The following is a 72,089-nucleotide window of genomic DNA, read 5'->3' as shown; positions in this document are numbered from 1 at the left end:
CCAAAAAACATACCAAAACGGATTTTGCTGGAAAATATGTTAAGGTACATCCTTTCCAGGTTAATGACTTGTATATAAGGCAACATAATTAACCCCAGAAAAAAATGTTCCTTCACCACTTTGGCTATGTTCAGACGCAGCATTTTTGAAGCATTTTTCAACTTTAACATTGATTTCGACCAAGACAAATGCATTCACTGGGAAATGTCAATGTAACATTTAACAACCCTAGCTGGCCATGTGGTGTGTGACACATAAGCAGACACATCTTGTTTCATTTATGAAGGAGGGACTCTTAAAGTCACAGAGCCTATTTTTACTGGGGCATCAGGCGGTATTAATCTTCTTAAAGGGCCATTATTCAACAATGGGTCTCCTAAACTGTTATTGCCTATGCAGTGAGTGGATGGGTTGCCAAGAATTACGACACACCCCAATACTCCTTTCACAAAAGGCACAGGAGGGCTTCCAGAAAAAATGTTGCATTGAATGCAAGGCCTGGCTTGCCCCAAAGTTACATGTACCCCAATAAGCTTTTCAAACCACGTACTGGATGGCCACCGGAAAATCCACTTCACATTATTCATTTGGTAATCCCAAACTCTTTTCTTATGCATTGACTGCAAGGCCTGCCTTGCTACCAAGTCATATGAACCCCAATAAGCCTTTGAACTCACATACTGGATGGGCTCAGGTAAATCCACTTCACATTATTCATTTTGTACTCCCATACTCTTTTTTTATATGCATTGACAGCAAGGCCTGCCCTGCTGCCAAGTCATATGCACTCCAATATGCCTTTGAACCCAGGTACTGGATGGGCACCAGAAAATCCACTTCACATTATTCATTTTGTACTCCCATTCTGTTTTCTTATGCATTGACTGCAAGGCCTGCCCTGCTACCAAGTCATATGCACCCCAATAACCCCAATCCCCCTTGGAAGAAACATGAAGGAGGGCCTCTTACCAAAAAATGTCCCATTAAAAAGGAGCGGATCTCCTAGACTTGTAATGCCCATACACTAAGTGTATTGGGCTGGCAAGCATTTCCCCTATGGGGTAAACCTCAACCATTTCCATAACCAGTATTTTATGACCATCAAAACAACCCTTCCTTGCTAAGAATTCAACACTAGCCGTAGCAGCATGGAACACGTTAACGCTGGTGATCTAGTGGCGGTGGATGATGAGACGTGGAGGAAGGTCTAATCAAAAACTATGCCCAATTTAAAGGAGCGGGTATCCTAGACTTGCAATGCCCATACACTAAGTGTATAGGCTGGAAAACATTTCACCCTGGGGGTAGATATCAACATAGTGTGTAAATTTGTTTTTTAGGGGCAACATAAACACCTTGCAAAACTGTAATGTGGTTTCCTACATAGTTGCTGCTGGGAAGGTGCAGGTTTTTAGTAAAAATATGGCGGACGAATCGTTGGATGAAGTGATCTGGAAAAGGGGCATGGTGATGACAGGAATGGGAAAGTACATGATTATGAACAGCAGGGGCTATGGGAGGTATGAAATCCAGAACACAGCCAACAAAGATTCGTTGTTTATCCACCATCAGTTACCAGAATCGGTTTCATGCCCGTCAGAAGATCGGTGTAACAGATGCACGTGTGAGACTCGGCCTAAGAAATGCCCATCCAAAATATGTTGCCAAATATGCATGTGTCTGTATAAAGGGCAAAGTGTAATGTGTTTGTGAGTTGCTGAATTAGAGAAAGCAGATCAGTGTCAGTGTTTAAAGAGGAATGCACCATCCGTAACTATAAACACACCTGTGCACAAGCTTCTTCATCTTCCCCCCGTACATATTACCAATAATATCAAAATGTCCCAGTCTGAAATTAATTGTCCGAGTGTAACGAACACTGTTAAAGGAATGCCACAAGACCTGATTTCCTCTTTACAACATATGGACGATGATGGTATTGATGACGACTTAGAAATTTTCCACATCCACACCAAGAAGATGAAGATCACAGCTGCAAAACAGTGCAAAAAGGGCAGTAAATGTCTGGAAAATCATTTTCTCTAGGGCAAAGTTTACCTCTTACTAAAGTGGTACCAAATGAGGCATACACAGGTCTCAGGTGTACTCAGTGTGAGATACTTGAGAGATGATGTGTTCTGATTTGTCCATGTCCACTTTTTGATAGCGAGCAGAAAAGAAGGATGATATAGCAGGAAGACGTGTGATTTTGGTCAGTAAGGAGGTGATGTCAGGTACAGATAGGTCTGCGTGTCATCTGCGTAGTGATGATATTGCAAACCGTGCCATTACATCAGCTGTCCCAGGCCAAAGGTGTAGATGGAGAAGAGTTGGGGTCCTAGAACAGAGCCTTGGGGAACACTGAAAGACAGGTAGTGAGGTGAGGAGGTGGTGTGGGAGAGGGAGACAATGAATGTTCCCCTACCAGTCTTGTTGTTTTTTAAAGATTCTGCCGATAACCCCAAAAAGGCCATTTGCACCACCGGCCATGGCTGCATCAGCAGGGGTAGTAAAACTACCAGCCTTACCACCAGCAGCGTGATCAGGCACATGGCAGCAAAGCACCTGACTTTTTTGTTTCAACACCAGGCTCCAAGAACAGTGTCTGTTGGTGATACCACTGCTTCTTCCGCTGTTGTGCATGTAAGCCAATCCCCTGTCCACAGTGAATGCGAAGATGCCTCCTGCCCTGCACCTGCCTTTGACCACAGTCAAACAGCACCATCACCAAGCACATCCACGTTCTTGTCCTAGTGCAGCCTTCCGTTGTCCATAGACCAGTCATTGGATGGTAAGCGGAAAGACGCAGGCAACGGCTCACAAGCCACAGTATTAAATTCACAAATTTCTCATCTTCTTGTGCTCTAAATGTTGCATTTTAGGCTCATGGGAAATGGACGTTTTACGCAACCTGATGGCAGTGACAGTAACAAGGTACTCTGTCCCCACCCACCACTATTTCTCTGGGTATGCCATCAAGACATTACACAAGCAAGCTCATGTCCCACAACATTACACCAGCCATCAACAATGCTATTACTGGGAAAGTGCACTTAACCATGGTCTAATGGACAAGTGCTTGTTGTGGGCAGGGACTGTACATCTCGCTGGAGGAGACAGGTTGTGGAAGGCTTTGTATGTCATATTTAGGGTTTTGAACTGTAGCCTATGAGCAAAAGTAAGGCAGTGAAGAGCATGGCAAAAAGGAGAGGCTGGTGAATAACGGAGGGACAGCTTGATTACTCTGGCAGCAGAGTTTTGGATAAATTTGAGTGCTGCAAGAGTGCTAGAGGGGATTATAGAGCGTTTAAGGTTGCAATAGTCGAGGAGGGAGATCATGAGGGCATGCACAAACATTTTAGAATTTTCTTGGAATGTACGGATCCAGGAAATGTTTTTGAGTTTTAAAGGGCAAGAGAAGGTAAGGGCTTGGATCTTAGCTTGAAAGAGAGGGCAGAGTCGAGTATCACCCCGAGGGCACGAACATGTGGGAATATTTGTCCTGGTATGCCATCCCGGCATTACACAGGCACATGCCCCACAACATTACCCATGCCCTCCACAATGCTGTTACTTGGAAAGTCCACCTAACTACAAACATGTGGACAAGTGCTTGTGGTCAGGGACGGTACATCTCAGTGAGGGCACAATGGGTTAACATAGTTGAAGCTGGGACCCACTCCAACTTTGGTATGGTGCACATCCTCCCTGACCCAGAGTTTTGTGGGCCCTACGTCGATCTGGGTTGCCCCCCCAGTCTACAGCTCCAGTACCTCCTCGTCCTCCTTCGCCTCCTCTTCAGCCTCCAGCTACAAAAGGTAGCACATCAGTCACAAGTTGGAAGCACTGCAACACTGCCAAATGAAAGTGGGAACAGGCTGTGCTCAAGCTAATATGCTTCTGTGACAAACCCAAAAATGCTGGAGTTGTGAACAGCTCTGAAAGAGCAGGCAGATCAGTGGCTGAGATGGCTGAACCCACAGCCAGGCATGGTTGTGTGAGACAATAGCTGGAACATGGTGGCTGCTCTGTGGCAAGGCGATCTCACTCACGTGCCATGCCTGGCTCATGCGCTTAACCAAATTGGTCAACGTTTTTTGAAAAGCGACACGGAGCTGGCAGATATGCTCAAAAAAGTGCAACGCTGGAAATACCCATTTTAGAAAGCCAGCTACAGCTTCAACCGCCCTTGTCGTGATTCAGCAATGCTTGCAGCTTATGGCTCAATGACTAGTGTGTGAAGCCCCCAGGTCTTTGAACTCTACACTGCATATGTTGGAAAGGATTTGCGAGCAGAAGAGGGCAGTTGGTGAATAGTCTACCAGCATCAACAAGGTTGTCAGTATTCAGTTCTGTCTTCACACATAACATGTGAGGAGTGGACATGGATGTCTGACTTATGTAACATCCTCCAAAACTTTGACAAATCCATAAAGAGGGTGAGCGTCAATGACACCATAATTATCACCTCCATCCTGCTTATCTGTTTTCTAGTTTGAAGATTGACAGGTATTATAGAGCGAAAACATATTTACAGTTTAACAGTTTCAAACACAACAATCCCAAGTAACCAAAATAATAATAATCCAATAATTAAACCAAAACAAAACTACCCTGCTAGTGACAGCTTACAATCTATACTAAGTAACAACGATAACAATAATTAAATCAAAACAAAACAATCCTGCTCGTGACAACTTACAATCTAAAATGAGGTGGGGGAGATATAAAATTCAGGGGTGTATTTTCAAGAAGTTAGTTACAATGATGTTTGTACAATGATATTACTGAGGTTAGTTCTAAGTGTTGGATGCCTGAGGACAAGGAGGAGGAGGAGAGCATGGTTAGTCATCCTCTTGGTGAGTACATGGAAGTATTGACTGTTAGCAGTCTTCCACGCTTGGCTGAGTTTATGTTACACTGCCTTTCCTGTCACCCTCGCATTATCAAAATTTTGGGTGATGGGCAATACTGATTGGTTACACTTCAAGGAGAACTTTACATCTTCTATTCCAGAGGCAGACAGGTGTACTAAAATGTTGGAGGAACAAAGAGCCCTTCTTGCAGAATTATTACAAAAATTCACATCTGAAAACATTGGCAGCAGAGGTCAAAGTTTGTTAGCCAAGGAAGGAGAACAGGTGAGAGCGACACAACTCAAAGCCAGCAAAGGCAGTAGAACACTGGCAAAGTTTGGGGATAGTTTTCACAGACCCTCCCATCGCCCTGTCCCTGAGGTGCAGGGGACTCTCACATGGAGTGCAAGTTTTTTAAAATCCTCAAGGAGTACCTTGCTGACCGTACCACCATCCTCTGTCATTCCTCTGTGTCTCCTAATTATTGGTTATCCTCGCTGAACACGTGGCATGAACTGGCTCTCTCTACTGCACATGTGCACTGTACTCATGGTCAAGGAGAGTACGGCACCTCGCTCTCTGGTGGTTACTGGGCAAACGGTGCCTTGGTAAATGGCAGTACCGCTTTTATTGGCGGGAGACAAGGGGAACTGTCCTTTGCAGTGCCACTGCTCTAAGGACGGAGAATGCTACACAGCCTCCTATGCGCTACTTGTCCATGCCCAAAATCTTGGCTGTCTTGCCCGATTTCTCTTAAGCTGGACCCATGCCTCTAGGTCACTGAGTCTGTCTGCTGCATTTTGCCGCAGCATTGGCACTTCGGGTGCATAGTGCACTGCCCCCCTTGCTGCTCACAACGTCACAACTGGGGACTCACTCCTGTTTTGTTTTTTTTCCCTCAGCTTCCGGCCAGGTTCCCTATCTAAACATGACCCTTCTTTCTGTGTAATGGGGCCTGTCCATTACCCTATTCCTTCTGCTGGGAAACAGGGGACGCAGCCTTGAAAATTCCAGAAATGGAACAGCACAGGTACTCGCAACCCAGTCATCCTGACTCCGTGCATATCTGGCAAATCAGTTCTTTAATACAAGCAGCATAGAAGGCATGCACTTCCAATTTTCTAGAGAAAGTTGTGCAGTACATCCAGAACAGTTTCAATTTGAAGGACTTTGTGGCTCATACCATTTGACAAGATGACACTAGTCTCATACTTATACTAGCTCGTGTATGATTAGATTAATGTTACATCATTTGTGTGTTAATTATTCATACATATTTAGTTCAAAATATATTCATCTTTTTCTTCATGGCTTTGGAATATAATGTTATAAGAGTTAAAGCCACTTGTTGAAGTGTGTTTTACCTCAAATGTCAAACTACTTGTCAATTGTCATCTTTACTATTTCTCCATTCCGTGTGTGGCTAACCACCTGATTGATGTTATTGAGTTTCTTTGTCAAGAAAACAGCAGCTACACAAATACCACAAGCTTTTCCTATTAATTCATCATGCTGCTGAAGTAGAGGTGATATTAGGGACCTACATAACATCTGGCGACTGTAGTCAACATGACACTGTGCCAACACCCACTGGGGTATAGCTACCAAGATGACATTGTTTGAGCACAGCTGAGCAGCTAAGCAGAGTTTTCAGAAAAGAAAATCCTTCAATACCATGTTTGATACATTGTCTAGTGGAAACACCCTTATAGTATTATTGTTATTTAGTTATTTATATAGCGCCATTAATTGCATGGTGCTGTACTTGACAAGGGGTTACATACATAGTAATAGATATTGTTTACCCCAAAAAAATTACAATGACAGACTGTTACAGAGGGGAGGGGACCTTGTCCTTGCCGACTTTCATTCTGCAGGAGAATGGGAAAGAGACAGAAGGTGGTGGGTGCGGCACCTCGGGTGGTGGTTAGGCGGCAGCTTGTGTGGTGGTGTAGAATTCACATCTACGACCACCACGCTCTCCAATTGACATCTCTGGGAATGCATCCGAAATGTCAAAATCTCTATCTTCAGTTACAGAAAATGCATGGCCTACTTTTAAATGTCATCATCTAACCAGTTCAGTATTACTAGGTGAGGGCTTGGCAGAATCGAGGCCCAGGAACACCAGTCTTGAGTAGTTGCGAGTCCTGTCCCTGTGATCTTCAATGTTATCTTGCTATGGCTCTTCCAGGCATGATTTCATCAAGAAGATTTAACCTTCGTAATACAGAGACAGAGTAGGATACAGAGTACAACACCGCCTAAGCGTTCACCCTCTGCTACTTCTATCTGCACAGTGACTGCCTCTAGGCTGAAGATGATGATGGTGGTAGTATTTGGAGCATTTAACACAGTCATGAAGCTGTCATAACAACTTGAAAACAAAATCTTTTTACCGACATATCCCAATGTATGCAGTACCCTTATGTGAACAGCGCCTTATGCGGGCCTTCTTTGTGCAATTGCTTACTGGGCAGTCACCCCATCCAGGAATGGGTAGATGGAGAGTGGCTGTTGATCCAATATTGTGCACCTGTGTTGCTAACATCTTGCTTTATGGGCTGGCTGCACCCTGTAGTGCATTTTTCTAAGATCTGGGCAGGTAAGCAATACTGCTTTTTTTCTGCTGTTTAATCTTCATTTCAAATTACTTGAAATATTACACAACTGGGAAAGTCTATTTTTCTGTGGAACTTTAAAATATAAATGTTGTATTAAACATTTCTAAGCACTTAAACTTTTCCTCTTCTTTAGTTAACTCATATCTGTGCACAAAAAAAAGACAAGAAAGACTATTACAACAAAATAAATTCGATAATCCATATTTAGCAGAATTAAGTTTTGGAAAAATACTTTTTTTCCAAGCACTATTATCATATTATCAGTCTAAAATCTCTATTTTTCACTTTCTCTGCCTGTCAGGCTCCGAGATTAATTAAATTGGTGGAACAAATGCAAAATCCAATGTGTGACTTTGACAAAATTGAAAGCCATTATAATATAAAACATGAATCAAATCCCAGCCGGCAGAAAGGAGGACCGACATTACCATTCTTATTGGAAAAATGGTCATAGACCATTTCACTCTCTGTGCTGACCACAATGGCAAACCGAGCAAAATGATGTGAGATTTAAGTGGTGAAGTATTTATTTCTGAAATAGCACAGTTCATTTGCAAACACTTGAGATAATAGCTACATTTAGGGTTATATTAAACGGTAATGGTGGGACTGCTGACAAATTATTTTTGCATGTACTGTTATTAAAACCCTACATGACAACAATAAAAGGAGTAATTTTGGACCTGGCTTTTAGACTTCAATATTTTTCAGTTTGCTTAATCTGTTTAATATTTTGTTTTTTTTCAGTAATTATTAATTTTGATAGTGAATTTTTTTAAAAAATCAGCTAATTCAGCATAGCTTCCAATAAATAAAACATTTTTGCATAAAAAAAATAAAATATGCTAACAAGTTTATGTCACTCTACAGAATTAACAATAATAGTAACTAAAAATGGTTCTTTTCTTAACATTTTTTTACAAACATGACAGATGGTGGTAGGGGACTCTATAATTAGGAGGACAGACAGGGTCATCTGCCTCCAAGACTGTGAATGCCTAACAGTGTGTTGTCTGTTGGGTGCTAGGGTTCGGCATATTGTGGATCGGATAGACAGATTGCTGGGTGGGGTGGGGGAGAACCAGCAGTCATGGTACACATCGGTACTAATGACAAAGTTAGATGGAGGTGCAAAGTCCTTAAATGGAATTACAGGGAACTAGGAGAGAAGATGAAGGCCAAGACTTCCAAGGTGGTGTTTTCAGAAAAACTGCAGATGCCACAAGCGTCATCAGAAAGAAAGTGGGAGATTAGTGAGATAAATAGGTGGATTAGAACTTGGTGCAGGAAGGAAGGGTTTGGGATCATGGAGAACTGGGATGACTTCAATGTCGGTACAGGCTCTACGGTAAGTATGGGTTGCACCTGAATGGGAAGGGTGCAAATGTTCTGGGGTAAAAATGGTCAGACTGATGGAGGAGCTTTTAAACTAGGATCTGTGGAGAGGGAGGGTAGTTGTATTAATAAGGGGATAGACAGAGTAGACAGAGAGAGAGAGAAAGTAGGGGTCAATTGGGATTTAAGAGTTCTGGGATATGCAAGGAAAGTAGGGAGATGAGTAGGAATAATAAATTTGATAATAGTATTAAATGTCTGCTGGCTAAGGCAAGAAGTGTTACAAACAAAATGAATGAATTGGAGACTTATGTTGACAAAGAGTATGATGTGATGGGTGTTCTGGAAACCTGGCTTGATGAAAGCCATGACTGGACGGCAAGTATAGAGGGTTACATTACATTCAGAAGGGACAGGAAAAACAAAAAAGTGGAGGGATGTGCATTTTCATTAAATCCAACTTAAGACCTGCGCTCAGTAATGACACTGGAGGAACTGCGACAATGTAGAGTCAGTATGGGTAAATAAACATGGGGATAGCATTGAAGGAAAGCTGCTAATTGGAGATTGCTACAAGCCTCCCAAAATAGCTGAATAGGTAGAGAATGAAATACTGCAACAAATTAAAAAGTCAACAAATAATAATAGGGTCTTTTAACTATCCGGACATAAGACATAGAATCTTCTGGTTGTGCTAAAAGCTGCAAGTTCTTATCCATAGTTCAAGACAATTACCTCTCTCAGTTGGTATATGAACCAACCATGGGAGATAATGCTGGTTCTTGTTCTGTCAAATAGACAAGATACAATTTCATATCTACAGGTAATGGAGCACTTGGGATGCAGTGATCATTGTATGGTAAGATTCTATGTAATATTCAATTAAACATTTCAAAGGGGAAATGCAAAAACTTGAACTTTAGTAAAGCTAATTTGAAGAAACTAAGGAAAGAGTTAATTGTGTAGACTTGGACAATGTTATGGTAACTGAGGATACCAACCATAAATGGGGCATGTTTAAGGATATACTAATAGAATCCTGTAGAAAACTTATACTCTCTCTTAACAAAATGTCCAGGAATAAAAATTAACCATTGTGGATAAATAAGACTGTACAAAGCTTCATAAGACAAAAAAATGCATTCAAAATATTGAAGGCTGAGAATACAGAAATTGCATTTCAGGAGTATAAAGATTCCAATAAGAAAGGTAAAAATGAAATCAAGATAGCAAACTTATCTAACAGAGAAAGAAATCGCCAGCGACATTAAACCCTTTACCCCCAAGGGTGGTTTGCATGTTAATGACCGGTCCAATTTTTACAATTCTGGCCACTGTCCCTTTATGAGATAATAACTCTGGAACGCTTCAAAGGACCCTAGTGATTCTGACATTATTTTCTTATGACATATAGTACCTAATGAGAGTGGTAATATTTCTTTGATATAACTTCCGATTACTTGTGAAATAAACAGAAATTTGGCAAAAATTTTGAAAATTTAGCAATTTTCCATCTTTGAACTTTCATGCACTTAAATCATAGAGATATGTCACACAAAATACTTAATAAGTAATATTTCCCACATGTCTACTTTACATCAGCACAATTTTGGAACCAATTTTTTTTTGTTAGGAAGTTATAAGGGTTAAAAGTTGAACAGCGATTTCACATTTTTCAATTCCATCTCTATTTGGGGGAGCAGATCACATTTGAAGACAATTTGAAAGGTGTAATTGATAGAAAATACCCAAAAATGACCCTATTTTCAAAACTGTACCCCTCAAGGTGCTCAAAACCACATTTCAAAAGTTTGTTAACCCTTCAGCTGTTTCACAGGAATTTTTGGAATGTTTAAGAAAAAAACATTTAACTTTTTTCACAAAAGATACTTCAGATCCAATTTTTTTATTTTACCAAGGGTAACAGGAGAAATTGGACCTCAAAAGTTGTTGAGCAATTTTTCCTGAGTACTCTGATACCCTATATGTGCGGGTAAACCACTGTTTGGGTGCATGGCAGAGCTCAGAATTGAAGGAGCGCAGTTTTACTTGTTCAACGCAGAATTGACTAGAATTGAGATCGGATGCCATCTTGCGTTTGGAGAGCCTCTGATATGCCTAAACAGTGAAAACCCCTCAAAAGTGACACCATTTTGGAGACTAGACCCCCAAAGGAACTTTTATAGATATGTGGTGAGCACTTTGAACACTCAAGTGCTTCCCAGAAGTTTATAACGTAGAGCTGCAAAAATAAAAAAAATCATATTTTTTCCACAAAAATGATCTTTCTGCCAACAATTTTTATTTTTCCAAGGGCAACAGGAGAAATTGAACGCCTATTTGTTGTGAAATTTGTCCTGAGTATGCTGATACCCCATATCTGTGGGTAAACCACTGTTTGGGTGCATGGCAGAGCTCAGAAGGGAAGGAGTGCCGTTTGACTTTTTCAATGCAATATTGGCTGGAACTGAGATTGAAAGCCATGTCGCTTTTGGAGAGCCCCTGATATGCATAAACAGTGGAAAGTCCCCACAAGTGACACCATTTTGGAAATTAGTCCCCCTAAGGAACTTATCTAGATGTTTGGTGATCACTTTGAACCCCCAAGTGCTTTACAGAAGTTTATAACGTAGAGACTTAAAAATAAAAAATATTTTTTTCCCCAAAAATGATCTTTTTGCCCCCAATTTTTTTATTTTACCAAGGGTAACAGGAGAAATTTGACCTCAAAATTCGTTGTGCAGTTTGTCCTGAATACTCTGATTCCCCATATGTGGGGGTAAACCACTGTTTGGGCGCACAGCAGAGCTCAGAATGGAAGGAGCACTGTTTGACTTTTTCAACACAAAATTGGCTAGAATTGAAATCGGACGCCATGTTGCCTTTGCAGAGCCCCTGATGTGCCTAAACAGTGGAATCCCCCACAAGTGACATAATTTTGGAATCTAAACCCCCAAGGAACCAATCTAGAAGTGTGGCGAGTAGTGATAGTACAGTATTCGGGTTACTCATTGCATTGCGAGTACAAGTATTTGTGTAGTCGCCTCACTATATTCGGATGTCCTGCCCTGCAGTTTTGGCACCTTCATTTCAGCCATTAAACATTCAGGGCTTCTTAAAAAATCACAGTAAGGCCGCAGACATCTTGGTTATGGAATTACTGTGATTGGCTGGACGTCCAGCGTCATAGGGTCTATTTAAGCCCTGCCACCACATTTTTACACACGTTGCATGTACAAGCATAGGGAGAGATCACTCAGATACTAGGTAGAGTCTTTAGGCCTCTTGATAACACAAATGTCCTTTTCAGGGCTACCTGCAGTGTATACTAGGTCAGTGTACAGTAGGGAAAGAGAGATACTCGAGCAGAGACAGTTTAACAGAGTCAGTCACTAGATCCATAATACCACCAAAAATTGCTCTTTTCAGAGCTGAAAACACACAACAAAGTCAGAGTACAGAGAGGGAGTGATTGTGTATTAGGTAGGGAGAGATTAACGTGTTCTTCCATGGCAGCTTGATGTGAATACCTGACCTGTTAGTGGCAGCCGTTCCCCGACACGCGTTTCGCGTGAGCTTCTTCAATAGGGGGTAAGTTACCCCCCTATTGAAGAAGCTCACGCAAAACGCGCGTCGGGGAATGGCTGACACTAACAGGTCAGGTATTCACATCAAGCTGCCATGTTTATTTAATGTGCTGGTTCTTCACTGTGATTATGGGCTTTTCCATACAGAGACATGCTTTACCATGGTTGAAGATGATTGAGATTAACTATATCTGAGGCTGTTTATTTGTATACCGCCACTAGGCAATTTATACATAATCACATTAATGATATTTATATCTCATTGCACTTTGCACATAGCACATTAAGAAAGAGATATATATATATATATATATTCCTTTGACAAACAACTCTCAGCCTGTTCATTTTTGCCCTTAAGCAGTTGTCCTGGGTAACTTCAGCTTGCAACCCATATTTAACATATTTTTCTGGCAGTTTCTTTTATTAGTCCTTTTGGAATCAAATGCCAAATATTGATCACAGTATCTGGGGACAATGTTATTAATTTTTATATTTAAGAGTGGTGCACAGTTGTCATAAACATATTGCATGATGTTATCATTAGTGCATATTTTCTGTAGACATATATCCTGTGCACTATAGTAATACTATATAAAATTACATTTTTCCCTGAATTTGTCCATTGTGATACCCTTGTTATTGGTTATATTGTGCACCGTGTGTCTCTATCTTTTGTGATTTATACAATGAGTAAGTATTTTATTCATGACCAAATAAATGTTGGGTTCAACTAAATTGAATGTCTGTTATGAAATTGTGGTTCATACTTCCTTTATCTTTTTGTTTGAAGTAAGGTACAGTGTAGTCTAAGGGTACCGTCACATTGGCAACGCAACAGCGATCCCGACAAAGATATGACCTAGTAGGGATTGCTGGTGCGTCGCTACGTGGTCGCTGGTGAGATGTCAAACAGTCAGCTCACCAGCGACGCAGCAATGATACAGAATGATACGACAGTCGTTGGGACCCTGTCTCTCAGACCTGTAGTATTGAGGTCATTCTTCGTTGCCCCTGTCAAAAACAGCAATGTATGCTGGCCAGCGGGACACAAGTGATCAAAAAATGGCCCAGGACATTTGAGCATGATAAGCGACATCGCAGCAGGGGCCCGATCGCCGCTATGTGTCACACACAGCGATATCGCAGGCGAGATCGCTGTTGCATCACAAAATCGGTGATGCAACAGCGATCTTGCTAGTGATCTCCCTATGTGAGACAGGGGCTTAAGCCTCCATGCTGCATCCAGGAGGATGATCACTTATTTACTGGGTTTGGAGATGAAGGCAAGGTAAGTGCTTCCTAATCTGTATACAAAGTGCTAGTTCAGCATTCGAGAAGGTAAACATAGTAACAAGCCTTGTTTATGTTCTCTCTGGGAAGTCTGGCTGTTTGTGGCAGTCAGCATCCCTCCCCCACACCTCCTTGATCTTGTGAAAGCTGATTAGTATGCATGATCATTTTAGAAAGTCAGTGCAAGAAGAAGAGAGGAGTGTCAATTCAGTAAGTCTATGGGCAGTCCTGAAGCAGTTATAAAAATACATTTTTGGGGGCACCATACTCTAATAGCTAGAGTTGAGCGATACCAGCCGATACTTGAAAATATCGGATCGGAATGGATCGGCCGATCTTAAAAAAAAGTATCGGTATCGCCGATTCCGATACCGGGAACCAATGCAAGTCAATGGGGCCAAAATATCGGAATTAAAAAAACCCCTTTCTTTCCTTGTAGGTTAATTCTACATGAAGAAAAACAACTAAGAATAATGTAGAATGTATTGTGGGAGGTGGAGGAGACATTAAAGCCATAGAGGTTTAGCCCAATCAAATGGAATAGCAGGAATTAAACTTTTTTTTTAAAGACGTTAGGAGTTACAAAGATATTGACTATGTTAGCCTCATTTATATTTTGCCAGACATGTATGTCTTCTTCTTCTTTCTTCTTTCTTCTTCTTCCTTATTCTTCTTCCTTTTTTTACCTTCTTCTTATTATTATTCCTTTTTTTACATTCTTCTTCTTCTTCTTCCCTTTTTTACATTCTTCTACTTCCTTTTTTTACATTCTTCTTCTTATTCCTTTTTTTACATTCTTATTTGCTTCCTTTTTTTAAATTCTTCTACTTCCTTTTTTTACATTCTTCTTCTTCTTCCTTTTCTTACATTCTTCATATTCTTCTTATTCAACAATTATTATTCTACATATTCAACTTCTTCATCTTCTTCCTATTCTTCTTCATCATATTCTTGTTTGTGTCAGGCATTCCTGTAGTTGTTATCTAGAAAAGTTAGAAGTTTACACCTTCCGTTCTGCCTGTCACAAAAGATTTACAACAGGATTTGTCCGCGTTCAGTTTGGCCTGCAGCAGCAGGCCTTTTCCAGGGGCACCACGATGAGGAACGGACTCACCCCCATACACTGCTTAGTCTTCTTCTGCTTATAAATAAGATAATATCATTTGCTCAGAGTATTAGTCTTATGCTTAATGTTCTTCTGCTTTGTTTTTTTATGCTTCTTTGTCTTCTCTCTCTTGTTGTTCTGCATCTTGGTGGTTGTCTTCCTGTTCTTTGTCCTCTGGTACTGGCACCCGGAGGGGCAGCAGAAGGAACAAGAGCCAATGGCACTACCGAGGACCAGCTGACGGTGCTGGAACCCGGTTACTAAGCAGGAGGTACCTGTGCTACAAAGCACTACCAAGGACCAGCAGACGTTGCCGGAACTCGGATACCGAGATGGAGGCACCTAGGCCAAAGGCTCTGACGAGAACCAGCTGATGGTGCTGGAACCCGGAGGGGTAGCATAAGCTGCAAAAGCAAATGGAAATAGCGAGGACCAGCTGACAGTGCTGGCACCCGGAGGGGCAGCAGAAGGAATAAGAGCCAATGGCACAACCGAGGACCAGCTGACGGTGCTGGAACCCGGTTACTAAGCAGGAGGTACCTGTGCTACAAAGCACTACCAAGGACCAGCAGACGTTGCCAGAACTCGGATACCGAGATGGAGGCACCTAGGCCAAAGGCTCTGACGAGAACCAGCTGACGGTGCTGGAACCCGGAGGGGTAGCATAAGCTGCAAGAGCAAATGGAAATAGCGAGGACCAGCTGACAGTGCTGGCACCCGGAGGGGCAGCAGAAGGAATAAGAGCCAATGGCACAACCGAGGACCAGCTGACGGTGCTGGAACCCGGTTACTAAGCAGGAGGTATCTGTGCTACAAAGCACTACCAAGGACCAGCAGACGTTGCCGGAACTCGGATACCGAGATGGAGGCACCTAGGCCAAAGGCTCTGACGAGAACCAGCTGACGGTGCTGGAACCCGGAGGGGCAGCTGAAGTTACCCCTGAAAAGCAAAGTTGGCATGCCGCAAGCTGGCCGCAGTTACCGAATCACACAGTCCTACAGGGGGTGCTTGTCCTACTGGCACTACGGAACAAGCCTTTCTTACCAGAACCCGCAGTCCACATAGGAAGCACCTAAACTGCTGGCACCCTAGCCTCGGCTAACCCAACCGCAACACGACATGGCAACTTGGGGTGGCAAACTGACATTGACACTTCCCGGAAACAGCAGGCAGGGATGGAACCAAGCTGGGCAGGAGGGAGTACCCATGCCAAAGTCAGTTATGAGCAGCAACTGGCGATGTTGGAGCCCAGGGACAAGCACTTAGCAGGCTGAGGCCTGATGTGCTGTCAATTGGGAGGCAGCAGGACAGATTGCCATCAAAACAGCAGGGGAACAGCTGACGTTACTGAACCCCACAAACACAGGAGCTAGTGTTTTACTCTGTGACGACGGCACTTCCGAGCAACAACTGGCTGTGTTGAAGCCCAGGGACAAGCATGGAGCAGGCTGAGGCTGCATTGAAGAAATTTTAAGATCGGTTGTAGACTTCTACTAATTTTAACCAAGCTCCACTTAGGCCTGTGGCTTCACTGATATTCGTATTTCCCCTGTCCTCCAACCCCGCCAGTTACAGCTCCGAAGTGGCGTCTGCACAATCCACACTTGTTCCTGTGTTACAGGTGTTCAGTCCGGTCAGTTAATCCCCTGATGTGTGTCCGGCAATGTCGCCTGCTCTGTCCACATTCCCATAGTCGCCTGTTCTGTCCACATTCCCATAGTTATGGGAATGTGGACAGAGCAGGCGACATTGCCGGACACACATCAGGGGATTAACTGACCGAACTGAACACCTGTAACACAGGAACAAGTGTGGATTGTGCAGACGCCACTTCAGAGCTGTAACTGGCTGGGTTGGAGGACAGGGGAAATACGAGAGACAGTGGAGCCACAGGCCTAATTGGAGCACGGTTAAAAATCAGTAGTAGTACGACTGTGTAGGCAGCAGGAGACTTTGCCATCCACACAGCAGGGGATCAGCTGACGTTACTGAACCCCACTGAGACACGGGAGCAAGTGTCTCTTTCCGTGTGGACGGCACTTCCGAGCTACAACTGGCTGTGTTGAAGCCCAGGAAATAGGAGGGTGTAGGCAGAGGCCTACTGTATTTGGAATGTGGAGACAGCAGGAGAGACTGCCATCCACACAGCAGGCGATCAGCTGACGTTACTGAACCCCACTGAGACACGGGAGCAAGTGTCTCTTTCCGTGTGGACGGCACTTCCGAGCTACAACTGGCTGTGTTGAAGCCCAGGAAATAGGAGGGTGTAGGCAGAGGCCTACTGTATTTGGAATGTGGTGACAGCAGGAGAGACAGCCATCCACACAGCAGGGGATCAGCTGACGTTACTGAACCCCACTGAGACACGGGAGCAAGTGTCTCTTTCCGTGTGGACGGCACTTCCGAGCTACAACTGGCTGTGTTGAAGCCCAGGAAATAGGAGGGTGTAGGCAGAGGCCTACTGTATTTGGAATGTGGTGACAGCAGGAGAGACTGCCATCCACACAGCAGGGGATCAGCTGACGTTACTGAACCCCACTGAGACACGGGAGCAAGTGTCTCTTTCCGTGTGGACGGCACTTCCGAGCTACAACTGGCTGTGTTGAAGCCCAGGAAATAGGAGGGTGTAGGCAGAGGCCTACTGTATTTGTAATGTGGTGACAGCAGGAGAGACTGCCATCCACACAGCAGGGGATCAGCTGACGTTACTGAACCCCACTGAGACACGGGAGCAAGTGTCTCTTTCCGTGTGGACGGCACTTCCGAGCTACAACTGGCTGTGTTGAAGCCCAGGAAATAGGAGGGTGTAGGCAGAGGCCTACTGTATTTGGAATGTGGTGACAGCAGGAGAGACTGCCATCCACACAGCAGGGGATCAGCTGACGTTACTGAACCCCACTGAGACACGGGAGCAAGTGTCTCTTTCCGTGTGGACGGCACTTCCGAGCTACAACTGGCTGTGTTGAAGCCCAGGAAATAGGAGGGTGTAGGCAGAGGCCTACTGTATTTGGAATGTGGAGACAGCAGGAGAGACTGCCATCCACACAGCAGGGGATCAGCTGACGTTACTGAACCCCACTGAGACACGGGAGCAAGTGTCTCTTTCCGTGTGGACGGCACTTCCGAGCTACAACTGGCTGTGTTGAAGCCCAGGAAATAGGAGGGTGTAGGCAGAGGCCTACTGTATTTGGAATGTGGTGACAGCAGGAGAGACTGCCATCCACACAGCAGGGGATCAGCTGACGTTACTGAACCCCACTGAGACACGGGAGCAAGTGTCTCTTTCCGTGTGGACGGCACTTCCGAGCTACAACTGGCTGTGTTGAAGCCCAGGAAATAGGAGGGTGTAGGCAGAGGCCTACTGTATTTGGAATGTGGAGACAGCAGGAGAGACTGCCATCCACACAGCAGGGGATCAGCTGACGTTACTGAACCCCACTGAGACACGGGAGCAAGTGTCTCTTTCCGTGTGGACGGCACTTCCGAGCTACAACTGGCTGTGTTGAAGCCCAGGAAATAGGAGGGTGTAGGCAGAGGCCTACTGTATTTGGAATGTGGTGACAGCAGGAGAGACTGCCATCCACACAGCAGGGGATCAGCTGACGTTACTGAACCCCACTGAGACACGGGAGCAAGTGTCTCTTTCCGTGTGGACGGCACTTCCGAGCTACAACTGGCTGTGTTGAAGCCCAGGAAATAGGAGGGTGTAGGCAGAGGCCTACTGTCTTTGGAATGCGGAGACAGCAGGAGAGACTGCCATCTCCACAGCAGGGGAACAGCTGTCAGTGCTGAACCCCACTAACACTTGAACGAATATGTTTGGCTCTGTGGAGACGACACTTCTGAACACCAACTGACGCTGTTGGAGCACAGGATTAGGCGAGGAGCAGGCTGGGGCCTGTTGCTTTTGGCAGGTGAAGGCAGCAGGATACTTGCCATCTCCACAGCAGGGGAACAGCTGTCAGTGCTGAACCCCACTAACACTTGAACGAATGTGTTTGGCTCTGTGGAGACGACACTTCTGAACACCAACTGACGCTGTTGGAGCCCAGGATCAGGCGTGGAGCAGGCTGGGGCCTACTGGATTTTGGCAGGTGTAGGCAGCAGGAGACTTGCCATCTCCACAGCAGGGGAACAGCTGGCAGTGCTGAACCCCACTAACACTTGAACGAATGTTTTTGGCTCTGTGGAGATGACACTTCTGAACACCAACTGACACTGTTGGAGCCCAGGATTACGCATGCCGCATGCAGAGGCCAATGAGCAGCGGTTTTTATGGAGGTTGTTGACTACTACTGATTCTAACCATGCTCCACTTAGGCCTCTGGCTCCACTGTCTCTACTATTTATCCTGGCCTCCAACCCCGCCAGCTACATCTCTGAAGTGGCGTCAGCACAATCTACACTTGTTCCTGTGTTACTGGTGCTCAGTCCCGTCAGTTGATCCCCTGATGTTTGTCCGGCAAGTTCACCAGCTCTGTCCTCATTCCCACTACTGGTTATGGGAATGTGGACAGAGCAGGAGACCTTGCCGGACACACATCAGGGGATAAACTGATGGGACTGAGCCACAGGAACACAGGAACAAGTGTAGATTGTGCTGACGCCACTTCAGAGATGTAGATGGCGGGGTTGGAGGTCAGGGGAAATAGTAGAGACAGTGGAGCCAGAGACCTAAGTTGGGCACGGTTAAAAATCAGTAGTGGTTTGAATGTTGATGGAGCTGGTGACTTTGCCATCCACACAGCAGGGGATCAGCTGGTGTTACTGAACCCCACTAACACAGGAGCTAGTGTGTTTCTCTGTGCAGACGACACATCTGAGCGACAACTGGCTGTGTTGAAGCACAGGGATTATAGTTCAGGTGGTAGAAAAATGAACACACCAGCAGACCTGGATACAGTTGCCAACCACTAATTTAGTGTGTAAGAGGAATGGCAAAGTCTTTGAAGATCCAGGCCTTGTTCATTTTCAGAAAAGTCAGCCGGTCAACATTATCGGAAGATAGTCGCGTGCGACGGTCTGTTAGTACACCACCTGCGGCACTAAAGACACGTTCCGATAATACACTGGCAGCAGGGCAAGCCAGCACCTCCAATGCATACTGGCTAAGCTCTGGCTATGTATCCAGCTTAGAGACCCAAAACTTGAAGGGGGAAGAGCCATCTGGGAGTACAGTGACAGGGCAAGACATGTAGTTTGACACCATCTGACGGAAGCGTTGCCTCCTGCTGACTCGAGGCGTCGCTGATGGTGTAGACAATTGTGGTGGACACACAAAACTTTGCCACATTTGGGCCATAGTGGTCTTGCCTTGTGCTGCGGCACTGCCTCTGCTCCCTCTTTGTGCAGAGTTTCCTCCACTGCCTCGACGCACAGAGCTGCTTTGTAAAGCACTAGCAACAATGCTGTCGGGTGGAATGGAAAATATTATGGACTGCACCAGTGACTCTTCGTACTCCCGCAGTTTACGCTCCTGATTCAACGTTGGTATGAGCCTTTGTACGCTGTCCCGGTAGCGAGGATCTAGGAGGGTGTACACCCAATAATCAGCCGAGACGAGAATGTGGGCGATGCTGCGGTCGTTTCTCAGGCACTGCAGCATGAAATCAACCATGTGCTGCAGACTCCCAACTGTCAAAGAACTGCTGTCCCCTGTTTGAGGCGTGACCTCGGCCTGCTCTGCATCACCCCACCCTCGCTGTACATACTGAGTAGAGGTTTGTGTACCTCCCTCCTCTGGAGAGATGTCTTCCTCCTCCATCGACTCCTCCTCATCCTCCTCACAAAGTGTCCCCTGCCTAGGCCTTTGTGAGGAAACACGTAGCGCAGACTGTCCAGAAGCAGATGGCATTTGGGACTCCTCATCCTCCACCTCTTCCGAAACCTCATCCCTTAGTGCTTGCAGTGTTTGTTGAAGCAGGCAGATAAGCGGGACAGTCATGCTGACTAGTGCATCATCTGCACTCGCCATCCGCGTGGATTCATCGAAGGCACGCAAAACGAGGCATATGTCCTTCATAGAGGCCCACTCAATGGTGCTGAAGTGTGAACGGCGCACAGTGCGACTTGTTTGCGCCTGATGCAGCTGGTACTCCATGACTGCTGCCTGCTGCTCACACAACCGCTCCAACATATGTAATGTTGAATTCCACCGGGTGGGTAGGTCACATATGATGCGATGTTCCGGAAGGCCAAATCGTCGCTACAGAGCAGCGAGGCGCGATCTTGCCGTGCTGGAACGCCGCAAGTGAGCGCACTCTATGCGGACCTTGTGCAACAGTGCATCAAGATCCGGATAGTCCCTCAGAAAGCTCTGCACGACCAAGTTAAGCACATGTGCCAGACATGGGATGTGTGTGAGGTTGCCTAGGCCAAGAGCTGCCACCAGATTTCGGCCATTGTCACACACTACCAAGCCCGGCTGGAGATTCGCTGGCCCAAACCACACATCGCTCTCCTGCTTGATAGCATTCCAGAGCTCCTGCGCTGTGTGGCTTCGATTCCCCAAAGAAATTAATTTGAGTACAGCCTGTTGACGTTTGGCCATGGCTGTGCTCATATCGGTCGTAACAGGCTCCTGCTCTGCTGTTTCTGAGGAACTTGAGTAGGAGGAGGAGTCTATGTGTACAGACTGGAGTCCTGCAATCCGTGGCGTTGGAAGAACACGTACAGCGCCACTCTCCAGATCTGTACCCGGCTCCACAACATTGACCCAGTGGGCAGTGAGGAAAAGGTATCGTCCCTGTCCATGGTTACTGGTCCACGCATCGGTGGTCAGGTGGACCTTGCTACTAACAGCGTTTAGTAGCGCATGTTTTATTTTGCCCTCAACATGTTTCTGCAGGGCAGGGACGGCTCGCCTGCTGAAATAAAAGCGGCTGGGCACGTTGTATTGGGGGACTGCCAATGCCATTAAGTCCCGGAAGGTGTCAGTGTCCACCAGCCTGAATGACAGCATTTCAACTGCCAGAAGTTTGGCAATGCCAGCATTCAGAGACTGTGCTCGGGGATGGTTTGCCGAGTAAGGGCGCCTTTTATCCCATGCCTGTGCTACCGATGGCTGTGATGGATGGGAACGTGCTGCTATGGGTGGAATCTGACAGGGTCTCCGGACAACAGTGGCAGAGGTTCTTCCTTGGCGATCCTGTGAGGAAGCCGAACCAGCAGTGTGTGAGCTGGAGGAAGAGGCCCCAACACGAACTGAAGAGGTGGTAGGTGGTGCTGTACGTTGGCCTACGTCTTCAGGGTGTCTCTGCAACTCCAACTCGTGCTTGGTGCGCACATGTTTCCACATATTTGTGGTATTGAGGTTGCTGACATTTCTCCCTCTTTTGACTATCTGATGACACAGCTTGCATTTGACAAAGCAAATGTCATCTGCAACTGTGTCAAAAAAGGACCACGCACTGCAAGTCTTGGGAGCGCCCGTTTTGCCTTTGGAATGAGGAATGCTCCTAACGGGTGCCGAAGTGGAGGGTACAGGCAACCAAGTCTTCCCCCTCCCTCTGCCTCCTGTTTTGGCCGGTAGGGGAATCTCTTCCTCCGAGCTGCTCCCACCACCTTCCTGTTCCTCACGCCATGATGGGTCAAGGACCTCATCATCTTCCCTCCCCTCTTCAAACAGCTGCTTCTCCGGGGTTGTCTCGCCAACACCGTACGCACCAGAAAGTGGCAACTGAGTCTCGTCATCATCTGATGCGTACTGAGGTGTGCTGACCATAGGCACTGGCCCACTCGCCTCTTCAGATTCAGAGGGACAAAGAAGTTGCGCATCACTGCATACTCCCTCTTCTTCACATTCAGGAATGCTGCTTGGCTGGCCCCCTCTTTCCAAGCCAACAGATTCCGAGAACAGAAGTAGAGACTGTGATGGCTCCTGTCCATGTCTCTCTGACTGCCTGGGCACTTTGGCAGGTGGTGAAGAGACAGATGGTTGCTCTTCGGTGCTCTGGTCCTGAGAGGCTGTGGAAGTAATTGAAGTCGATGCGTTAGCTGCCATCCATCCGACAACGGCTTCAATTTGTTCCTCCCGCAGCAGTGGGGTACGTTGAGGTCCTACAAAGCTGCGCATAAAGGACTGTTGCCTGCTAAAACTGGGGGATGCTGATCCACTGGTGCACGCAGCAGGCCCAGAATCCCCACGTCCTCTACCTGCAGAATCCCCACGTCCTCTCCCTGCAGAATCCCCACGTCCTCTCCCTGCTGAAACTCCACGCCCACGCCCACGCGCCTTACTCCCTGCCTTCTTCATCTTGCAAGACTGCTTAAGATAGGAAGAAAAGTACAAAGGGGGGCCTTAGTGTGCTTATTCCTGAACAGCTGGTTACAGGTACAAGAAACACTAATTTTATGAAGTGTGTGTGTGTGGACTACACTTTAATAGGAGCTGATGTGGCCTACACAAGTTCCAAATATAGTGTTTGGTGAACTTTTTTTGTGGTTTCTTTGTTGGAAACAAACTCAAAGTATGTGAACAAAGAATTGAAACTGATAGTATCACCAACTTTTTGGAGCTATTACAATGCAGGCAGGTAACCTACAATGCAAAAGATGAGGCTCCAAAAAAATTGGGTAATACTAATCTGGCTGCGCCGGCAGGGCACAAGCCAGAAAAAAAGGCTCCTCTATCTACTCCTATATAGTGTTTGCAACCAACCAATGTTGATGGATACGGATGGATGCACACTAATAGGAGAAGAAAAAATGAGCTGCACTCAAAGACAAATATGTGTGAGGCAGTGACGCACGTTGAGCGTCCTACAACCAGACGTAGCTGCAGGACACTCTACTCTGCGTGAGCTGCACTAACACACAGTCAGAGACCTCTCAGACAGCCGTGAACAGTGCAGCTAAGTGGGCACTGGCACTGACAGGCTGCAGAAAGGCTCCGCTGTGTACTCCTATATAGTGTTTGCAACCACCGTAGATGGAGACGGATGGATGCACACTAATAGAAGAAAAAATGAGCTGCAATAAAAGAAAAATGTGTGAGGCAGTGACACGCTGAGTGTCCTACAACCAGACGTAGCTGCAGGACACACTACTCAGCGTGAGCTGCACTCACACACAGTCAGAGACCTCTCAGACAGCCGTGAACAGTGCAGCAAAGTGGACACTAGCACTGAAAGGCTGCAGAAAGGCTCCGCTGTCTACTACTAGTGTTTGCAACCAACGTATATGGATACGGATGGAAGCACACTAGATTGAAATTATGTAAAAAATGCAGCTCAAAAATTAAAAGATGTATGAGGCAGCAGTGAGGCACGCTGGGCAGCCTACAACCTGACGTGGCTGCAGGACCCACTCCACAGCGTGAGCTGCACTCACACAGCCCTTGCAGACAGCTGTGAACACTGCTGCTAGGGCAAAGAAGGCTACAGTGGTGGTTTATGTAGCCTGGGTAAAGCACTAGATGTTTGGTGGAATCGCTATTTCTAACTGTCCCTCACAGTCTTCTACAGCAGCCTGTCCCTAACTGAATTCACAGCAGAGTGAACCAGAAATGGCGGCTGCGGTGGCTTTTATAGTGCATCATGACATCATTTCGGCAGCCAATCACAGCCAAGCCAATAGTTAACATGCCTACATGCCTAACAGGATGTGCCCACACTTCGGAGGATTCCCATTGGCTTAATCAAAGCAAGCAGGCTCATAGCATGATGGGAACTTCCGATTCCGGTATCCGATATGACAAAAGTATCAGAAGTCAGTATCGGAATTCCGATACCGCTAATATCGGCCGATACCCGATACTTGCGGTATCGGAATGCTCAACACTACTAATAGCCATAAGCATTTTATTTTTCAGTAGATCAAGTTGTATGAAGGCTTGTTTTTTCTAGTGAAGTTGTAGTTTTTACTAACATATTTAGTTTTCAATTACTGAAAGAAGGGAGCTAAAGGCTCACAGAGTATAATCCTAAAATGTCATTGTATTGGAATATATTTAAAATGTAAAAAATTAAAAATACAGAGGCTGCTATGCAGAGCACAGGGAAATGCAAACTTGCCAGATAAAGTGCATAGTGCAACAACACAACCCACTTGTAAAATACACTGTGTGAGGCCAGATACAACCAGAATCCTCAAGAAATAACAGATTATTCAAGTGCCAACAATGCATAGAATATAATATCACCACAATTCCTGGTTAAGCATCAGAGGTCTAGCTATCACCTAACACAGGTGCAGCCTGCAGTAACAAGAGATGATTATATGGAACCAAGCCTAACTGAGCATTACAACTAGGATATCAAATCCCTATGTTAATGCCTGGACGGTTTTAAGGCAGAAAGGTACTTACAAGTGGTTGTGTCAGTCTGGATAAACCCTGTCGCCTCAGCGCACGTTTCATCACTACTTCAGGAGACATCTTGAAGAAATTGTGATGAAACTTGTTTTGGGGTGACGGGGTTTATCCAGACTGACACAACCACTTGTAAGTACCTTTCTGTTGTAACACCTTAGTGACCACCAATACATCTTTTTACTGACGTGCGATATAAGAGACTAGCATTCACTGACGGGTGACAATCCAGCATCTGTCAGTATTACTTTATAGCTGACAACTTACTTCATCAGCCATGATCCGTGATGGTACCAACCATAATTGATTAACCCCTAAAATGCTGCTGTCAATAATGACTACAGCATTTAGATGGTTAACAGAGTGTGCGGGCTCCCTCTTTAACGCTATCGGCACAATGAAACATTGATCGTGTGGTCCTGATGTTTGTCATGGCAATTCATGGCCAAATAATGTCCTTAAAGTCTGTCGGCTTCAGTGGCCTGTTCAGAAGTTAGCAAGATTTAGATTGTAAAAAATAATTTTTTTTCATTTCTATTATGCCACTTTGCATTAATTCCTGAAAAGCACCTGAAAGGTTAATAAACAACCTGAAAATTTTTTTAAATATGATGAAGGGCGCTATTTTTAAAATTGTATCACTTTTGGGGGATTAAAACATATAGGACTTCCAAAGTCCCTTTAAAATTTAATAGGTCCCTAAAAAAAGTCCCTAAAAAAATTACTGCTACATTTTTAAACCTAAAATGCAACCAAATAAAACAACATTTTACAAATGGTGCTGATGTAAAGCAGACATGAGGGAAATGTTATGTACTAATGTTTTTGTGTGGTATGACTGTCTGGATTAAAGGAATAATTAAAGTTCAAAAATTGCAAATTTTTTGAAATTTTTGTAAAATGTATGATATTTTTATAAATAAACACAGAAAATATCAACATAAATTTACTAAAGTGCAATGTGTCACAAAAAAACAGTGTCAAAATCAAACTGACACAGATTTAAAAAATTTGGCTGTGTGACAAAGGGGTAAAAGCCATCCAGGCATTAACATAGGAATTGGGTATCCTAGTTGTAATTTCCATTTAGGCTTGGTTCCAGAATATTACTGCATTTTACACCTGTTTTAGGCGATAGCTAACTCTCTGATGTTTAGCCAGGGAATTAGGTGATATCCTATTCTATACATTGTTGGCAAATTTGTTATTTCTTGAGGCTTCTGGTTGTATCCAGTTATTTTCCTCTGGCAGACTCACAAAGTGTATTGTACAAGTGGGCTGTGGTGTTGCACTATGCACTTTATTTGACCAGTCTGCTTTTCCCGGTGCTCTGCTTAGCAGCCTCTGTATTTTATTATTTTGCATTTTAACTATATTCCAATAAAATTATATTTTAGCACCATACTCTGTGAGCCTTCAGCTCCCTTTTTTTAGTATTTCATATCTAGTTTGAGTTTTCTGTCATATATATTCATGGTTTGGGGCATTTTGTTTAATAGCCTAACATTTTTAGTTTGTACACCTTTTAATTCACTTTTTGGTAGGAGACAGGAGCAACATACAATAAGCAGTTTTATAAGTTTACATTTTTGTGAAGTTCACAGTATAAATGACATGTTAACTTTATTTAGTATGATATCCAATTTATATATTTTTTTAATTAAATTTTACTACTTTTGCATAACAATAACTTTTTGAAAAGCTCTCTTTTCAGGTTGTTATATTGTAAGAGCCTTAATATTTTTATTTGTTTGACTATAGAACTGTTTGAGCTCTTGTATTATGCAGAATCACTTTGGTATACATGCAATTTTTGATCACTTGTACAGAAAGATAAACATAAACATAAATTATGAGAGGGCTTTTCACATTTTTTTATTGTATTCATCATGCCGAATAAATAAGAGTGCTTTATAGTACAGGTCGTTATGGACGCAGCAATACCAAAAATATTTACCTTTTGACTGGATTTTTTTTCAATTAAACCCTTTATTTTAAGACTGGGATTTGGGTTTTATTATATTTATATATTTTTCTTACACAAAACGAAAGCCAATTGTGGAATGGGCAAAAAAGATAATAGGGTATAGAAAAAAAGAGTATTTCACAGATAAGAGTGTGTTAACCACTAGAAGTCGAAACATCACCAACCACTGTCACTGCTGACAGCAGCTATCCTGGCAGTTGTAGTACCAAATGGAGGTCACATTTTGCCTTCTTTGAACCATGACAAGCATGTTATTGTGGAGGAAGCAGAGGGCATTATTGAGTATATGTCTCATCACTCATCTGAATCATAGCAGGATGATGTGGCCTCTGACAGTGACATCATCAGCTGGAGTAACTGTTCTGCTCAGTCCACCTGCTCCACCACATAACACTTAATGTTATACAGAGCAGAATTTCCAATCTGTCATTGACACATGTTTCTGCTATGCCTCATGATTTTTAAGCTGATAGCACCCTAGTGGCTAAAAAGCATAATATATAAGGAAAAATTCTTCTAGATTCTTTATTAGAAGGGATGAGCAATCAACCATTGTTCTTGGGTGACATCAAGCCAAAGTAGATGGAGAACATGATTTTAATGACAAGCTTTATTTGTGGCACTGTGATTTATGGTGGTAGGGGCACTGGCAGTGTTAATAGCCCTTTGGGCCGGAGCAAATCTTGAGGTGGGAATCATGCAAGGGTGAAAAAGATCTCAGCCATTTCCTAAACTGAGGCCATTTTCAGTCAAATTAGGGATGACGATGACAAAGATGATTATTTGGTAAACAAGACCTAGTGATTAGACAAGGGTACCCAATCAAGTATGACAATCCTGATGATGATTCTGTGGTGGACAAGACCTGGTAATTATTCAAAGAGTACTGGTGTCATCAGTAAGGAAGAGTATAGGCCTCAATAATATAAAGAGCAGGCAATGTGTAGCTAAAATAATCTGCGGCAAAATATTCTTGTTCTGTAATCTTCTCCGGAGCGATGATTGCTGATGTAAGAGGATCAAAAATGTCTGAAAGCTTTGGTGGTAGTTGTCGTGGTAGCGTGTCCTATGTGCAGACATCTCATGTGTGGAAATTTTTTTATGCATTGTCAGAGGATCAATCTGTTGCAGCTTACAGGCTGTGCTGTTTCACAATAGGCCTGGTAAATCCTGACACAAATCAACTAATAAGTACACACTCTGTCAATACATGAAACGGCTTCATCTGGTTATGTAGGGAAAGAAAACTAAGCAGCAAAACAAGCAATGCTCAAGCTGTCCTTCTTCTCTTGATCGTATTTCTTTCAATCATTCTGCACCTGCAAGTAGTAACTTGTCATTGTCATCAAACCCTGTTATGATTGAGTCACCGAGGAGGAAAAAACAAAACACAAGCTCAGCCCAGAAAATCAGAGAGGTTGGAAACTAGCAGATTGCAGACCCATGATCCTATCACACAACTAGCAGTAGCCGTGGAGGGTTCCTATGGTGATCCTAGACACCTCGTCACAGCCGGAGATCTAAATAAGCCTAAAGAGAGAAAAGGGAAAAACTGACTGTCCCAGAGCAGACCCCAAAGCAATAGGCAGCCCCCAACATATAATGACGGTGAAGCAAGATGAAAACACTAACACAGAGAGAAAGATAGATTGAGCAAACGATGGGGCCCAAGCTAACTAAAAAGGACAGGACAGAAAAGCTGCTGTCTGCAATCCAAGAAAATCCTGCTAAAAATATTACCAACACAACTGACAAGCAAAAAGGACCCTGAAGTCACTAGACTTCAAACCCTATATCAGCACTCAGAATATTCTGGAAGCAGAGCAAAAGAGAACATTGATCAAGGAAAAAGAATCCAGCACACCCCCGGCCGGGGATGGCTGAACTCAAAAAAACAAGGTAAACAAAACCAAAACTAATAAGCTCAATAGCAGAGCAAAAACTTATCTTTGGGAAGCAGGAATCAGACTGGTCTCCAAGAATCCAGCAGAGAAATCACCAGCCACTCAGAAGGGCATCGGCTGCCTTATATCCAGTCTGTAGTTCCCGTTACCCAGTCACAATCCACCTGATCAGGTGTTTGGTTTCCTTCATCCAAATCAGCCCCACTACCTTCCTTCACCAGAAGAGGGAGATCCTCGGACACAAAAGATGAATCAACAGATGAGCTCACAACAAAACCCATTATCATCCTCACCTTCTACATTCCATATACTTTCTCCTCTACTTTCATTGCATCATCATCAGTTCTCCCTTTGTGTGATCAAGAACATCATCATTTTTTATAAAAATTGTACTCTATCATGTCCAAATTCACCACTAGAGGTGAGCGAAACGGGTCGAAAAAATTCAAAAGTCACCGACTTTTGGCAAAGTCGGGTTTCATGAAACGAAACCCGACCCTAGGATGAGGTCGGCCACGAGGTCGGCGACTTACGCGCCAAAGTCGCGTTTCAAAAGTTTGTTTTGCGCTCTTTTTCAGCCAATCAGCCAACCACGGACACTGTGGGCAACGTGATGACCTAGGCACGGGTCACCACCATCTTTCAGAAGGGCATGCAAGTGATTGGCTTGCTTTGGTGGGCGTCACAGGGGGTATAAAAGGGCGTGCACGCCGACCGCCATCTTACTTCTGCCGATCTTAGTATAGGGAGAGGTTGCTGCTGATTCTGTAGGGAGAGCGTTAGGCAGGGAAGAAGACAAAAAAACTGCTTCTGCTGCTAGCGATTTGGCCTGCACAACACACAAGTCACTGTGTGTGCAGTGCAAGGGGAGGCTATATTGTGGTGTATCAGTGGTGTTGGTTGTTGGGCTGCCTTTTAAGACTTCCTGACACGCTGGCATTGCTGTTTACCCACTGCTCCGCAAACTGCTTTTTTAAAAGCAATCCAATCTCCCTTATCCTCTAGTCACTTTTGTCACAGCTGTGCCATCGAGCCTGTCACATAGCGCTCAGATATCAGTGGGCCTCACACAATCCACAAGTGTCCAGTGTCCAAAAGTGTGCGCAGAGATTCAAAATCTCCATTATCCTCTCGTCACTTTGGTCACAGGCAGCTGTGCCATCGAGCGTGTCACATAGCGCTCAGATATCAGTGGGCCTCACACAATCCACAAGTGTCCAGTGTCCAAAAGTGTGCGCAGAGATTCAAAATCTCCATTATCCTCTCGTCACTTTGGTCACAGGCAGCTGTGCCATCGAGCCTGTCACATAGCGCTCAGATATCAGTGGGCCTCACACAATCCACAAGTGTCCAGTGTCCAAAAGTGTGCGCAGAGATTCAAAATCTCCATTATCCTCTCGTCACTTTGGTCACAGGCAGCTGTGCCATCGAGCCTGTCACATAGCGCTCAGATATCAGTGGGCCTCACACAATCCACAAGTGTCCAGTGTCCAAAAGTGTGCGCAGAGATTCAAAATCTCCATTATCCTCTCGTCACTTTGGTCACAGGCAGCTGTGCCATCGAGCGTGTCACATAGCGCTCAGATATCAGTGGGCCTCACACAATCCACAAGTGTCCAGTGTCCAAAAGTTTGCGCAGAGATTCAAAATCTCCATTATCCTCTCGTCACTTTGGTCACAGGCAGCTGTGCCATCGAGCGTGTCACATAGCGCTCAGATATCAGTGGGCCTCACACAATCCACAAGTGTCCAGTGTCCAAAAGTGTGCGCAGAGATTCAAAATCTCCATTATCCTCTCATCACTTTGGTCACAGGCAGCTGTGCCATCGAGCGTGTCACATAGCGCTCAGATATCAGTGGGCCTCACACAATCCACAAGTGTCCAGTGTCCAAAAGTGTGCGCAGAGATTCAAAATCTCCATTATCCTCTCGTCACTTTGGTCACAGGCAGCTGTGCCATCGAGCGTGTCACATAGCGCTCAGATATCAGTGGGCCTCACACAATCCACAAGTGTCCAGTGTCCAAAAGTGTGCGCAGAGATTCAAAATCTCCATTATCCTCTCGTCACTTTGGTCACAGGCAGCTGTGCCATCGAGCGTGTCACATAGCGCTCAGATATCAGTGGGCCTCACACAATCCACAAGTGTCCAGTGTCCAAAAGTGTGCGCAGAGATTCAAAATCTCCATTATCCTCTCGTCACTTTGGTCACAGGCAGCTGTGCCATCGAGCGTGTCACATAGCGCTCAGATATCAGTGGGCCTCACACAATCCACAAGTGTCCAGTGTCCAAAAGTGTGCGCAGAGATTCAAAATCTCCATTATCCTCTCGTCACTTTGGTCACAGGCAGCTGTGCCATCGAGCCTGTCACATAGCGCTCAGATATCAGTGGGCCTCACACAATCCAAAAGTGTCCACTGTCCACAAGTGTGTGCAGAAATTCTAAATCTCCCCTGTCCTATAGACACCTTGTACCTTGTTTTACATTACTATATAGTTTGTTGGATTTTGTCTACATGTCTACCAAAAATGAGGAAGGCTGGTGGAAGAGGCCGTGGAATTGGGCGGGGGTTGGCAGCTGGTAATTATGGTGTTGGTGGTGGATCTGATGGTAGTGGCAAGAGCAAAATAGGACCGAATGCAGGAGGTGCTGACCCTGCGTCATCGTCTGGCTACATAAGGCCTCGAACGCTTAGTTTTCTAGGAGTTGGCAAACCGCTTTTAAAGGCAGAGCATCAGGAAAAAGTTTTGTCTGACATTGCTGACTCAGCCTCCAGCTCTATCGCCTCCTCTTCTTCAGTTGTAAAAAGTAAAAGCACTGAGTCGTCATTGGAGGCTCATGTTCATGAACCACACCTTTCCTTGTGTCCTTCACCCCAACCAAGATTGAAGGATGACGCAGGCCATACTACTGATTACTCCATGGAGCTGTTTTCACATACCATGCCTGGATTATCAAGTGAAATGGTGAATTACCCAGGCCAAGATGAATCTGACATGGAGTGCACTGATGCACAGCCGCTGATGGATGATTCTGCTGGTACATTCACTCAGAGCACTACATTGTCCTCACAGTGTACAGAGCCAGATTTTGACCCTGATGAGACTCAGGTGCCCCTTCCCGCCCACTATACCACCATACACGGTGACACAGAGAAAGGTGCACATGACATAGAAGAGGAGGTGATGGATGACCCAGTTGTTGACCCAGATTGGCATCCATTGGGGGAAGAGGGTGCTGCTTCCAATAGCTCAGATGAGGAGCATCCACAGCAGACATCGACATCGCAACAGCTGTTATCTGGCAGGCCCGGAGCACTCCAAAGACAGGTTCCAAACATCAAAAGAGTTGCTGGACAGCTTGTCCAGAGGGTCAAAAGATCACAGCGTGCTAGGCCGCAAAATGTCTGCCAAAGTAGGAAGAGTGCAGTGTGGGACTTTTTTGAACAAAATCCTCATGATCAGGCCAAGGTTATCTGTAAGAAGTGCGCAAAGACCTTTAGCCGAGGGAAAAATCTGAAAAATTTGAATACCAGTTGCATGCTTAGACATTTAACCAGCATGCACTTGCAAGCGTGGACACAACACCAAACCTCAAGTGCCACATGTGCAACTGATCACAACGAAGGTAGTCAGCAACGCTACATTGTTTCCCCCACTGTAAGCCCACCGGTTAGCACAGCAGCAAATGTTGAGGTGTCGTTGCAAGACCACAGCAGTCAGGTAATCCCACTGTTATATCAACGAAAGACTGATTCTAGGCCATCAGAAAGAACACCAACTCCATCACCATCATCAACCCTCTCTCAGTCCGCCCTGTCCACCGCTACTTCCACCATATGCAGCTCTCAAGTCCAGCTCACCCTCCCAGACACTATGAGTAGGTCAAGAAAGTACTCAGTCTTTCATCCGCGTACACTGGGTTTGAACGCCCACATTGCCAAACTAATCTCGTTTGAGATGATGCCCTTTCGGTTGGTGGAAAGCACAGCTTTCCGCGAACTCATGGCCTATGCAGTACCACGCTATGACCTACCCAGTCGCCACTTCTTCTCTCGCAAAGCCATCCCAGCCCTCCACCATCATGTGAAAGACCGCATTGTCCATGCACTCAAGCAGTCAGTGAGCGGAAAGGTGCACCTCACAACTGATGCATGGTCCAGTCGGCATGGCCAGGGCCGTTACGTGTCCATCACTGCGCACTGGGTTAATGTGGTGGATGCAGGGTCCACAGGGGACAGCGGTGGTGGGACAGTGCTGCCTAGCCCACGGTATAGGAAACAGTTGGCTGTAGGCGTTCGACCCTCCTCCTCCTCCTCCTCCTCCAGAAGCGAAAGCTCGTCCACAGAGCGCAGTCGTACGAGCACTCCATCTGCAGCTGCCACTGTTGCACACGATGTGTCCCCCTATTGAGCAGCTAGTGGAAAGTGTCAGCAGGCTGTGTTGCAGATGATGTGTTTGGGCGACAGACACACCGCCGAGGTGCTGGCCGAGTACTTGAAGCGACAAACTGAGTCATGGCTGGGCAGTGTACATCTTGAGGCAGGCAAGGTAGTTAGTGATAACGGCCGTAATTTTGTGGCAGCCATAGCCCTTTCAAAACTCAGCCACATACCTTGCTTGGCTCACACCTTGAACCTGGTGGTGCAGTGCTTCCTCAAAAATTATCCGGAGTTAACAGCCCTGCTCCAGAAGGTGCGAAGACTGTGCGCGCACATCCGCCGGTCGCCTGTACACTCCGTTCGTATGCAGAAGCTGCAGCGATTGCTCCACCTTCCCAACCACCGCCTCATTATCGACATTGCAACAAGGTGGAACTCCACCCTGCACATGGTGGTGCGGCTGTGCGAGCAGAGGCAGGCCATAATGCATTTGTGGGAGGATACACGGCCAGGCACTTTGAGAGCAGACATGGAGTTGACAGGCGTGCAGTGGTCGAAGCTGAAAGACCTTTGTAAAGTCCTTCAGTGTTTTGAGGAATGCACACGGCTGGTAAGCGCAGACGACGCCATCCTAAGCATGAGCATCCCACTTATGCTTCTGCTCATGCAAACTTTGACGCACCTTAAGGAGCAGGCGTCTGCAGCCAATGTTGATGAGGAGGAAGAGGAGGAGGGAATCCTTGATGACATTCAGCCATTGTCTGCTCAGGGACCTCTCCTGGACGAGGTGGAGGAAGAAGAGGAGGAGGAGGAGGATGATGGGGATGATTACTTAGGGGAGGAGGATGCATCTCGTGGGGCAAGTGAAAATGTTGGCGTGGCAAGGTCTGGTACAGGGTTTGTGCATGACTGGAGGGATGTGGATTTGCCAGAAAGTGCTCCTCCACCCAGCACTCGCAGTGCATCATTGACACCGGGAACATTGGCCCACATGTCAGATTATGCCTTGCGGATCCTAAAAAGGGACCCCCGCATTGCCAAAATGATGAACGATGACGACTACTGGTTGGCCAGCATCCTGGATCCACGATATAAAGGCAAATTACAAAACATCATGCCACAGGAGAACCTTGACCTAATATTGGCTAATAAACAAGCAACTCTGGTAAATCAGTTGCTTGAGGCATTCCCAGCACACAGCAGCGGTGATGGTTCTCACACGAGCCGTACGGGCCGGGGGCAGCTTGGCAGAGGTGTTCGTGGTGCACACAGCAGAAGTGGCGTTGGAGAAAGGGGTTTCATGACAATGTTGTGGACTGATTTTTCAAATACCGCTCACACAACTGGTAATACTGCATCGATGGAAAGTGACAGGAGACAGCAGTTGTCAACTATGGTTACAAACTACTTTTCCTCCCATATCGATGTTCTCCCACAGAGGTCATTCCCCTTTGACTATTGGGCCGCTAAACTGGACACCTGGCCTGAATTGGCCCAATATGCCTTACAGGAGCTCGCTTGCCCAGCTGCAAGTGTGCTATCGGAAAGAGTCTTCAGTGCAGCTGGATCAATCCTGACAGAAAAAAGGACCCGTCTGTCAACCCAAAATGTGGATGATCTAACCTTCATTAAAATGAACCACGCATGGGTTTCCAAGGATTTTGTCCCACCTTCCCCTGATGACACATAGGGTGACAGAAAAATGGCTTGCTTTGGTCCACCTTTTCCTGGTACTTCACCTATTTCGCCTTTTGCATCAGCTGAATGTCCAACATCAACATATGCCACTTTCTAAAACTCCCTAACTGTGCTGCCTCCCCCCCCATGGCCGGGGTCACCACCTAGCGCACGACACCGTGCGAGTGCCGTTGCCCTGGACAGGTGGGTAGGCCGACTCTTGGGCGCGGGCACTGGCACAGGGTCCCTCATAGTGCAATCAAGTGTCTCTGAAGGTGGTGGTGCACACCCGCCGTTAGACACACCGCTGTACTATGAGGGGCCCAGTGCCAGTACCGACGCCCACAAGTGGGCCCCCCTTGCTTGGGCAGGGCCCCAGCATTTGCAATCTTTACCTCTCCCTGCTCATCCGCTGTGTAATCTGGGCCGTCAAATCCATACTGTGCCTGACACCATCTGAGCCTGCCTCCTGAGACATATATTTTGAATGTGTATGCTATCCATACATGTTATCAGAGGATACGGTACCCTTTCTAACCTTTGTGCAATCATGTGCAATCCATACTGGGCCTAACACCGTGTGAGCCTGCCTCATGCTGTATAGACATATATTTTGAATGTGTACGCTATCCATACATGTTATCCGGGGATACGGTACCCTTTCTAACCTTTGTGCAATTACGTGCAATCCATACTGGGCCTAACACCGTCTGAGCCTGCCTCATGCTGTATAGACATATATTTTGAATGTGTACGCTATCCATACATGTTATCCAGGGATACGGTACCCTTTCTAACCTTTGTGCAATCACGTGCAATCCATACTAGGCCTAACACCGTCTGAGCCTGCCTCATGCTGTATAGACATATATTTTGAATGTGTACGCTATCCATACATGTTATCCGGGGATACGGTACCCTTTCTAACCTTTGTGCAATCACGTGCAATCCATACTGGGCCTAACACCGTCTGAGCCTGCCTCATGCTGCATAGACATATATTTTGAATGTGTACGCTATCCATACATGTTATCCAGGGATACGGTACCCTTTCTAACCTTTGTGCAATCACGTGCAATCCATACTGGGCCTAACACCGTCTGAGCCTGCCTCATGCTGTATAGACATATATTTTGAATGTGTACGCTATCCATACATGTTATCCAGGGATACGGTACCCTTTCTAACCTTTGTGCAATCACGTGCAATCCATACTGGGCGTGAGAACGGCTGGCGAGCTGTTAAGCAAGCTACAGCACCTGTCCAGACAAGTACAGGGATTCCCTAGCGAGGAGACTTATTTGATTGTTTTCAATGTTGGGACAGCAATTTTTGGTGAGCAGTGCACTATACTCTGGAGAATGATAGATGGGGCCCACCATACACTGGAACATTCCAAAGGTGGACATCAGACACTGGAGCAGCATTTACAGGGCCCATTATATACTAGAGCATTAGAAATGGGGCCCATTATGTTTGGAGCATTATTTGGGCCCATAAGACAGTGGAGCTTCATCCATGGGGACCATCGTATACTGTAGCATTATGTGGAGCTCATCATATACTGTTTCAAACATTATATGGGACCAATGATTCTGTATGGAGAAATAGATGGGCCTCGTCATGAGATGTAAAAAGTGAAGTATTTTTCATTGTACTATACCGCTATATCTCTGCCGTATCGGAGCATGATGAGTTGTGGTATGTGTTAAAGGGGCGCTCTTTCACCCAGGGCACATGAAAACCTGGAGCCAGCCCCCCCCCACAACTTTAGCCAAATAACCCCCATTTTTCAGTGCGTAACTTGTATTATGAAGTTAATTAAGGTTGACAAGCTTAAGTAAGAAGAATTGATGCTTTTGGCATTCAAATGGGCACTGTAGGTGTGTTTCCTGTCCTCCTCTCACTGCCGACTTTTATTCCCCATTGACTTACATTGGGTTTCGTGTTTCGGGACGACCCCGACTTTTCCCTACTATCGGACGATCTTGCTCGACCCGACTTTTGGAAAAGTCGGGTTTCACGAAACGAAACGCGACCCTAAAAAACCAAAAGTCGCTCAACTCTATTCACCACTGTATCACCTGAAATTGTATTGCCTTTTGACAAAGAACCATGTTCTCTCTGGCTTAGTGGAAGATTCCTAGCCATCATTATTTATTATACCAAAAAGACATTCCTGGCAGGTATGAGCACAAAATGTGACCGTTTTTCAGCAAGAAAATTTATCATATTATCTATATCAATTTTTTTTTTTTAAATATGTATAATAAATTCACTTTATTTGTTATTTTGGGTGAAATTTAATTTTATTGTGACTGCCTCTTAGGTGAATTTCCCTGTAGCACACTGATCAGTGTTGTGAGAATGTCCAAAATTATTTTACATTACGAAACCAAAATTCTTTAAATTCTTTAAGTGAAACGTTCTTTAAATAAGTTATCATTTTTTTTCTAAAACTGCTACAAAATTTTGGGGCTGGAAAATTTGAGCTCCCTATTAGGTGTAAGATTCTGCACAGCAGGCAGTTGCCCGACCATATGTATGGCCAGATGATCTTTCACCGCTCCCTGCAATGTCAACACTGCCCTACCTGTGTGGACCTACATAGGAAAAATTTTGAAAGGAAAAAAGTCACAAATAGCTAAATTGTTTAAAACTATCAAACAAAAATTAATAATTTTACTACTATCCATAATATAAAACATTGAGAGCCGTTGATGGTTGATACCTTTTAATTGCCAACTGAAAAGATATTAACAAATTGCAAACTTTCGAGACCATTCAGGTCTCTTCATCAGGCATAGTATGGTACAAAATCTGAGGATTCATAAAATTATTCACAACAGGACATGGGAATAGTGCAGTAATGAAACAAGTGATGTGAAGCAGAACTAACATTTTAGGAGGAGGAAAAACAGTTGTGGCATTAAATTGTGGTGCACTTCATAGATAAGGAATGTGAAAGTTTTATTGTCCCCTTATTGAGTTCTGGTCTGGGGTTGTGAAGCCCCAATGAGGTCTGAGGAGTACATTCCTTAATGGATGTAGAAAGACATAAATCCATGTGACACATTAATTCCTGTTTTGAGTGTGTCAAAGATCATCATATTTTTTGCACTTACAGACTTCTGTCTCTCTGGGATGTGAGCTTACCTTTAAATACCAGCAATTTCATATCCATGATGCTGTGATCAGGGCTACAATAATTTTGGCCAAAGAGAGATCTACTCTTTTTCATATATTGTGTTGCGAAGATAATTCATCTCTATACTAAGCTTTTGTCATATGTGAACCCCCAATAATAAATATAGTGAATACAACAAAGTAAACTACATTGGATATGTTAGTAAACGCACAAACCTCAGTGACATTATCTAAATGTCAACAAAAAGGTGAGGCTGTACAAACAGCCCCCCTTAGGCAAGGAGCCCAAAGCACCCACTCCAAAAACAATCTGTTCATGCAAGGAGAAAAATAGAGCAAACGGGTGAATGAAGTAAAAAAGTCGTCATTTTTATTAGTTTAGTACAGACAAGTATAATAACAAATGGTAATAGATAAAATCATGAAAATAGCAACACCGCAGGATAAAAGAGCAGAGACCCCCGGGCAAAAAGACAGCCACCATGCATGACGTGGCATACAAGTGTGTGTAATTCAATAGTGAGTATCACCACGCAGCATCCACCTGAACAGTACTACACCGCAATATGTGAGTATGGTGATATACCAAAGGCGCTAAGTGCGCCAAATGTAAAGAGCGGTATCTTACCAGAGGTGGAGGCAGAGGCTGAATAAGTCCGGGGCCAGGTTAGGGGCAAGCCCGACGCGCGTTTCGCGTGTTTAAACACACGCTTTCTCAAGGGAAGTATCGCGGGGATGGGTGAAGGACCTTCTTATGCCCCATGTGACTATGTCACGTGATCACCGGTGAACCAATGGGAATGGTTAAAGCGGCGCATGCGCGATGGGCACAGCAAACGCCGGCAGTGCGGGGACAAAGCGTCACACATCACCCAAGGCCAGGGGGAGGGGGAAATTCCCAGAGGCCAGGAGAGATGCGTAGAGACGCTCGCCCCACAGCTGAACGGAAGCAGGCACAGCGGGCATGCGCACAAGCAGAGCCCCAAAGTAACAGACAGTATCAATTAGAGGGTTCACAGAGATGGGCATGAGCTAGTTACATACAAACGCCATGGACACACATGAATCATCAAGAGAGTAGCACTAAATAAAGGTGACATAATAAGCAGCAAAAATCAGAGATCATACAGCAAATTATAAAATGCATAATGGATAGAAGATATTCAAAAAGCCAAGTCCCCTATCAGTATGAGGGGCATAATTCCCCTCTCCACATATACATATATATATATATATATATATATATAAAACTGTAAAGTAGACGAATACAAATAGTCATGCAAAAAATGCAAAATACATATATATAGGGAAACACGATGTCCTCCAAGATGCAGCTCTTGTTTCCATGTGCAAGATATGATGTCAATACAGTAGTGTATGTGAAGAAAAACGGGCACACGACAAACCCGTCTCCCATGCAGTGAATGCACAACGGGGCACAAAAGGGTCCAGAAGAAAACTAAGGAAAGAGAAATAAAATAAAAGCAATGAATAAAATATATTATTATAAAAGAAGAAAACCCCAATAGCTGGAATGGGGAATAACAAAGGGACATGAAAGGGCAAAGAAGATTAAACAGAAAGATTGGATATGTTGTAGCTGAAAGTATCTGGAATCTGTTTCTTGTCTGTTGTCCTTGTAAATGGACAGGTATTACATTTTTGTCTGGTTGCAGGGAAACATTAGTGTTGTTGACAAGGACAAGGAGTTTCTCACAATGATGATTTTTAAAGTTTGGTGCTGACTAAATCATAGAAGGGGGTCTGGAAATATGGAATTTAATTGGGCATCTTTCACTAATATAGGTGGTAGTTTTCATTAAGGTCCCCTCCACCGTTCCAAACTTGGAATATAGATAACTGCTAGAAGCACTCTATTGCATTCTTTTTTACTTTTGTATTGCAGGAGATGATTCCTGAATACCCTGGTGGATCTTGAAATCTGGTTTTCCATTATTCATGAATGGAAGCCCTTATTCAAAAAGTTTTATCTGAAGCCATCAAGGTGTTTGTCTTTATCTGTAGGGTTGGAACATATCCAATGTATCTGGTATATGATGGCTTGACTGAAGACAATCGAGTTTTCTATGTGCTTTCGATGAAAACTGTCCCATTTAAGGTATGTTGGATGGTCAAATGGCTTCTAGAGCAGGGAAGGTCTCTGTTTTATTGTTCTGTAGGTTAATGATGGTGTTCAAATGCTTAATTTCAGAACAGGAGTAGTTGAGTCTTAAGATTATGGTGGGATAAAACACGTTAAAGTGTTTATGGAACACATTTAACTGCTTCTTGGAGTAATGTTGGAGGACTGCTGGTGTGATAAATCAGTGTTCTTCTCAAGCTAAGTGTATCTCCTTGTTTGTCCATGGTCTCTGTCTTTAGCTGTAGTGGAGGCTGACTAGTAATTACCCTGTTGCCTTCCAAGCCAGAACCTATTGCTAGGATCAGGCAGGAATTAGGCTCCTGCTCGGTGATAGGGGCGGAACCTATTTAGGGATGTTTAAGGCAGACAGGGTGTTGATAGATCTGCCAAGGGGTCTCCACTCCCCCTTTCTCTTGTGTTTGGGCTTCCCTTCCCTCTCTCTGCTGTTGTGCACCTTGCGTCTCCCTCACCCAGTGTGACACATACTGGTGCACATCTGCAGAGTTGTCTAGCCTAAACAGCCAGTCTAACTCTTACATGAACTGTGTCCTTTCTCAGATAGATGCTCTGAACTCCAATCCCTTGGATTTCATGGTAAACAATTGAACAAGTGGCAAGAACTAGAACAGTTTGCTCTGTACGAACAGTCATGTTCAGCCTCCAGTGTTATGTCAGAGAGGGTTTTCAGCATGACACGTAGTTTTGTCACACTCAAACAGAACAGGTTATTCTCCACAGTAGTGGAAAACCTAACATTTGACAATATGAATCAGATATGGATCAGTGCCCACTTTCATTCATCCATGACAGATGCTAATGATTATATCTGCCATACGATCTTCCTGCTTGACTGTCCATTGTCTGTCTTTTACACTATTCTGTTGTCATCAGCACTAGCTGCCCTCACTTATCCAGACATCTAATCCCTGTCCATTATATAATCTATAATATACTACTGCTGCTGCCCATGTTGCCATTGCTTGCCCTAAACTTCCACATACCTTTTTACATTCCACATCCTAATGTTCTATTGTGCTGCTCCTGCCACAGCCACTGCATGTTCATGCCAGCCACGCATCTCATGGATTCCTACTGATTTTAAAAATGCTAGTAAGTGAAATTAAACAACTAATTTCACACCAAATTGCTTCAACCCAAAGAGTCTCCCAGGATTTCACAATGTGCCAGTACATTTGTTGACATTGCAGAAAATGCACAGTTCAGTATCCAGTAAAAGATACAAATTCTTTTTATTAGCTTGCAAATAGAAAAATGTTCATGCAGAGACCTCCTAATATGTCTGGCCAAATGCTTATACAGTTTGAATGTTATACATTCTTAATCCTTCCATAATTAAGAACATATAACGTTCAAAACATGTAGGCAAAGGGAGAGTTTTCCCTGTTATTAATGAGTCACCGAGGAGGAAAAACAAAAACAAGCTAAGCCACAGAAAACCAGAGAGGTTGGTAACTAAGTGGATTGCAGACCCCTGATCCTATCCACACAACTAGCAGTAGCCATGGAGCATACCTACGATAATCCTAGATGCCTCGTCACAGCCGGATAACTAAATAAGCCTAAAGCAAGAAAATGGGAAATCTAAACTGCCCCAGAGCAGACCCCAAAGCAAACGACAGCCCCAAAACATGTATTGTCGGCGAGACAAGATGAAAACACAAACACAGATAGAAAAATAGTTAGAGCAAACGATGGGGCCCATACTAACTAGAAAGGACAGGAAAGGAACGATGCTGTCTGCAATCACGCACAAAACCCTGCCAAAAAATGTCCAACACTTTCTGATAACAAAATCCCTGAATCGCTAGACTTCAATTCCCTATATCAGCACTCTGGTATATTCTGAAGACAGAGCAAAAGAGACCAATCTGATCAGGGACAAAAGCAAACTGGCATAAACAGAGACATAAGAATGGAAATTCAGCACCGCCACCACGAAAACTGAGTAAACCAGACCAAATCTCATGTGAAAAAATAGCAGAGCACACTTAGCTTGAGAAGGCAGGAACAGGACTGGAAGCCAGAACCTCAGGGCAGGAAAAAATCACCAGCACAAAATTAGGGAGTCGGCTGTCTTAAATCCAGTCAGACTCCTGATGTCCACTCACAGTCCTCCTCCTCAGGTGGCAGGTCTCTGCCATTTAGATCAACGTCATTACCGACTGTCACCACTAGAGGGAGCCCGGATGGAGAACTCACGACTCCTCTGTCAACACAGCCAGCTCCACCACCCTCGCCAGAAGCCAGAGGTAAACCAGAAAATGAGTTCACAACAGTACCCCCCTTGAGGAGGGGTCACCGAACCCTCATCCACGCCACCAGGCCAATCAGGATGGGCCTGGTGAAAAGCACGAACCAATTTATCGGCATGAATGTCAGAGGCAGAGACCCAAGAATTGTCTTCCTGGCCATAACTCTTCCACTTGACCAAATACTGGCGTCTCTGTCTAGCCAGACGAGAATCCAGTATTTTCTCTACCTCATATTCCACATTACCTTCAACCAACACAGGGTCAGGAGGTGCCGCCATAGGAACCACTGGCTCAACAAACATCTTCAACAGAGACTTATGAAACACGTTATGGATCTTAAACGTAACTGGAAGAGCCAATCGAAAAAAACGGGTTAAGAATCTCCAAAATCCTATAAGGTCCAATAAATCTTGGCTTGAACTTTGGAGACGCAACCTTCATAGAGATATTTTTTGACGACAACCAAACCATATCACCCACTTTAAACTACGGACCAATGGTCCTATGCTGGTTGGAAAACCGCTGGGCCTTTTCTTGAGAGAGGGACAACTTATCCACCAATTGGTCTCAAATCTGCTGCATTCTCTCTACCACAGTGTCAACACCTGGGCAGGCTGAAGATTCAACTTGCCCTGAAGAAAATCGAGGATGAAACCCAAAGTTACAGAAAAAAGGCGACATCAATGTGGCAGAACTAGCTCTATTATTTAGGGCCAATTCGGCCAAGGGCAAAAATGAGACCCAATCGTCCTTATCAGCAGATGTAAAACATCTCAAATAAGACTCCAAAGTCTGGTTTGTTTTCTCAGTCGGCCCATTGGTCTGTGGATGAAACGCCAAGGAGAAGGATAACTGAATTCCCAGCTTGGAACAAAAAGCTTTCCAAAATCTGGAGACAAACTGGACTCCTCTGTCCGACACAATGTTCTCAGGAATCTCATGCAACCGAACCACCTGTTGTAAAAACAGGGGCACCAACTCTGAGGAAGATGGCAGCTTTGGGAGTTGTACAAGATGGACCATCTTAGAAAATCTATCACAAATCACCCAGATAACAGTCATTCTCTGAGAGACATGAAGATCAGAAATAAAATCCACTGAGATATGGGTCCATGGCCTCTTGGGCACCGGCAAGGGCATCAATAACCCACTAGAACGAGAACAGGGTTTAGACCGGGAACACGTCCCACAAGACTGCACAAAATTCCTGACATCACGAGATAAGGCGGGCCACCAAAAAGACCAACTCACCAATATCTGGTAGCAAAAATACCGGGATGACCAGCCAACGCGGAGCAATGAACTTCAGACATCACTCTCTTCCTCCACTGGTCAGGAACATACAATTTTCCCATAGGACAACGCTCAGGTTTGTCCTCCTGAAATTCTTCCAGGGCACATCTCAAATCGGGCGAGATGGCAGAAAGAACTACCCCCTCACCTAGGATGGTAGTAGATTTGGTCACAATAGGAGAATCAGCAAAGAAACTCCTAGAAAGGGCATCTGCCTTAACATTCTTAGTGCCCGGAAGACAGGAGACCACAAAATCAAAACGCGTGAAAAACAAGGCCCACCTAGCCTGTCTAGGATTCAAGCGTTTGGCCGACTCCAGGTAAATCAAATTCTTGTAGTCAGTGAGGACCACAACTTGATGTCTAGCTCCCTCCAACCAATGTCTCCACTCCTCGAATGCCCACTTCATGGCCAACAATTCCCGATTCCCCACATCATAGTTGCATTCAGATGGGGAGAACTTTCGGGAAAAGAAGGCACAGGGATTCATTTTAGAAGTCACTGGATCTTTTTGGGACAAAACAGCTCCTGCACTAATCTCCGAAGCCTCTAACTCTACCTGAAATGGAAGTGAGACATCAGGTTGCCGTAAAACCGGAGCAGAAGTGAACCTCCGTTTCAACTCCTGAAATACCAAAACATCCTCTGGAAACCAATTCAGCACATCAGCGCCCTTCTTGGTCAGATCATTCAGTGGTTTAGCAATACCAGAAAAATTAGCTATAAATTTACGATAAAAATTAGCAAAACCTAAAAACTTCTGGAGAGCCTTCAAAGAAGTGGGCTGAACCCAATAAAAAATGTCCTGTACCTTGGCCGGGTCCATTTCAATAGTTGACGGAGACAAAATAAATCCCAAAAATGAAATCCTCTGTACACCAAAAAGGCATTTCGATCCCTTAACATACAGGGAATTCTCCCTCAAAATCCGGAACACAGTCCAAACATGTTCCACATGAGAATCCCAATCACTGGAAAAGATCAGAATATCATCCAAATAGATGAGCAAAAACTTATCCACAAAGTCCCGGAAAATGTAATTCATGAAGGATTGGAAGACAGAAGGGGCATTAGTGAGCCCAAAAGGCATCACCAGGTACTCAAAATGTCCCTCTGGAGTACTAAACGCCATCTTCCATTCATCCCCATGCTTGATGCGAATAAGATACACCCCCCTGAGGTCAAGCTTGGTAAACCAGCAGGCACCTTTAACTCTGGAGAATAAAACAGAAATCATGGGTAATGGATACTGATATTTAACCGTAATCTTGTTAAGGGTACGATATTCAATACAAGGCCTTAATGAACCATCTTTCTTAGCCACGAAAAAAAACCCAGCACCTAAGGGTGAAGAGGATGGACTAATATGACCCTTTTCCAACGACTCCTTAATATAAGATCACATAGCCTCGTGTTCAGGTACAGATAAGTTGAAAAGCCGACCCTTGGGAAATTTACACCCAGGCCTCAACTCAATTGCACTGTCATAACTCCTATGAGGAGGCAGGGACGCAGACTTACTCTCACTAAATACATCATAAAAGTAAGCCAAATAGTCAGGAACATCGTGAGACTGGGGAGAGGTGGAGAAAACAGGAGTGTCACCAAGAGCACACCGACAGCCCCAACTCACCACAGACACAGATTTCCAATCCAAAACTGGATTATGGATTTGCAACCAGGGAAATCCCAGAACAATAGGATCATGCAAATTATGCAATACCAAAAATCTACAATTTTCTTGGTGGTCTGGGGCGACCCACATTATCACCTGGGTCCAAAACTGAGGTTTATTCTCCGCCAACGGAGTAGCATCAATACCCCTCAAAGGAATAGGCGTCTGCAGAGGTATCATGGGAAAACTACAACGTTTAGCAAAATCCAAATCCATCAGATTCAAAGCCGCTCCTGAATCCACAAAAGCCTTGGCGGAAAATGTGGATCAGTAGCAGATCAGAGTAATTGCCAAAAGAAGCTTAGGTTGTACCCCACCTACAGCAAATGTGTGTGCAAAACGTTTCTCTCGTTTAGGGCAGACAGAAATAATATGAGAGGCATCTCCACAGAAAAAACATAGCTTATTAGCCTTCTATACTCCTGACATTGCACCCTAAACAAAACTCTATCACATTGCATAGGTTCAGACATTTGTTGAAAAGGTGGCAACACCTCTCATGTAGTTTTACGTTTACGTAAACGCCGATCAACTTGAATGGCTAATGACATAGAATCGTCAAGACCAGAGGGAACAGGAAATCTGATAAACCCTTGTGAAAGAGAGCTGCCAAGGCACCATCATTCCATGTAGTAAGGGCCGCCCACTTTTGGAATTTTTGACAGTATAACTCTGCAGAATCCTGACCCTGGTTCAATGCCCATAGGACTTTCTCAGCTTGATCAATAGCATTAGGTTCATCATACAACAACCCCAAGGCTTGAAAAAATGCATCCACATTAGTCAGGATAGGATTTTCTGGTGTCAAAGAAAACGCCCACTCCTGGGGATCCCCGTGCAGCAAGGAGATGACAATTTTAACCTGCTGCGCAGAGCTCCCTGATGAGTTAGGCTTCAAGGCAAGAAATAATTTACAATTATTCTTAAAATTCAAAAATTTAGACCGATCCCTAGAAAACACATCAGGAGTAGGGATTTTTGGTTCAGCAGCATGTGATTGAGAGAGATAGGCGGAAATTCCTCGCACTTCAGCAGCGAGCTGCTCCACTCGATCAGACAATTGCTTAATCTCCATTAAGGAAAAAATCCTCCTACGGCCCCAGAGAAAGAGGAAAAAATACATATTAAAAAAAAAATTCTGACACTTATCTTTTACAACTTTTTTTCCTGCTTTTAAGTACCCTAGAATCTGCTGTATGGCTGGTGATTCTGTTATGAATGAGTCAACGAGGATGCAAAACAAAAACAAGCTAAGCCACAGAAAACCAGAGAGGTTGGTAACTAAGCGGATTGCAGACCCCTGATCCTATCCACACAACTAGCAGGAGCTGTGGAGCATACCTACGATGATCCTAGACGCCTCGTCACAGCCAGAGAACTAAATAAGTCTAAAGCAAGAAAAGGGGAAATCTAAACTGCCCCAGAGCAGACCTCAAAGCAAACGACAGCCCCAAAACATGTATTGTCGGTGAGACAAGATGAAAACACAAACACAGATAGAAAAATAGGCAGAGCAAACGATGGGGCCCATACTAACTAGAAAGGACAGGAAAGGAAAGATGCTGTGTGCAATCACGCACAAAACCCTGCCAAAAAATGTCCAACACTTTCTGATAACAAAAACCCTGAAGTTGCTAGACTTCAATTCCCTATATCAGCACTCTGGTATATTCTGAAGACAGAGCAAAAGAGACCAATCTGATCAGGGACAAAAGCAAACTGGCATAAACAGAGACATAAGAATGGAAATTCAGCACCGCCCCAGCAGGGGCAGGCTGACCTCAAAAACTGAGTAAACCAGACCAAATCTCATGTGAAAAAATAGCAGAGCATACTTAGCTTGAGAAGGCAGGAACAGGACTGGAAACCAGAACCTCCAGGGCAGGAAAAAATCACCAGCACAAAATTAGGGAGTCGGCTGTCTTAAATCCAGTCAGAGACTCCTGATGTCCACTCACAATCCTCCTCCTCAGGTGGCAGGTCTCTGCCATTTAGATCAGCTTCATTACCTACTGTCACCACTAGAGGGAGCCCAGATGGAGAACTCACGACTCCTCTGTCAACACAGCCAGCTCCACCACACTCACCAGAAGCCAGAGGTAAACCAGAAAATGAGTTCACAACATTCCCCCTTTCTTCAGACATATCTGGTTGTTTTTATATGTGTTATTTTTCGTATGAAAAGCCAATTAAGGATAGTTTGTAGTTTTTCAACTGCAAATGTTTGCGTCAATACTTCCATTTCAGAATGCTAGACTGACCTCACATCCTAACATGTGACTGTGTCATATGCCCAGATGACATACCCATTTAGCACTGCCTCTGCAGATACACAGCAACATGGCAGTGACACACTGACAAACATGCTTGGCTCATTAGGTAATTACATATGCTATAAAATATCACCTACTACAGCACTTCTCTACCTCCAGAAGAAACTGCAGGTGGCAGTGAACTGCGTGTCTAGGTGCGCTTCACCTTTTCATTATGGCCACAAATAATGGATCATGCTTTTGATGCCAGAATTATTATTAGATGATCTATTGGTATTGTAAGGAGGAAGACCGAGCTGTGGGTACCTGCATTGAGCAGGGTCCAGAACTGTCAAGGCTGCATCCTATATTGCCTGGGGGAAGGAGTAGGGGACCAGACAGGTCCCATGACCCAGGAAAAGGGGACGTGTTTAAGTCGGAAGCAGAGCTGAAAGCATGCAAAGCGACAGATTCTCCTGCCATCAGAGAGTGCAGCAGGGTGAGCAGCGTGCTACGCATCCAGCATAGCAGAGACAAGATGTGCCGAGACCAGGCTCACCCGCACGCTCCAGCGGGATTGTCACTGAGGAGAGCTCCATGCACCCAGATAAACGTCAGACACTGCTCATACAGAGAAGTGTGGGCCGGCTACAAGGCACTGAGGTGCAGTTCCCTCTGCCGACCAGCGTGCATAAGCCCACACTTTTTACAGGGACTCCTGCAGCTTCCTTCACTTTGTTTGCTCAGTCTTTTTGACTAGGGGCTCAGCAGGTAAAACCGGAGACCGCCCGCTACCACCAGAAGTTGGACCGTTGCCAGAGGACCCCATCTGAGGATACCACACCGGTCGTTGCCGGCACTACAACCCCCATCGGACTGTATATCAAGGAGGACCAGCGGAAGTCATGATAAGTGTTGTTTAAACCTCAAACTGTTGCATCAATTCTTACTATTCTTTACTGTTAAATTAAATAATATTTTCATACCGCATTGCCTGCATACTGCATCTCAGCACCTGTTTACAGTACTACGAACATATAGCAGCAAATTATTATCGTCTATTGGCCATGTGGCCACTCTGCTTCCAATGTGGATTTAGCAGTATTTAGCCAAATTGATCCTTATATACATTGGGTTAGTTATGTTATCAATAATTATTATTTACCTACATCTGTTAGGATGTTGGGTTGTGCTTAACTTTTTCTGTATCTATGTTTCACAATATAACAATGGTTTTAGGGATTTCTTTCTATTACAATATGTGTAATTGATCGTATTGCTCCTTCGTGGTCACAGTAGATTTATAGTAAAAAAAAGATGTGTTTACATAACATAGTTCAAAATAGTCCAATGAGAGTTCAGAGTGTTATACATAAATATTCCAGGCAATCATAGACTTTTTAATTATAAGATTCTTTGAGAAAATTCAGCGAAACTGGCAAATTTGAATTTCAGAAGATCCACTCATTTCTAGTGCCAGCATCACTGCCTGAACCAGTGTGATTGATAAGTAATATGTTGTAGCTGACATCTGTCATATTGAATTTGAATTACAAATACACTTTTTTTCATTCATAATTTACTGGAAAGCAGAAGCAAGATACCACGATGTGTATCTTGATTTGAAATGCAATAACTTTTTGAATCTATTACGTTGGAGTGCTGACTTAATTTTCTTGACTTTTATGGTATGGAACCCATCTTTTCTACCCTTCTTACAGTCCATGAGTGCTATGTAGCTTTACATATTTTAAACTATTACAAACATGAGATAGCATGTAGGTAAACAGAATATGCAAATATAAAAATCTATTCTATCTGTCCATCTGTCTATGTTTCTATTCAGACTAAAGAAAAAGCAGCATTCCAAAGCCATTCAAGAGGAAAAAAAATCATTTTTATTTGCACATAAGTGATTTTCTAAAAATACAATAATGAACCTTCCTCAAAGCTGTGTACATGGTGTATCTAAGTTTGGTACCTCTCGTCAAAATTACCCTTATTGTGAACAGTTAAACAAGTTGAAGATGAAATGATCTCTAAAAGACCTAAAGTTAAAGATAACACACTTTGTATTTTAGGGAAAAAAACAAGTCTTTAATCATTTACATTTTTAAAATTACAAAAAGGAAAATGGGCCAATTAAAATTTTTTGGCACCCTTGGAGATTTAGGTGCTCAGATAACTTTAGCCAAGGTTTCAACCTTAATTAGCTTTTTAGGGTTATGACTTGTTCACTATCGTCATTTGGAAAGGCCGGGTGATGCAAATTTCCTTCCTTTTTAAAAGCGCAGCTTTCTCTAACCTTGTGTCAAAAACAGAAGCCATGGGTTCTTCTAAAGAGTGAAAATAAAAATGGTGGAAACCCATAAAGCAGGAGAAGGCTATAAGAATATGGCAAAGCATTTTCAAGTTGCCCATTCCTCAATTAAAAATGTAATTAACAAATGGCAGTTAACAGGAACAGTGAAGGTCAAGATAAAGTCTGGAAGTCTAAGCGAAATTTCAGTCAGAGCTGATTGCTGGTTAGACAAATCAGAACCACTGCTTGACTGCAAAAGACCTTAAGAAAGATTTAGCAGGCTCTGGAGTTGTGGTACATCTTTTAGTGTTCATTGACACCTGCACAAAAATGGCCATAATAGAAGAGTCATCAGAAGAAAACCTCTCCTGCATCCTCACCATAAAATTCAGCATCAGAAGTATGCAAAAGAACATCTAAACAAGCCTGATGCATTTTGGCAACAAGTTCTGTGGACTGATGAGGTTAAAGTAGAACTGTTTGGCCAGAATGATCAAGTGTATATGTGGAGGAAAAAGGACACAATTTCAGGAAAAGAACATCTAGCCAACCATTAAGCTTGGGGTTTGATGAATCATGCTTTGGGTTATGTTGCAGCCAATGACACAGGGAATATTTCATGGGTAGAGGGAAGAATGGATTCATTGAAATTTTAACAAATTATTGATGCAAGCATAACACCATATGTCTAAAAGCTGCAGGTAAAACAAGGGTGGCTTCTACAAATAGATAATGATTAGTGAAGAGCGAGCGTGTTCAGATAAGTTGTTATCCGAGCATCAAGGATAATAGAATAAATCATAATAATAGTGATCATAAACACACGCCAAAATCCACAATAGACTACTTCAAAGGGCACAAGCTGAATGTTTTAAAAAGGCCCTCACAGTCCCCTGATTTGAACATCATTGAAATTCTGAAGCTAATAACAGTGCATGCAAGATGACCAAGAAATCTCACAGACACGGAAGGGAAGAATTTTTCAAGGAAGAATGGATGAAAATCCCTCAAACAAGAATTAAAATACTTTTGGCAGGCTATAAATAGCATTTACAAGCTGTGGTACTTTCTAAATGGGGTGCTACTAGGCACTAATGATGCAGGGTGCCTAAACTTTTGCATGTGCTCATTTTTATTTTTGTAATTTTTAAAATGTAAAATACATATATATATATTATGGTGTGACTGGTGGTCAAGTGGTTAATGGTGGAAGGTATGTGTCACAGGGATGGTAGCTCCCTGTGATGTAGCCCGAAGTGTTTTTCTTAAGTGTATGTAGATTTTTAAGTGTTGCTGTTCACATTTGGGTCCGGGCTATGGGTAGCTATGAGAGTTGGGAGGGTCTGGCTACCCATGTACCACACACTGTGGTGAGGGGGTTCATTGTACCCCCCTTTGTCTGAAGATATATGTGTAGTTGTGAATCTGCAGGACCTATGATGAGGTCACGATCATGTGACTAGCCATGTGGTAGGTAATTGGGAGTGGTTACAGCTATCTAAGGCAGGTGTGTTGCACATGTGAGAGAGCGTGTTGGAGTTTGCCAGCCCAGACAGAGATTCCATGTTCCAGGCTCTGTACGTCGCATAGCCTGGGGAAGCTGTGCCGGCAACGCCAAGCCAAAAGGAGTGGGCAGTCTTGAAAACCATGTGATACTGACCGGGGTCAGAGAGAAATGTGTACAGGATGCCTCTGCGGTAAGAGGGATCCGGGAACCTGCATGGCCAACAGGTAGAGGTCTTGAAAACCGTGTGATACTGACCGGGGTCAGAAAGAGACTGTGTGTGAACTGATATCTATCGGATGCCTCTGAGGACAAGAGGGATCCACGAACCTGTCTGGGTGATCCAACAGATAACGGTCTTGACAACCATGTGTTATTCTGACCGTGGTAAGTGAATGACTGTGTGAGAAGTGGCTACAGGGTGCCTCTGTGGATAAGAGGTACCCGGTAACCTGTGTGGCCGACAGCTGCAGGTAATGGACAGGTGTCCATGTTATACTGACCGGGGTCAGTGAGAGACTGTATCTGCATTCATGTGTTAAAGCTGAAGGTTTAACAGACAGTGTAATGGCTGCTGGAACTGTATAAATAATCAACTGAATGGCTTAATTTTAACCCTGAGTGTGCCAGTGTTCACCTCAAAGACCTACCAAGAGAGTAATCCCCATCCACTCACATGTTGGAACGTTACAAAATATATTTATATATATATATATATATATATATATATGTATATACTGTAAAAAAAACTTCCTTCTCACCCCTCAATGGGGGTGGTCTTTTGATGTCCTTTCTCATTCTCAGGTCCTCTACCAGAGGCCTGGGAGTTTCAGGGTTCTGCGCAGGATCTTAGTTGTTACCAGTACTGCGCTTTTCTGGACAGAGAGCTCAGATGTTGCTCCTGGGATCTGTTGTAGCCATTCTTCCAACTTAGGGGTCACTGCTCCAAGTGCTCCTATCACCACTGTTGCCTTCACCTTCCTCAGTTCTCCTTTGTGGCCCTGGTATTTCTCCATCTTCTCATATTCCTTCTTCCTGATGTTGCTTGGCACTGCCACTTCTATTATCATTGCTGTCTACTGATCCTTGTCTACTATGACAATGTCTGGTTGGTTAGCCAACACATGCTTATCTGTCTGGAACTTGAAGTCCCACAGGATTTTAGCCCTTTCACTTTCCACCATTTTTTCTGGGGTATCCCACCTGGACTTATGGGGTCTCAGCCCTTATATGCTGTGCAGATGTTCCTGTATACAATTCCTGCCACTTGGTTGTGGCGTTCAGTATATGCTGTTACTGCTTGCATTTTGTATCCTGCCAATATGTGTTGAACGGTTTCTGTGGTTTCTTTGCACAGTCTGCACGTTGGGTCTTGACTAGAGTTGAGAGACTTTTGTTTTTTTAGGGTCGAGTTTCGTTTCGTGAAACCCGACTTTTCCAAAAGTCGGGTCGAGCAAGATCGTCCGATTATAGGGAAAAGTCGGGGTCGTCCCGAAACACGAAACCCAATGTAAGTCAATGGGGAATAAAAGTCGGCAGTGAGAGGAGGACAGGAAACACACCTACAGTGCCCATTTGAATGCCAAAAGCATCAATTCTTCTTACTTAAGCTTGTCAACCTTAATTAACTTCATAATACAAGTTACGCACTGAAAAATGGGGGTTATTTGGCTAAAGTTGTGGGGGGGAAGGGCTGGCTCCAGGTTTTCATGTGCCCTGGGCGAAAGAGCGCCCCTTTAACACATACCACAACTCATCATGCTCCGATTCGGCAGAGAAATAGCGGTATAGTACAATGAAAAATACTTCACTTTTTACATCTCATGACGAGGCCCATCAATTTCTCCATACAGAATCATTGGTCCCATATAATGTTTGAAACAGTATATGATGAGCTCCACATAATGCTACAGTATATGTTGGTCCCCATGGATGAAGCTCCAATGTCTTATGGGCCCAAATAATGCTCCAAACATAATGGGCCCCATTTCTAATGCTCTAGTGTATAATGGGCCCTGTAAATGCTGCTCCAGTGTCTGATGTCCACCTTTGGAATGTTCCAGTGCATGGTGGGCCCCATCTATCATTCTCCAGAGTATAGTGCTCCCCAAAAATTGCTGTCCCAACATTGAAAACAATCAAATAAGTCTCCTCGCTAGGGAATCCCTGTACTAGTCTGGACTCCTCGTCGTCCCCATCTTCATCTCACTGCACAGTGTTTCAACCATGCAAGTGCTGTGATCCTGAGCAAGCAGGGGGGCCCACTCGTTGGCGACGGCACTGGCACAGGGCCCCTGATAGTACGGTGGTGTGTCTGATGGCGGGTGGGCCGAACCTGCACTTTCATCTGCAGCTTCCTCTTTGTCACCGTGTAAGATGGAACTGTATATGGGAAGGGTAACCTGAGTTTCATCAGGGTCAGATTCAGGCCGTGTAGCGTGCGAGGGGAATGTAGTGGTCTGGGTCAATGTACCAGCAGATTCATCGAGCAGTGGCTGGGCATCAGTGCACTTGTGTCACCCCCAGGAGTACGGTCGCCACAGTGGCATTACCTTCCTCCTAGGGAGTGTGATGTCATGCTTGGGAGCAACGAAGGATCTCTCTAGCAGGTTAACTGATTGGGCGGCGTTATTCCCACGAGTCATGACCCTCCAAACAGCGTTCATGAAGGCAAAGTGTTTGTTTTACGTGGGTAGTATGGTTGCAAAGCTGAACCTTAAAGGAATGTCCAGAAGGGCACCACCAGGAGTGGAGCCTACGGTTTAATTCGACTCCACTTGGGAAACCTCAACCATGCCAGCTACAGAAAAGATGCACACATTGCAAGCTTAATTCCGTTAACGAACGAGACTCCGTCATGCCCCGCGGTCTGAGTCCGGCTTACTAGAGGGACACGTGAGGCTCTGGCACATGAGATTGGCCAATAACTGGTGTGTCATGCCCTTACATGTCCGTGGCTGCATGTGCGCTACACTGAAAAGGCCAGCGTTTGTCGCTTACAGGTGCAGATAACCCGCTGAACAACGTTAGTGATGGGGATCTGTGATTACAATTATTACCCGCGAACAATGATTACCCAGTAAGTGCAGGTCAACCGCAGTTCCGGAATTAGGCCTAACCGTCATTCCTGAAAAAACTAAAAACTTACATGTGCAAACCACAGGTGCTGTAGCTTGCTTAACAGCTCGCCAGCCGTTCTCACGCCCAGTATGGATTACACGTGATTGCACAAAGGTGAGAAAGGGTACCGTATCCCCAGATAACATGTATGGATAGCGTACACATTCAAAATATATGTCTATACATCAGGAGGCAGGCTCAGACGGTGTTAGGCCCAGTATGGATTGCACGTGATTGCACAAAGGTTAGAAAGGGTACTGTATCCCCGGATAACATGTATGGATAGCGTACACATTCAAAATATATGTCTATACATCAGGAGGCAGGCTCAGACGGTGTTAGGCCCAGTATGGATTGCACGTGATTGCACAAAGGTTAGAAAGGGTACCGTATCCCCAGATAACATGTATGGATAGCGTACACATTCAAAATATATGTCTATACATCAGGAGGCAGGCTCAGACGGTGTTAGGCCCAGTATGGATTGCACGTGATTGCACAAAGGTTAGTAAGGGTACCGTATCCCCAGATAACATGTATGGATAGCGTACACATTCAAAATATATGTCTATACATCAGGAGGCAGGCTCAGACGGTGTTAGGCCCAGTATGGATTGCACGTGATTGCACAAAGGTTAGAAAGGGTACCGTATCCCCAGATAACATGTATGGATAGCGTACACATTCAAAATATATGTCTATACATCAGGAGGCAGGCTCAGACGGTGTCAGGCACAGTATGGATTTGACGGCCCAGATTACAAAGCGGAGGAGCAGGGAGAGGTAAAGATTGCAAATGCTGGGGCCCTGCCCAAGCAAGGGGGGCCCACTCGTGGGCGTCGGTACTGGCACTGGGCCCCTCATAGTACAACGGTGTGTCTGACGGCGGGTGTGCACCACCACCGTCAGAGACACTTGATTGCACTATGAGGGACCCTGTGCCAGTGCCCGCGCCCAAGAGTCGGCCTACCCACCTGTCCAGGGCAACGGCACTCGCACGGTGTCGTGCGCTAGGTGGTGACCCCGGCCATGCGGGGTGAGGCAGCACAGTTAGGGAGTTTTAGAAAGTGGCATATGCTGATGTTGGACATTCAGCTGATGCAAAAGGCGAAATAGGTGAAGTCCCAGGAAGAGGTGGACCAAAGCAAGCCATTTTTCTGTCACCCTATGTGTTATCAGGGGAAGGTGGGACAAAATCCTTGGAAACCCATGCATGGTTCATTTTAATGAAGGTTAGATCATCCACATTTTGGGTTGACAGACGGGTCCTTTTTTCTGTCAGGATTGATCCAGCTGCACTGAAGACTAGAGTTGAGCGATACCGTCCGATACTTCAAAGTATCGGATCGGAATGGATCGGCCGATCTTTAAAAAAAGTATCGGTATCGCCGATTCCGATACCGGAAGTCCCATTCAAGTCTATGGGACTTCCGGTATCGGAATAAGAAAAACCCTGTTTTTGCCTTGTACAGCCTCTCTGGGGTCTGTACGGGCCTTTCGGGGGGCTGTGCCGGCCTGCCAGGGGGTCTGTGCAGGCTCCGGTGGTCTGTGCCGGCCTGCCGGGGGGCTGTGCAGGCTCCGGTGGGCTGTGCCGGCCTGCCGGGGGGCTGTGCCGGCCTGCCGGGGGGCTGTGCAGGCTCCGGGGGGCTGTGCCGGCCTGCCGGGGGGCTGTGCCGGCCTGCCGGTGGTCTGTGCAGGCTCCGGGGGGCTGTGCCGGCCTGCCGGGGGGCTGTGCCGGCCTGCCGGGGGGCTGTGCAGGCTTCGGGGGTCTGTGCAGGCATCGTCCGATGGGACTACAAGTCCCATCGGGCGATGCCTGCTACCATGACAGTGATTGACACATTAGCCAATGATGGGACAGTAGTAGTCCCATCATCCGGCTAATGTGTGGAATGTAAAAAAAAAAAAAAATTACATGCTACATACATGCTACATACATACAACATGCATACTACATACTACATACATGCTACATTCATACTACATACATGCTACATTCATACTACATAAATACTACATGCAACATACATACTACATATATACTACATACATACTACATATATACTACATGCATGCTACATACATACTGCATGCTACATACTTACTACATGCTACATACATACCACATATATACTACATACATACTACATGCATGCTACATACATACTACATACATACTACATACATACTACATGCATGCTACATACATACTACATGCTACATACATACCACATACATACTACATGCATGCTACATACATACATACTACATGCTACATACTACATATATACTACATGCATGCTACATACATACTACATGCTACATACATACTACATATATACTACATGCATGCTACATACATACTACATGCTACATACATACTACATATATACTACATGCATGCTACATACATACTACATGCTACATACATACTACATATATACTACATGCATGCTACATACATAATACATGCTACATACATACCACATACATACTACATGCATGCTACATACATACATACTACATGCTACATACTACATATATACTACATGCATGCTACATACATACTACATGCTACATACATACTACATATATACTACATGCATGCTACATACATACTACATGCTACATACATACTACATATATACTACATGCATGCTACATACATACTACATGCTACATACATACTACATGCTACATATATACTACATATATACTACATGCATGCTACATACATACTACATGCTACATACTACATATATACTACATGCATGCTACATACTACATGCTACATACATACTACATATATACTACATGCATGCTACATACATACTACATACATACTACATGCATGCTACATACATACTACATGCTACATACATACCACATACATACCACATATATACTACATGCATGCTACATACATACTACATGCTACATACATACTACATATATACTACATGCATTCTACATACATACTACATGCTACATACATACTACATATATACTACATATATACTACATGCATGCTACATACATACTGCATGCTACATGCATGCTACATACATACTACATACATACTACATGCATGCTACATACATACTACATGCTACATACATACTACATATATACTACATGCATTCTACATACATACTACATGCTACATACATACTACATATATACTACATATATACTACATGCATGCTACATACATACTGCATGCTACATGCATGCTACATACATACTACATACATACTACATGCATGCTACATACATACTACATGCTACATACATACCACATACATACTACATATATACTACATGCATGCTACATACATACTGCATGCTACATGCATGCTACATACATACTACATACATACTACATGCATGCTACATACATACTACATGCTACATACATACTACATATATACTACATGCATTCTACATACATACTACATGCTACATACATACTACATATATACTACATATATACTACATGCATGCTACATACATACTGCATGCTACATGCATGCTACATACATACTACATACATACTACATGCATGCTACATACATACTACATGCTACATACATATCACATACATACTACATATATACTACATGCATGCTACATACATACTGCATGCTACATGCATGCTACATACATACTACATACATACTACATGCTACATACATACCACATATATACTACATACATACAATACATTCATACAATACATACATAGACATACAGTACATATAACATAGAGTAACATACTTACCAATACTTGTCACATTGTTCCCCGAAGCCATTGTCTTTTCCGGAATAAATATTAACATAACAAACCACAAAAATACTCACCCACGATCCGAAGCAGTCCACGAGTGTGTCCCACGACGATCTTGGGTAGAGAACTGCAGCATCAGATGATGCTGCCGTTCTCTACGGGCTGCAGGAATCCAATGACGGAAGGTAGGTATCCTTCCGCACTGTATTCCTCCGCCACTTAAAAAAAAAAAAGTCCCTAGTCTCACTTTATGCCATTGCTGTGTGGGAATTTCCCACGCAGCAATGGCATAAAGTGAGACTAGGGACTTTTTTTTTTTAAGTGGCGGAGGAATACAGTGCGGAAGGATACCTACCTTCCGTCATTGGATTCCTGCAGCCCGTAGAGAACGGCAGCATCATCTGATGCTGCAGTTCTCTACCCAAGATCGTCATGGGACACACTCGTGGACTGCTTCGGATCGTGGGTGAGTATTTTTGTGGTTTGTTATGTTAATATTTATTCTGGAAAAGACAATGGCTTCGGGGAACAATGTGACAAGTATTGGTAAGTATGTTACTCTATGTTATATGTACTGTATGTCTATGTATGTATTGTATGAATGTATTGTATGTATGTAGTATATATGTGGTATGTATGTAGCATGTAGTATGTATGTAGTATGTATGTAGCATGCATGTAGCATGCAGTATGTATGTAGCATGCATGTAGTATATATGTAGTATGTATGTAGCATGTAGCATGTAGTATGTATGTAGTATGTATGTAGTATATATGTAGTATGTATGTGGTATGTATGTAGCATGTAGTATGTATGTAGCATGCATGTAGCATGCAGTATGTATGTAGCATGCATGTAGTATATATGTAGTATATATGTAGTATGTATGTAGCATGTAGTATGTATGTAGCATGCATGTAGTATATATGTAGTATGTATGTAGCATGTAGTATGTATGTAGCATGCATGTAGTATATATGTGGTATGTATGTGGTATGTATGTAGCATGTAGTATGTATGTAGCATGCATGTAGTATGTATGTAGTATGTATGTAGCATGCATGTAGTATATATGTAGTATGTATGTAGCATGTAGTATGTAGCATGCATGTAGTATATATGTAGTATGTATGTAGCATGTAGTATGTATGCAGCATGCATGTAGTATATATGTAGTATGTATGTAGCATGTAGTATGTATGTAGTATGTATGTAGTATGTATGTAGTATTTTTTTTTTTTTTTTTTTAACATTTAACACATTAGCCGGATGATGGGACTACTACTGTCCCATCATTGGCTAATGTGTCAATCACTGTCATGGTAGCAGGCATCACCAGATGGGACTTGTTGTCCCATCGGACGATGCTTGCACAGACCCCCGGACATCAGCACAGCCCCCCGGCAGGCCGGCACAGCCCCCCGGCAGGCCGGTACAGACCCCCACAGGGTGCACAGACCACCGGCAGGCCGGCACAGCCCCCCGGCAGGCCGGTACAGACCCCCACAGGGTGCACAGACCACCGGCAGGCCGGCACAGCCCCCCGGCAGGCCGGTACAGACCCCGGGCAGTCCACACAGCCCCCCGGCAGGCCGGCAGAGACCCCCGGAAGGCCCGAAATGACGGCGCATCATGATGCGCACACACCGCGCATCATGATGACGTCAGGCTGTCAATCAACTTTGAACTTCCGATTCCGATGCCGACTTCCGATATTGAAAAAATATCGGAAGTCGGTATCGGAATTCCGATACAGCAAGTATCGGCAGATACCCGATACTTGCGGAATCGGAATGCTCAACACTACTGAAGACTCTTTCCGATAGCACACTTGCAGCTGGGCAAGCGAGCTCCTGTAAGGCATATTCGGCCAATTCAGGCCAGGTGTCCAGTTTAGCGGCCCAATAGTCAAAGGGGAATGACCTGTGTGGGAGAACATCGATATGGGAGGAAAAGTAGTTTGTAACCATAGTTGACAACTGCTGTCTCCTGTCACTTTCCATCGATGCAGTATTACCAGTTGTGTGAGCGGTATTTGAAAAATCAGTCCACAACATTGTCATGAAACCCCTGTCTCCAACGCCACTTCTGCTGTGTGCACCACGAACACCTCTGCCAAGCTGCCCCCGGCCCGTACGGCTCGTGTGAGAACCATCACCGCTGCTGTGTGCTGGGAATGCCTCAAGCAACCGATTTACCAGAGTTGCTTGTTTATTAGCCAATATTAGGTCAAGGTTCTCTTGTGGCATGATGTTTTGTAATTTGCCTTTATAGCGTGGATCCAGGATGCTGGCCAACCAGTAGTCGTCATCGTTCATCATTTTGGCAATGCGGGGGTCCCTTTTTAGGATCCGCAAGGTATAATCTGACATGTGGGCCAATGTTCCCGGTGTCAATGATGCACTGCGAGTGCTGGTTGGAGGAGCACTTTCTGGCAAATCCACATCCCTCCAGTCACGCACAAACCCTGTAACAGACCTTGCCACGCCAACATTTTCACTTGCCCCACGAGATGCATCCTCCTCCCCTAAGTAATCATCCCCATCATCATCCTCCTCCTCTTCTTCCTCCACCTCGTCCAGGAGAGGTCCCTGAGCAGACAATGGCTGAATGTCATCAAGGATTCCCTCCTCCTCTTCCTCCTCATCAACATTGGCTGCAGACGCCTGCTCCTTAAGGTGCGTCAAAGTTTGCATGAGCAGACGCATAAGTGGGATGCTCATGCTTAGGATGGCGTAGTCTGCGCTTACCAGCCGTGTGCATTCCTCAAAACACTGAAGGACTTTACAAAGGTCTTTCAGCTTCGACCACTGCACACCTGTCAACTCCATGTCTGCTCTCAAAGTGCCTGGCCGTGTATCCTCCCACAAATGCATTATGGCCTGCCTCTGCTCGCACAGCCGCTCCACCATGTGCAGGATGGAGTTCCACCTTGTTGCAATGTCGATAATGAGGCGGTGGTTGGGAAGGTGGAGCAATCGCTGCAGCTTCTGCATATGAACGGAGTGTACAGGCGACCGGCGGATGTGCGCGCACAGTCTTCACACCTTCTGGAGCAGGGCTGTTAACTCCGGATAATTTTTGAGGAAGCACTGCACCACCAGGTTCAAGGTGTGAGCCAAGCAAGGTATGTGGCTGAGTTTTGAAAGGGCTATGGCTGCCACAAAATTACGGCCGTTATCACTAACTACCTTGCCTGCCTCAAGATGTACACTGCCCAGCCATGACTCAGTTTGTCGCTTCAAGTACTCGGCGAGTACCTCGGCGGTGTGTCTGTTGCCCAAACACATCATCTGCAACACAGCCTGCTGACGCTTTCCACTAGCTGCTCGATAGGGGGACACATCGTGTGCAACAGTGGCAGCTGCAGATGGAGTGCTCGTACGACTGCGCTCTGTGGACGAGCTTTCGCTTCTGGAGGAGGAGGAGGAGGAGGAGGGTCGAACGCCTACAGCCAACTGTTTCCTATACTGTGGGCTAGGCAGCACTGTCCCACCACCTCTGTCCCCTGTGGACCCTGCATCCACCACATTAACCCAGTGCGCAGTGATGGACACGTAACGGCCCTGGCCATGCCGACTGGACCATGCATCAGTTGTGAGGTGCACCTTTCCGCTCACTGACTGCTTGAGTGCATGGACAATGCGGTCTTTCACATGATGGTGGAGGGCTGGGATGGCTTTGCGAGAGAAGAAGTGGCGACTGGGTAGGTCATAGCGTGGTACTGCATTGGCCATGAGTTCGCGGAAAGCTGCGCTTTCCACCAACCGAAAGGGCATCATCTCAAACGAGATTAGTTTGGCAATGTGGGCGTTCAAACCCAGTGTACGCGGATGAGAGACTGAGTACTTTCTTGACCTACTCATAGTGTCTGGGAGGGTGAGCTGGACTTGAGAGCTGCATATGGAGGAAGTAGCGGTGGACAGGGCGGACTGAGAGAGGGTTGATGATGGTGATGGAGTTGGTGTTCTTTCTGATGGCCTAGAATCAGTCTTTCGTTGATATAACAGTGGGATTCCCTGACTGCTGTGGCATTGCAATGACACCTCAACATTTGCTGCTGTGATAACCGGTGGGCTTACAGTGGGGGAAACAATGTAGCGTTGCTGACTACCTTCGTTGTGATCAGTTGCACATGTGGCACTTGAGGTTTGGTGTTGTGTCCACGCTTGCAAGTGCATGCTGGTTAAATGTCTAAGCATGCAACTGGTATTCAAATTTTTCAGATTTTTCCCTCGGCTAAAGGTCTTTGCGCACTTCTTACAGATAACCTTGGCCTGATCAAGAGGATTTTGTTCAAAAAAGTGCCACACTGCACTCTTCCTACTTTGGCAGACATTTTGCGGCCTAGCACGCTGTGATGTTTTGACCCTCTGGACAAGCTGTCCAGCAACTCTTTTGATGTTTGGAACCTGTCTTTGGAGTGCTCCGGGCCTGCCAGATAACAGCTGTTGCGATGTCGATGTCTGCTGTGGATGCTCCTCATCTGAGCTATTGGAAGCAGCACCCTCTTCCCCCAATGGATGCCAATCTGGGTCAACAACTGGGTCATCCATCACTTCCTCTTCTATGTCATGTGCACCTTCCTCTGTGTCACCGTGTATGGTGGTATAGTGTGCGGGAAGGGGCACCTGAGTCTCATCAGGGTCAGAATCTGGCTCTGTACACTGCGAGGACAATGTAGTGCTCTGAGTGAATGTACCAGCAGAATCATCCATCAGCGGCTGTGCATCAGTGCACTCCATGTCAGATTCATCTTGGCCTGGGTAATTCACCATTTCACTTGATAATCCAGGCATGGTATGTGAAAACAGCTCCATGGAGTAATCAGTAGTATGGCCTGCGTCATCCTTCAATCTTGGTTGGGGTGAAGGACACAAGGAAAGGTGTGGTTCATGAACATGAGCCTCCAATGACGACTCAGTGCTTTTACTTTTTACAACTTCAGAAGAGGAGGCGATAGAGCTGGAGGCTGAGTCAGCAATGTAAGACAAAACTTTTTCCTGATGCTCTGCCTTTAAAAGCGGTTTGCCAACTCCTAGAAAACTAAGCGTTCGAGGCCTTATGTAGCCAGACGATGACGCAGGCTCAACACCTCCTGCATTCGGTCCTATTTTGCTCTTGCCACTACCATCAGATCCACCACCAACACCATCATTACCAGCTGCCAACCCCCGCCCAATTCCACGGCCTCTTCCACCAGCCTTCCTCATTTTTGGTAGAAATGTAGACAAAATCCAACAAACTATATAGTAATGTAAAACAAGGTACAAGGTGTCTATAGGACAGGGGAGATTTTGAATTTCTGCAGATACTTGTGGACACTGGACACTTTTGGATTGTGTGAGGCCCACTGAGTATCTGAGCGCTCTGTCACAGGCTCGATGGCAGAGCTGTGACCAAAGTGACTAGAGGATAAGGGAGATTTTTAATTTCTGCACACATTTGTGGACACTGGACACTTATGGATTGTGTGAGGCACACTGAGTATCTGAGCGCTCTGTCACAGGCTCGATGGCAGAGCTGTGACCAAAGTGACTAGAGGATAAGGGAGATTTTTAATTTCTGCACACACTTGTGGACACTGGACACTTATGGATTGTGTCAGGCCCACTGAGTATCTGAATGCTCTGTCACAGGCTCGATGGCAGAGCTGTGACCAAAGTGACTAGAGGATAAGGGAGATTTTTAATTTCTGCACACACTTGTGGACACTGGACACTTATGGATTGTGTGAGGCCCACTGAGTATCTGAGCGCTCTGTCACAGGCTCGATGGCAGAGCTGTGACCAAAGTGACTAGAGGATAAGGGAGATTTTTAATTTCTGCACACATTTGTGGACACTGGACACTTATGGATTGTGTGAGGCACACTGAGTATCTGAGCGCTCTGTCACAGGCTCGATGGCAGAGCTGTGACCAAAGTGACTAGAGGATAAGGGAGATTTTTAATTTCTGCACACACTTGTGGACACTGGACACTTATGGATTGTGTCAGGCCCACTGAGTATCTGAATGCTCTGTCACAGGCTCGATGGCAGAGCTGTGACCAAAGTGACTAGAGGATAAGGGAGATTTTTAATTTCTGCACACACTTGTGGACACTGGACACTTATGGATTGTGTGAGGCCCACTGAGTATCTGAGCGCTCTGTCACAGGCTCGATGGCAGAGCTGTGACCAAAGTGACTAGAGGATAAGGGAGATTTTTAATTTCTGCACACACTTGTGGACACTGGACACTTATGGATTGTGTGAGGCCCACTGAGTATCTGAGCGCTATGTCACAGGCAAAAATTGGCTAGTGTATCACAAACTACAAGGTGTATGTAGAATTGGGCAGAATTGGAATCTCCCTAGAGTGCAGGTCTGTAAGAACGGAACATGTCCTCGACTTATTCTCACAGAGTGACTCACTGATAGCTTCACTGTGGCTGTGATAAAAGCCGTTACACGGTACTGTGTGAGGAGCGTACACCGCTGTATGGTGTGAAAAAATGCACGCTCAGTACCTCAGCAGGACAAAAAAAAAAAAATTGTGATTGCTTTTAAAAAAGCAGTTTGCGGAGCAGTGGGTAAACAGCAATGCAGGAATGTCAGGAAGCCTTAGAAGGCAGCCCAACAACCAACACCACTGATACACCACTATATAGCCTCCCCTTGCACTGCACAGTGACTGGTGTGTTGTACAGGCAAAATCGCTAGCAGCAGAAGCAGTTTTTTTTTCTTCTTCTCAGCAGGACAAAAAAAAAATTGTGATTGCTTTTAAAAAAGCAGTTTGCAGAGCAGTGGGTAAACAGCAATGCAGGAATGTCAGGAAGCCTTAGAAGGCAGCCCAACAACCAACACCACTGATACACCACTATATAGCCTCCCCTTGCACTGCACAGTGACTGGTGTGTTGTACAGGCAAAATCGCTAGCAGCAGAAGCAGTTTTTGGTGTCTTCTTCCCTGCCTAACGCTCTCCCTACAAAATCATCATCAGCAGCAGCTCTCCCTATTCTGAGATCAGCATGAGTAACATGGCGGTCGGCGTGCACGCCCTTTTATACCCCCTGTGACACCCCCCAAAGCAAGCCAATCACTTGCATGCCCTTCTGAAAGATGGTGGTGACCCGTGCCTATGTCATCACGTTGCCCACAGTGTCCGTGGATCCTGATTGGCTGAAAAAGAGCGCAAATCAAACTTTTGAAACGCGACTTTGGCGCGTAAGTCGCCGACCTCGTGGCCGACCTCATCCTAGGGTCGGGTTTCGTTTCATGAAACCCGACTTTGCCAAAAGTCGGCGACTTTTGAATTTTTTCGACCCGTTTCGCTCAACTCTAGTCTTGACTTGTGTGGTAGATTCCTGCTTCTATGGATCTGGTACTTAGTGCTTGCTCTTGTGCCGTCATGAGTAGTGCCTCTGTGCTGTCTCGGAGTCCAGCTTTCTCCTGCCATTTGCAGGATTTCTTCATGTCAGCAACTTCCATTATCTGTACCACTGACAGATAATGGAAGTGGCTGTAAACAGTATATATATATATACATATATACACATTAGTGTAATGACAAAAAATATTTTTTATGAAACCATGTGCAATGGAGGAACTTTTATGGGTTATTTAAGAATAAGTATTGCTTTTTTTGTTTTTTAAAAAAAGTTCCCCCTTTCATTCAAATGAAATAAGGCAAAAATTGTTATTTCCCCCCAAAAAAGGACATGCAATTTTGCATTATTGAAACGATAATAGTAATAACTAAGCAACTTTTATTATTCGTTTTTTAACAAATACGGTATAAAACAGTTAATTATAAGTACAATATGTACAAAAGAAGTGTTTAAAAATTATTTTTTCCTATGAATTTTAGATTCAAAAATTCAATTTGTTTCGATTTCGCATGTAGTTCCTCCATCAGTTTTACAGCACGTTCAGCATTTTGGTTAGATCTGGGAATGTCATTTAATGACTCCTTGACCAACCAGTGCGCCTTCAAACACTTAATTGCCTTCTTCTTCTGCCTTTGCTGTTTCTCGCTGTTGAACAGAAAACTGAAGTTTCCAAGAATTTGGCAGTTCGTTGGCATCCGCGTGAGATTGGAAAGCTTTTCAACATATGGAATACTTGGATCCCTTTTATGTTGAGAATAGGAGGGCAGATTCCTCGTCCAGATAGACCTGTTTGCCTTTACACTGTTGCTGGAATTTCTAGTAGACATTTTCTGAATGACCTGTCCTGCACTTCTTGATCGTAAAACTTGAAGCTTTGCACTGAAAATGAAAAGATAATACTAAATTACAAAATATTTTTAAATATTCCAGAATGTTCTAGATGTGAATAAAATACCACTTTTTGTTACAACTTAGAAAGATATTTTCTTTATAGATTTAAATTAAAACACGAAAAATCTTTTTTTTGAAAATTTTGAAATGAAAAAGAGGGGGAACTTTTTTGAATATTTTACAAATTTGATGATACTAGTGTCATTTGTATGGAATTGTTCCACCAATGTAAGGGGTTTCATTTTCGTTTTGCAAAATTTTTAAAATAGTCATCACCCTAATACACATATATAAATAAAAAAAAAAAAGGCAGCACTAGGCTTGATAAAGACGGGTCACCATTGAAACGTCGCCACCTGAGGATCAGTAAAGTATACACTTTTTTCACATTTAATTTGGAGTGCTGCCTATTTTTCTTGATTTATACATGTATATATTGTTAGGAATGGCGGAACGCGCTAAATAAAAATAATAATAAAGTGTGTTCGCCGCTCGGGGTCCACCGTGCAGTAGGTGTTACAACCACTGCTGAGTAATGGCAGACGAGCAATATGGCGGTATAATGCGCACGGGTTCAACTACACCCGAAGTGCGCAGAGCGGGCTCTGTTCACACACAGAGGCGCCGCAACAAAAACATACAAAAAGGCTGAGCCTGTTAGAGTCACAGGCCTCAAGTAAATGCACACACGGTATAAGGTCACAGGAGCAGGAACTAAGACAGAGGGGCTGCATCCATCTAGACCTACCGTGTGTGTGGCATTGCTACTGTGAACACCAAGAAGGGCTGCAACTGCAGCGTGGCGCAGGACACTGCCGCTGGACTACACAGCTACAAAGCAGGCGCTATGTCGGATGCTAGCGCAGAGGTGTGGTGTGCAAAATGGCCTAAGGCTTGTCACAGACTGGCACAGACTACTGAACTAATTCCCTAACCACATGCGTAATATCAGAGGGAAGGGGTTTCATAATAAGTCAGTCACCAGAATCATACATCCGTCACCATTCACACATAGCAGTATAGTCTATACTAGCGCATGGCCGAACGGCCATGGGCACTTTTTATAGCAGCCGGGACCTTCCGGAATCTTCCAGATCTCCAAGATGGACCAATGAGATCTGAAGCAGGACCTGAGCACATGACTCCCAATCTCCAATGGGAAACTGTCTTATGAGCATGCTCAGTAAGAGGACAGAGGGACTTAGCCCCTGGAGAGTTTTGCTGCAAGGCAATCTCCTCTGCGGTAGAAAAAGAGTAAGGGTCTGGATTCCTGCAGAGCAGACGCAGGAACCTGACTCCTAACATATATACTGTGTGTGTGTATATTTATATAAATATAAACTCGGTATATATATTATTATTTTGCCTAAAATACAGAGCAAAGGAAATGTGATATCTTTAACTGTAGCCCTTTTCAAGATCATTTCGATCATTTCATCTTCAACTTGCTTAACTGTTCACAATAACAGCAATTTTGACCAGGGGTGCCAAAACTTTTATATGCCACTGTACATTCAGTAAATTCTACAACTTAAAATATACAAAGCCACCCATTGATAAAGACTGGCGTTGCATTGTTATTGAGGGGGCTTGCTCGAGTACAATGCAACTAATTCATCAAGCAGTGTATATTGCTAAATGAATTAGGTACATCTGTTAACCAGTCTGGGACTGGAGTTCATTTCTAGAACAAGCTATGCAACTAAACTGGCGTATCTTATCATTAAATGGGTTAGCGAGTATAGCCACGCCTCATACTGCTCATGTCCTGCCCATGCTACACCCATATGGGCAAAGCTGTCTGGAACTTGAGTAAAAACCTTAATGAATCTCCCCCACAATGCATAAAAAGTGCATATCAAATATAAAAATATATTATAAAGAATATTAAATGTGCATAAGTGCAATAAATACATTCATACAAATATCAATTACTTATTGGTACAGTATATGATATGCATGTATACCAATAATTCATGTCTGCAGACACATACACTCATACACTGTTAGCTAGCAACTGGTTTGGCATTTCCCACTATATTAGTATTGCCTAGTCTAAAGCATGCACAGTATATACCCAAATATGATGATTTTTGTCAAGTTATGAACCATAATTTAAGATATGGCAGGTAAGCCATCTTATGGTTTAATACACAAGTGGGCATTTTTATTGCGTTTATAAGGAAAACTAGAACATCAGTCAAATGACATTAGTTTAAGTCTGTATTCTTATTACAGTAACTCATAACCATGGGGGCGTTCACTGAGACTACAACGAATGTCATTTCTGACACTTTGGACTGGTGAGCACAAGCTTCAAAGCTTGGGCAGATGATTTTGGACATTTCCTATGCGGAGGTGGGTCGTTGGAACTAATATGGTATTAAATATGCAAGGTTCTCACCCTTAATAAGCCCATGGTCCAGTCACAGACCTGCGATTTCAATATCACAAACTAGGACATCCAGGAAAGTTGAGTCCAGAAACAGCCATATAAAAGATGGGCTACACAGAGGAAAGTTGTCCACATGTGAGGTCAGCTTCAGGTGAATGGGATCCATAAACCCTTTCTCCCACCCTCAAGGAAACAGAAGATTAACTTTAGATGGAAACGTATAGGAATTCCTGCTGTTTCTCCATTTTTATTTGATAACTGTTTTGCTTACTTGTGTTGCTTTATTTGCTCTTCAGTTCTACTTTCTCTTGTAAGCACTGCAGTTTTAGTAATACAGCTTAAAATTTAATAAATTTGAACCTTGTATCCTCTAAAGAAACCATAGCCTTTTCAAAGAGTGGATTCTTATTGTCGGACTGCAATATATATTTCGGGGACACATCAACCCTGTCTGTTTGCTGAGTGGTGGCAGTGTATTAGGAATCCGGGGTGTGTGGACTGTGTTGGAGTGTGATTCATGCTCACTGTGCAGCCTATAACGGAGGTCGAGTGCATGATTGAGTGAGGGAAGAGAAACTATCTATCTATCTATTTATCATCTACTGATAGTAAATAAAAATACAATAATAAATTTTATTTCTATAGCGCTGACATATTCCGCAGCACTTTACATTTCTGAGGGGATTTGTACAGACAATAGACATTACAGCATAACAATAATCACATTGTCATGTCGGACGCTGTTCACACCACAGCATCCGGCAGGCAGAGGTAGTTCCACCTCCAGCCACTATAGCCTCAGTGGCGCCGGTTTGATCTTCAGGCTCTCGGGGGTTAATCCTGCTGGAGACCAGGTTGGAAGGTTAGTCACGCCCACGGTCTTTAAATAGTCATACTGGCATATGGGCGTCGCCGATTATAGCTTGTGTTTCATACCAAGTGGTTCCGGTCTGGAGTGGAGGTGTTCAAGAGAGAGAGATTCATATCTGGTGTCGTATGATCCGTCGTTATCCTTTCTCCTTCCCATATTTGTGTTTAGTTGTGCCCTGTTCACATTACTGTTTATTCCTGTGTGTGTGCGGCGCAGTGCAGTTTAAGTTCTCCCTGTCTGTCATTATTTGTGTGGGAGCTTTGGTGGTGTGACTCCTCACTGGGTGGAGGGTGGAGGGTTAAGTGCAGGGCTGAGCAGGAGATAAGGAAAGGTCGGAGGCTCAGGCATTTGCACCTTCAGCAAAAACCCTGGGTTGAGGGTCAGATAGGGTTTCCCCTAGTAAAAGGGACACCACAGGGGCCCCGGGTATTTCAGCCTTAGTTGAACTAAGCCCCCGTGACATTATAATCGGCCCACATTTTTTCAGGAGTCCATGGATCCATTAGATTCCATAACCCGCCAGTTGGCGGCGCTGTCCATACAGGTCTCCGAGTTGAAAGGGGCAGTTCAGCAGCAGGGCCTGGTAGTAGCAAAGGTGCAAACGGCATCTGCAGGTATCGGTGCAGAGCCGAAGTTTCCGCTGCCAGAACGATTTTCAGGCGATCGCAGCAAATTTGTCGTATTTCGGGAGGCCTGCAAATTATACTTCCGCATGCGGCCAATATCCTCAGGTAATGAGGCCCAGCGAGTAGGGCTGGTGTTGTCATTACTGAGTGGTGACCCCCAAGCATGGGCATTTTCCTTACCAGCTGACTCTGCTACATTTCATTCGGTCGATAATGTTTTTTCTGCCCTCGGGCTCATTTACGATGACCCTGACCGACTGGCTCTAGCGGAATCTAAAATCCGCGCCCTCCGCCAGGGGGAGCGCTTGGCAGAAGACTATTGTTCGGAATTTCGCCGCTGGGCTGTAGACACACAGTGGAATGACCCAGCACTGCGGAGCCAGTTTATTCATGGGGTATCAGGGAGGGTGAAACAAGCCCTCCTGATGTATGAGACTCCGGCATCATTGGAGTCTGCCATGAGTTTGGTGATACGTATTGATCGCCGTTTTCGTCAGGGGGCACAGGAGACGCTACCTCTGGGGGAAAACAGAGGTGCAGGTGTGGTTGAAGTAGATGAGTCCCCTGAACCTATGCAGATTGCTGGCGTGGCACAGGTTCAGCCTTGCGCTCCGGGATTCCGGAAGCCCGGAGCATGTTTCTACTGTGGTAAAGGAGGTCATTATGTTAACGTTTGCCCGGTACTACCTAAGAGGGTCACACCGGCGGAAAACTGTTAAGCTCAGAGGGTATGGAGGAGACCCAACTGAGCGTATGCATATCCTCCATGATGGTATCTCAATGTATGCTCCCTGCCAAGGTTATTATCGCCGGCAGAGAGCTACCTATATCAGTGTTTGTGGATAGCGGTTCCGCCACCAATCTCATAGATGAGGAGTTTGCACACACCGCCGGGTTTAAGATCGAAAAACTTCCTCACCCCATACAGGTGGTGACCATTAATGCTGTTCCCCTCCCTCAAGGGGAGATTACTGAGTTTGTGGCAGAGGTGAAACTCCACATTGGGGTCCTACATTCTGAGTCGGTTACATGTAGGGTCCTCCGTAATCTCCCAGCTCAAATGGTCCTGGGTTTTCCATGGCTGTCCAGGCACAACCCGGTAATTGATTGGAAAACTCAGGACATAGTACAATGGAGTGGTTTCTGCCAAGACAATTGCTTGGCCATATGTGTGTCCGCCGTGACGCCCAGCCTGCCGGAGGCTTTGCAGGATTTCGCGGATGTTTTCTCTGAGAAGGGTTGCTCAGAACTGCCTCCACATAGAGCCTATGACTGTGCTATTAGGTTAAAACCCGGGGCCAAATTACCTAAGGCCAGGATGTTTAATATTTCTAGTCCTGAGAGACAAGCTCTTAAAGACTACATCGTGGAGAGTCTG

This window comes from Dendrobates tinctorius, unplaced genomic scaffold, assembly GCF_039654945.1.
Source record: "Dendrobates tinctorius isolate UK_male_01 unplaced genomic scaffold, ASM3965494v1 ptg000047l, whole genome shotgun sequence".
Classification (NCBI taxonomy): Eukaryota; Metazoa; Chordata; class Amphibia; order Anura; family Dendrobatidae; genus Dendrobates; species Dendrobates tinctorius.
The sequence above is the reverse complement of the archived record's forward strand: the minus strand, read 5'-3'. Positions refer to the sequence as shown.